Below are 67,807 nucleotides of genomic sequence, written 5' to 3' on the forward strand. Positions count from 1 at the left end.
CACATACTTCCTTTGGTTTCTTATGGAAATTTGTCCATTGACAACAAACATACCACATCATCTACATTATATTAAGTATTGTATAAATTACAACGTCTTTTGGTGATCTTGCAAAATGATCGTAATCCCGAAAATCGTAAACATATTTTCTTATCTTAAAAGGGGGCAAGAAGGGTTCCATTAACAGGCCAATAAATAAGATTACAGTTAATTTCATTCTTTTTTTTTTTTTTTAAATAGGGGTATTTTTTCTCTCATAATAACAGTAAACAGATTCACAACAATGTCAATTTCAAGAAAGCAGACAACAGCTAATTAGTCAACAACAGTACAGCATCAATGCTCTTGAATATATGCCACTTTTAACTAAAATATAAAAGCACAGAACCAGGACATAGGAGCACAGAACCAGGACCGTTTTTCTTATCACCAGCACAGCGTCAGGACAATTCCGTTTAACGAACTTGCACGACTTTTGCAATATAATATTGTTGTAATATACTTTGCATGGTACTTATGACACATCAGAGAAAAATTAAGCAACAAAACAGTCGTTTTATTGCCGTTCTGATACAATGTAAACAAACCCACCAGCACAGAATCAGGACCCACCAGCACCCGTCAGGACCAAATCACCAGCACAGTACGTTCTCTCGCAGGACAACCATACCCATCGTGAAAAGCCATCCAACTATAACACGTCATGTTAACATGTACATTAGGTTTTATATTAAGTAATTTTAACCAATTAAAATAGCTTGCAAACAAAAAAATCAAGGTGTTATCATATGCTTATTCGTGTATGAAATATCCAGAAAAAGATGTGTGAGCTTCCCCATACACAACTTCTGCAGCAGCAGCTCTATGTTTGACGAATACTCGATCACCAACTATTAATTCTATGACAGCACTGATTGTACTCGAGTCTGCAGCTGCTCCTCGATGCGAGTAACCAAGAATATATGGTTGATCATTCTTGTTCAGTTGGTAATGTACTACGGCACCATGATTTGCCAAAATCATACACGAAAAATGGTAAAGCCCTTGAACAGTCGCTGTAAACACACCTGTTGATGGGTCATATGCTCCACCTCTATTCACTCTGACATCATCTAATTTTAATACGTCATCTATACCAGTTAATGTGAAATGCGGAGTTAGTGCTGCAAAAAAACGCTGGCTTTCCAGTTGCACAGGCTGCTGTATAATTAAACAAAAGAACTAGACTATATTACCATTTCTAACAAATAAACGAAGAACTGTTAAAATATTCTATTCGATCAATTAAAAAAAAACCCGAACAGTTACGTTGCCAAAGGAGCAGCCATGTTTTGATAACGGAATTCTACTCTTTCTTATTTAGTTTCAGCACAATTGCTCCTGCATTTTTTAGGGCATAATATTTTCATTTTCTTATATCGTTGCAAAAATATTTATTATCAGTTCTAACCAGGTCAGCAAATGCATTTCAAAAATGTTCCTGGTCCAGGAAAATCGAATGATCGTCTGCTTATAACGTAATTTGTCTCCTTGGTGTTACCTTATTGAAATTAGAAAGTACTGAGAGAAGATTTAAGGGTCAGAAAACATTAAAAAGTTAGGATATAACAGTCAGTAACTACATAATGTTCAAATGACGATGGTTGATGAGATTTTTTTTTTTGTTTTTTTTTTTTAAACTTTACAGACAGACAATGATAAACAAACTGAATACGGAAATGTGGTATGATTGCCAATGAGACAACTATCGTCTCGAGTGAAAGCGGCTGATATTTGAAAAAAAACATTCTACAAAATTCATTGTGCCAATTTTACGTGACGGCGACTGTACGTGTTGTACATACGAAAAATTGTAAGACTGAAATGTATTTTCAAACGTCAACTTTTGTTTGTTAACAAAGTCTAAAGTAAGGTATGTGTTTTTCAATGATTACAAATACTCTTCCACTGTTAGTTCAAAACAATTATGGCCCGTAGAAAAGTGAATATCCAAAGTTGTGAATCCTTAAAAATTATTTCACTTCGTTCTGCGCCCTCAGTGAAATAAACTTCCCGTGTTTACCTTTTCTACGGGCCAAAAGTGTATATTAAACTCTTGACTTGGCATAGGCAAACAGTTTTTTTTGTGAGCACTCAACTCTTCCTCTAACCTGGGAAAGTTTTGCAACATAACAGCATAAGAGCAATCTATCAAAATCAGTTGAAAAAGCCTCATCAGATAAGTAAATACAAAGCATCAAAATTTATTTATAAATAATGTACCAATTATACCTTTAGATTTTGCTATGTCGACTTTCATTTCATTAAACTCATCTAAAATGTCTAGAACACACGACTGTGAACTGCACGCTATGAATGGCAAAGACAATGCAATTAAAACGGCGATCGTTGGACACATATTCATCCTGACAATCAATGTAATGGCGTTCTCCTCTCAGTGTATGAATTCTAAAAAAAAAATACAAAGCAACAAATAATGTGTCTGTACATATTTCTTTTAATCATGACACAAAAACAGTATATCACAAACAATTTTGAAACAACAGCAAAATGAAAAAGAAAAAAAAAAAAGAAAAATTAAAGAACAAACATTACAGAGAAACCTTATTTTATAAATTGTTAATCTTTCATCTGTCCCCTTTAATTCGATTATATTAATGACTCATGTACAGTGTGCATGTAACCCTTTGTCTTATTTTACCCAACAACAAATGAACGATACTTACATTATATATCTTGTGTACAAAATTCTGATCGCCCAGTTTATATGATTAATTATGTTTGGTATAATTTATATACTGGTGAAGGTACCTAGAGGACAATACAGTAGGAAGCTGTTTTGCTGTTTCTTGTTATACAGTTTCCCGTTGTACTGTTTTAAAACGTTTAAATTACATAAATGACGAGTAAAGCCTTGACCTAAACTAAATTTGACCGTCATCTAGATCAAATCAGAAGAAATATATTCTCATTGTGTGTTTATGTATACTATTATAAAACACACACTACTAAGTCAGTTCACAATAAAATGGCTTTGCGTTGTTATAAAATTATGGTGCGATTTCGTCATGGATAAGTTATGTTACTTCCCAAAACGATTGCCTCAGTTCTTTTCAAATGAGTAAATAATAAGCAAATTAAATGTTTGAATCTATATTGTAGGAAACTCCCTAAATTGAAACAGTTGATTTTAAGAAATTAACGCAGGATAATAAAAATATCGAAATTGGTATGGTTTGGTTAAGCGATTGACATGGTTCGGTTTAGAGTCTAAAAGTTCGTCATGGTTTTGGTTACATTTTTTCATGGTTTAAATTCAAATTAATACATATTTGTGGCACACATGTGGCACCTTAATATTGATAGTTTGTTTTAAGGCGACTGTGAAACATTAAAGAAACACATTTAACTAATTGACTAAAGAGGAAAAAAGCCTTTTGATCAAATTTGGTGGACGTAAACGGCAAATCGTACATTTATATATGTTTGCAACCCGCGTAACGCATTGCGAGGTCAATGGAAACATCGGGCGTCCGTCCTTCCGTCTGTCCTTCCGTCCGTCCGTTCGTCTGTCCGTTCATCCGTCCGGTCTCACGTTTACAATTCTGGAATTTTTATGAAACTTATATCATAGTTTTTTTAGTAATAGTTTGGGCTAGTTCGAAAATCAGTGCCGATCATTTATCTTTTAAATAGTTATGCCAGAATTTTAGAAAAATTACATCATAGGTTTGATATCAGCAATGTTTTTGACTGATTTGAAAATAGTACCGAAAGATTATTTTTACAATCTAACTGTTCAACATTTTGCAACTCTAAGTAGACGTCATTAATCATTTCTCACGACAATTATCCCTGGCAGTGTCCATCTACTTAGAAATGATACCATCCATGATACCATAACTCAACTATAAAAGTAAACAAACGATATCGAGAGGACACTATACAGTCTTCAAACATTCACGAAACAAAATGTTAACATGGACAACAGTTTAAACTTATTTTTTAGTAAACTGTAAGTGCAAAGCGTGGAATTTAAATATATGAAAGATCGCAAGTTTAAATTAGAAATACGTCCATTATGTCTATTTTTACGAACAAATAAAAACTATCATGTTTTTTTTTCATATTGTATAAGTGTATTATGCAGTACTACCTAACTATTTAAACCATTTTTTTTCTTGTATGCCCACGGTGGGTATGGTTGTCCTGCGAGAGAACGTACTGTGCTGGTGATTTGGTCCTGACGGGTGCTGGTGGGTCCTGATTCTGTGCTGGTGGGTTTGTTTACATTGTATCAGAACGGCAATAAAACGACTGTTTTGTTGCTTAATTTTTCTCTGATGTGTCATAAGTACCATGCAAAGTATATTACAACAATATTATATTGCAAAAGTCGTGCAAGTTCGTTAAACGGAATTGTCCTGACGCTGTGCTGGTGATAAGAAAAACGGTCCTGGTTCTGTGCTTTTATATTTTAGTTAAAAGTGGCATATATTCAAGAGCATTGATGCTGTACTGTTGTTGACTAATTAGCTGTTGTCTGCTTTCTTGAAATTGACATTGTTGTGAATCTGTTTACTGTTATTATGAGAGAAAAAATACCCCTATTTAAAAAAAAAAAGAATGAAATTAACTGTAATCTTATTTATTGGCCTGTTAATGGAACCCTTCTTGCCCCCTTTTAAGATAAGAAAATATGTTTACGATTTTCGGGATTACGATCATTTTGCAAGATCACGAAAATACGTTGTAATTTATACAATACTTAATATAATGTAGATGATGTGGTATGTTTGTTGTCAATGGACAAATTTCCATAAGAAACCAAAGGAAGTATGTGTTAAGAACCATACGTCACCGTACGACCTTCAACAATAACCCATAAAATAAAAATGTGAAAGGTTTTGCATAAATATAGAACAAAGGACTTTCTGAGCGTTTGAATCATGTCTTTAGCAGCTTAAAACACATTTGTTTGTGAACAATTGAGTGTTGACTATAAGAATGACAATAGTATTGCGGGTTTGTTTGTTTGGTGTTTTTTGGGGGGAGGGTGGGGGAGCGAGGGGGATAAGTTAGAGCGAGGTTACAGTGAAAGCTTGTAATAGTTTCCCGTAAAATTTTAAAGGTGGATTGTAAAAGAAAAATGTATCTTATATTAGCCTTGGTCACACCTTACCGGATAGCTCGAACGGATGCCTAACGGATAACTTTTTCTCAATCCGTTCATGTCCGTCGGACGTCCGTTCTTATCCATTAGGCGTCCGTCCATATCCGTTGCATGTCCGTTAAGCGTCCGTTTTATCCGTTGACGTCCGTTCTGTCCGGTGGAAAATTTTGAGCATGTTCAAACTTTGAACGGACGTCCAACGGATAAAATGTCCGTTGAACGTCCGTTAGGCATCCGTTTTGTACGGTACTCGTCCGTTTTGTATCCGTTACGTATCCGTTATGCATCCGTTGGAGATCCGGTAGACCAATTCACCAACGGATGTCTACCGGACGCCTAACGGATAAAACGGATGTAAAACGGATATTAACGGAAGGATAACGGATAAAACGGATGACTACCGGATGTAAAATGGACAAATGCCAATTGAAATTTCTCATGGTTTATTGCCTTTAATTTTTAGATGGTTTATTGCCTTTAATTTTCAGATTATTTTGTTCATCCGTTTTATCCGTTACGCTTCCATAGCGGTGTCTGTTTTATCCGGTACTCGTCCGTTGGATGTACGTTCGACGTCCATTCTGTCCGGTACGTATCCGTTTCACGTACGTTCAGTGTCCGTTGTGTGTCCGTTTGGCATTCGTTACATGTTCGTTAGTACACCAACGGACTCCCAACAGATACAAATTTTGTCAACGGATAACTTTTTTTTTATCCGTTAGGCGTCCGTTCGAGCTATCCGGTAAGGTGTGACCGAGGCTATAGCTATTAAGAATCACTTGCTGTAAGATTTTTCCAACATATTTTTTTTTGTCTAAGCGGTTATCAGGTATTTGTTTTTCGAAAATTCGATAAAACACTAAAAAAATCACTATTTTATGAAAGGGCAAGCTAGAATATGTCAGAGAATGAAGACGAGATAACCTAGAAAACACTAAAAAAACCTAAGTTTCTTAGCTTTTTCATTTCAAAATAAATATTTTTGATAAAGAATTACGGGGAGGAAGTGAACAATGTGTCCTACTTTTCTATATTTAAATATTTTTCATGAATAAAAATCAAATGTGCCTTGATTATAATTGAAAATGAGTAAATGGAAAAAATACCCAACTAAAATACACTTTTATTTTAATATTGGTAATATCACTAAGCTTTTAAGTTTTGTGTGTCAAACACACCATCTCTGTAGTTATGACTCCTTACTAAGATATTTCACTTCATTCATTTTTTTTCTGCATTTTTTTATATTGTGAATTCATAGAATTATTATATTAAAATGTAGCCTTAATTTATATTTAAAAAACATAAACACGCCTGGAAAGTAAAATGCGTACTCGGCTGTCTGTAATCGACCATTTTTAGACACCCCAGGCTCCTAAAAAACAAGCCGGGGTGGGGGTTCAAAGATGCAAATTAAGTACTTATATCAATATTTTATCTTTTCGTGTACGGTTTATGACAATGTCAATTACAAAATGTGCATATATCAAGGGGAAACTTCTTGCAAAGCATTATTATTTATTATAGTTCATTATTGTATTTAGTAGAAAAAAGAGAATTTAGTGAAAATAAAATCACTATTTTTGTAGAAAATTCACAGACCTTTGTACAGAGATTTTTGTTATGTTTACCATGGGATCAACACAAGGGTTCATTACCGAGTAAACAAATCAAAATGTCTATCTACCTTGCACATTTCAGAAAATTCGGATCAGATAACGAAACTAGGTCCAGCAACATTTATAAGCAATTTAAGATTTTGACCCTCACAGTTTCCATTCACCACAAATATTCTCGTTACAACGAATCATTTTAAATACAAAAATACCAGTTGCAGCCTTTCGTTTATCTATTAATATATGTATACGGATGAAGTTATGAAAGGCAGCAGGGTCATCAGGGTGAGGAGTCCATGTCATCTGAAATAAATGCTAAGCATAGATCTAGAAAGCGACAGATAATCATTACATTAACTTAAACTCTCTTCTTTTCGACTTTTTTCGAACAAATTGACACATAAAATGAATTATATAGTATTGTGGAATTTTTAACTTAGATACTATATATTGTTATCTGATATTGGACGAAAGATGTTGCCCTTTTATGTTATTTATGTTATTATGTAATACAAGTTAAGATCATTTGAAAACACATATTAAACAGCCAAATGGATGCACAAGAGCTAAAATAGGAGTCATAGATCCTGTTGGCAACAATTATCTGCCCAATTTTATTGATTTTGTAACATTTGTTTCAAATATGACCAACTTCTTATCCAAAATCACCAGCACCGTATCAGGACCCACCAGCACAATGACAGGACCCACCAGCACAGTATCAGGACATGCATAAATTGAGAAAATGCTAAATTTTAAGAAATTGCAATGTTTTTTCACAAAATTGTTTTGTCGTGTGGATTGCGGTATAGAAAGCGGACTCTATGAGCATTTTTGTTTTATTTTTTCAGTTCGAGATTTTCTGAAAATGAGCATTTTTGTGTTACGCTTACTGAAACAGTTTAGAGGGTCAATTTTTTAATGGTTTATATATGAACCCATAAGAAACGAAATTGAAAAATCTCAACTGTTTTCTTCCATTTTTTATGAGTGAAAACGTCAAAAATCATCATTTTCGTCTTTGTTTACATTTTTTCATTGATCACCAGTACCCGTCAGGACCGAATCACCAGCACAGTACGTTCTCTCGCAGGACAACCATACCCACCGTGATGCCATCAAGTTCCGATAATATCAGAAAAACATCTGTCGGTTTAGTATTTAGTATGGAAAAAATATACATTATTAATTGTGATTGAAAAACATAATTGAAAAAAAAATCAATGATGCACTAACTGTTGTGCTTAGTACAAGTACATTTAAACTATGTAAAGCCTCATTTCTGAGCCGACAAGGCGAGCAATCACTGACAATAAATTGAATATTGGTAGAAGTATTCCAATGTGAAATAAATAAAAGAAACTTTTTGTCTTAGTCTTTTTTTATTATTAGTTGTTATTGGCTTGGAATATTCTCACAAACCAGTTCTTTCTTTGATGTTTTTGTTACTTGTCTCTGTATCAAACTAACTAGTCAAGTCCTATTCAGGCTGTAAGTTATATGAATTGCTTTATCTTTAATTTTGTCGGAGCCTTTAATTACTTGCTAAGAGGTGTGAGTTTTGTTATTTGTCGACGGCCGTACGGTTCCCTAACATTTACGTCATTTGGTCTAGGCTGGATAGTTGTATAAATGGAAATCATATTCTATTTACTAATTGCATATTAATATGTGCTTTCTTAGGTCATAGTGTATCCCGAATACAACAACTTTTAAAGAAATTTGCTATATATGTTACTCTAGTGATCTCTTTAAACATGCTTGTTCTGAAGTTATGATAATTATATTGATAATATCTTAGCTTTACTATAGACGACTTATTTTCTCAAGCGGTGAATTTTTGCGAGTAGAAGATCATCGTTAAAATGTAAAACTCAGATCTTCTCGTCTGGGAACAAAACAACAACACAAGAAAAATAACTACACTATATGACCTCAAAATAGGATAGAATGGGTTTAACACGAAAAAAAAAGAATCAGCGAACATATTATGTAACAGTATTTTAATAGTTGTACATAATGTCTGTTTATTTTTATCGTAACACTTCCATAATTCACGACAGGAATCACATAACCGAACCATGTCGTACATGAACTAAACCATGACACTGATGAACCAAACCATAACATCGAATTTTCTGTATTCTTAAATTGTGTGCTAATGTCGGTATTTTTTATGAATAATTGACGGCAGATGTATACCATAACGAAATAAGGGATGTAACTGACAAAAAAGAAACAACTGTACTTTATGCATTAATAACGAACAACAACTTATAAATTTTGACATACGCAAGCATTATTCTGTGTCAAATTATAACTATATGATAAAAACTTTAATGTACTAACATATTAGCAATAAGCAAAGATACTGACCAGCTTGAATTTATATTCAGAGGTTCCTTTAGCGAAAAATTCAAATGTTTATATTGTGACATTGATTGTCAATAAATACTCTTAACACAACCATGTCTAACTTAACAAAACAATGACAAAATCACTGTCCTAATCGACCCTCGATATGACGACCTTACTACCCGTGAAGTGACGTTGGAGACCAAAGTGACGCCAAAATAGTACACAAGAATTAAATAGCTGTCAAAATCAAACAGTACCAAAAATAAAGTCAAACACTATTTGATAGATGTCAGAATAGTGTTAATATTCGCATATCATATTTCAGAATTAATATAACAATTTAGAAGGTTAATAACATGGAGAACAAGTATTAAAGTGTTTACAAAAGCAGCTGAACATATTTAATATTGAGTAATGGACTGCAGCTTTATTTTATTTCCTAGTATTTCTACCACTAAATTTAATGCTATCATGACATATTTCAGGGATTATAGAAATTTCGTCCAGATGTCAGTCGTTGAAGAAAATTAGTTGGAAATAATATAACTTTTCCCGTACCCACGAAATCAACAAAATTGTACCTAATAGTATATAATAATGAATCTACAGTACTCTAGAAACTATAACCTTTTAGTTTGTTTTGAACATTTTCAAATTTTATCCAATGGAGCATTCTGGACACTATCTATAAGGTTGCCATATTATCTTAATATGTAACTTCACATCTATATTATAGGAAGAAGATGTGGTATGCTGATGGATAAATAAAATAAAACAAATACCGAACTCAGATAAAAACTTAAAACGAAAGTCCCTAATCAAACAGCAAAACCAACAAGAATGTGTCCATAGTACACGGATGCCCCACTCACACTATCATGGACCGTGAAAATTGGGGTCAAACCTTTAATTTTGGATTAAAATTAGAAAAATCATATCATAGGGAACATGTGTACTAAATTTCAAGTTGATGTAACTTTAACTTCATCAAAAACTACCTTGACCAAAAACTTTAACCTGAACTTCGCACTATCATTTTCTATGTTCAGTGGACCACGAAATTGGGGTCAAAACTATAATTTGGCATTAAAATTGGAAAGATCATATCATGGGTAACATGTGTACTAAGTTTCAAGTTGATTGGACTTCAACTTCTTCAAAAACAACCTTGACCAAAAACTTTAACCTGAAGTGAACGGACGCACAGACGGACACACAGACGGACGGACGAACGAACGAACGGAGGCACAGACCAGAAAACATAATGCCCCTCTACTATCGTAGGTGGGGCATAAAAATACAAACTTATCGAACGAATAGAATAACAATTGCCATATTTCTGACTTGGTACCGGCATCTTCTAATGAAGAAGATGATGTATATGTTAGCAACTGAAAAAGCATGGGTCTCTAATAGGCCTATGACAATAAGTAAACATCCTACAACATAGTAAGCTATAAAAGACCATGACATGACAAATGTAAAAAAATTCAAAAGAAAAACAACCGGCCTGATTTATGTACAAAACAATAAACGAAAAACAGCTATGATAAACAGCAATAAACCCTTACCACTAGATGACAGAATTTGGCCTTGACAAAGTCACGGAGAGAATATTGTAGAGTAAAACAAGCTTGCAGCCGCTCATCAGACCTTCATTCCTTGGAAATTTGTGCAACAGAACAATATAAGCATAAACTGTGAAAATAAGTTGAAAAGGGCGCGATACAAGGCACAAAAAAACTAATATTGATCTGAGGGTACTCGCAGCTATGATATCAATCAGTACACAATTTATGTCATAAACGCAATTGCCATGTCAGGCATGCATGTCTTTAATGTGGTAATAATCATTCTGCTTTTAGATGTCGTAGTTTATGGACAATGAATTCAAAACTTGTCCATCTACACTTAATAGACATTTGCAATTAGGTTGACAGCTTGTGGTGGAATCAGGATAACTCGGACAAAATGCACATCCGACTAAGACAAATTGCACCAAATCAAAGACAACTCGGTCTTCTTTTATAGACAGCTCAGATTGAAATACAACTCGAACCAGTTTGAAACGTTTTTTTAGACCAGTGGATCTTTGTGGTTAATTACGTTTAATATTATTTTGTTAATTTTGTCTAGATTTTTTTCTTCTCGGTTTCCCCTAACTAACCATGTTGATCTTATAATTAGCTCGCTATGACAACTTGTCAGTTTGACTTGTAAAATACGTTTTGTTACTTTAATTTGTTTAATGACTAATAAATTAAAATCAAATCAAATATTCGAAATGCAAACAAAATATAAACTAGACATACATTCGTCTTAACATATACGAGCCCTTGTTGTAATAAGTGATTAAGTGATCTTAAAATCTTTCATGGTGGTTGAAATGCCTATTTATACCGTCAGGCACGAAATGATAATTTTCGACTATCGTTGGCGTCATGGAGAAATGAACTCTATGTTTCTTTGTGAACTTTTACCTATAATGGTTTACTTTAACTAATTGTGACTTGCACAGATAGTTGTCTCATTGGCATTCATTAGACATCTTTTTATATCTATTTTGTATTTTCGTACTTTTTTTATCATGATGAAGTCTTTGTTTTTATTTCTTCGAGTTATGGTTCTAAATGCTCCTTTGCATCGTTTCTCCGTTTAAAAGAATAAAAATAACTTAAGTTGTATTCAACATATACATGGATTACATCTTAAATTAAATCAAGCATTCCAATGTATAGAACACAAAAATGTCGTTTAAATATTCTTAAAGCATTCATACGGATTATTTGGCAAGATTGTTAACAAATGACACCCGTTATGCATGGATGAAGAGAACAGATTAACCATGGCAGCGTACCTGCCCTGATTATTGCTGATGAATAAAGGCAACAGTAGTATATCGCTGTTCGAAATTCATAAATCGATTGAGGGGAAACAAATCCAGGTTACAAACTAGAACTTATAAAAACACATCAAGTATACACAAAGAAAAAAGGTTAAGCACCCTCACGTTTTTTCGAATAGACAAATATTACGATAAGGGACATGGGATCCTTGGACAATTGGTGCCATAAATAGTAATGCAGACTATGAATATAACAATTTAGCTTTAAGAAAAACACAACAAATTTCAACATAAATAATTATTTAAGTCCAGTTTAAACACTAAAATGTGTCCATTTTAAGTATGGACCTTTTGAGTTCGAAATGCATGATATTAATGTCATTTCACTTAGAAAACGTCCAGTATAAGTCTATTAACGTTATCCATAGTTTAGTATTCAATATCGGGTAAAACCACCACGTGATTGGATGCAGGCCTCAACCCTGCGTCTCATCCGAAAATTTTATACCGGTGGTTTGATTGCCTGTACCCGACGGCCTAACGTGTCCCAAATATGCTCTATCGGATTGTAATCCGGGCTCATGGCAGGCCATAGAAGAGCAGTTACTGCTACGCCTTGCAGAAATACGGTAACCGCCCTTGAACGATGCGGCCTAGCGTTGCCATCAATAAACGCAGGTCTTGCAGCTAATGGGTGGTTATCAAAATGAGGCACAACTACTGGCCGAAGAACGTCTCTGATGTATTGATCACCATTAAGGTTTCCTCGTATAGTGACCAAGTCTAATTTGCAGTCTTGAGAAATGCATCCCCATACCATCACAGAGCCTCCATCGTAAGGGACAGTTGCTTTGATGTTCCTTGAGGTATTTGCTGTATTTTTTTGTCTCCAAACTCTCAATCGTCCATCTGTTACATGCAGAAGAAACCGGCTCTAGTCTGACCAATGGATCTTGCGCCAGTTGCTCAAGTTCCAACCACGACGAGCTAAGCACACTGCCAAACGCAGTTGTTGATGTCGGTCAGTTAACATGGGACGTCTTATTACCCTACTTGACTTCAATCATGCTGATTTCAACCGGTTCCTCAAGGTTGGGGTTGATAGCTATCTAGGAGGTAACCATTCACTTTTCAGAACAGGACTTGTTGCGAATGGCATTCGTCTAACTAAACTTTGCAGTGCCATGTCTTCACGCTGCAATGTTACCAACGGTCTACCGGATCTTGGCAAGTCTTTAACGTTATTGGTTTGGATTTGTTTCTGCACAAGCCTGCTGACTACAGTATAATGGTAGCCCATCTGATGCCCAATAGCTTTATAAGATAACTCGGATCACCGCATGCCGATAATCTGCCATCTTTGAGGAGATGCAGAGAAAATATCCATGGCAAATTGTATTAACCTATGTTAATGGTATCTTCAGAAAGAAACCCGGTTGGGTTCATGGCTGTTAGGATAATTAACCTTGCAGATTGTGCTTTTTTGGCTAGGCGACAAAATATATCCACACAAATCAGTATTGACAGCTTACATAATACAGACATAAAACATGCAGAGGAAGTGTAAAAAAATAAATAGAAAGTCACTTACTATTGAGTAGGGTTTGATCACGCCATCGGTGAATTAAAAAACACAAAATTTTTTGCATTTATGTGTGGTCGAAAATAAGTATTTACAAGTTAAACATATATCATTTAACTTTACTATGAATCTCGATTGGGTTTATTTTTTATATTTTGAGAGGACCCCTTTTTTATGTCATTTGTAATTGTAAGTCTAAGTGTAATCCTAGATATTGACATAGTTTCCGCAAAAGTCTAAATTAAATAAGAATAACCCAATTTATTTCTTATGCAGCAAAAATACTGCAATCTGATTGGTTGACTACCCCGGTGTAAATAACACCCCACCCTTGTTCACCCGGGGATAAATAAAATTTTGCCAAAATTAAAAAAAAAAAAAAAATTGCCAAAATAAAGAAAAATAGAAAATTTAGAAAAAAAAATATTAAGAAAATGCTAAAAAAAAAAAAAAAAAAAAAAAAAAAAAAATTAAAAAAATTAAAAAAAATATTAAGTTTTTTTTATTTTTTTGTAAACTCAAAAGAACACAAAAATTTTCAGAATTTTTCCAAAAATAAAGTAAAAAAGTATTTGACAATTTGCAGCAACATGGACATTGAAAAAATATTACGCTTTACATCCTGATTTTAAAATGAGTAAAGAAATTGTTCATAAGAAATAAATTCGTTATCTTGTTGTAATCAGGGGTGTACGGAATTTTACACCGTTGTTGAAAATTCATACACCCATTCGGCTGCGCCTCAGGGTGTATGAATTTTCAACAACGGTGTAAAATTCTGTACACCCCTGATTACACCAAGATAACTAATAGCATCTTTTGTTAGCAACTCCGCTATTAAACAAACAAAAAAGGAGGTCTTAAAAGAAATAAGTTAAATACTTTCTGAATTACATCCATACCAGTTTAATATATGGGCTCAATAAACAACTCCGGTAAATGTAAATGACCTCCAAGATTTTGAAACAATAAGCTAATAATTAAAGTGCTGGGATCTTTTGAATGCATTAGAATATGGTTTGAAAATTCTTTATGAAGGTTCTAGATAAAGGAAACAGTAGTTTAACGCTGTTCAAACTCATAAATCCATGGACAAAAAACAAAATCGGGGTAACAAACTAAACGTTCATTTGAATTTGCTGTTTTTTTAATAAAACCCTAAAGAATTAGTTACGTGTAATAGTGTTGTTTTATGCGTCTTTGTATATTTTTAACCTTTATTGTTTAGTATATTGTTGCTTATATTCTTTGAGGTGGCTCGATATTTTTACTATCCACTATTATTTGATTATGCTATGGTAAATGTTTGTCATCTTGTATTTCATTTTTCCTTATGTACTTTGTTTATTATATGCCATTCTGTTTGTTGTTTTTTTTTGTTGTAATAGTTGTTTTTTTTTAATGAAGTTTGACCAGCGGTATACTACTGTTGCCTTTATCTATGGTGATTGAGATTTTGACATAATGTTAACTGCTGTATATCAGTTTTTGAAATTTTAACCTATTACGTCTGTTTTGCTCACTCACTGTTATCCAATACAATGGAACTCTAACAAGGGGGGGAATCTACGTCATCACGCAGGGTGTCGGCGAGTGAAATTTGACCACCATTTTGTCGCTTCAAGGTAAGAATTTTACTTATTATGCCAGTTATATGAGGGTTATGATTATACAAAATAGTCCACCAAAGACTATATGAAGTAGGAAAATAAATGAGCCATCGCTCAATATTATTGGTTATCTCAATTTTGCAAACACTTCGATACCAGTTTGAGGAATTGGGTCAACATGCAGGATATCGGCAAAATTTTTCATAACAACATCTTGATTATCAAAAACCGCCTACTTTATCAACAAATGAACATGTCCGAATTCTTTATTGTACTCGGGAAAATACTTGTTACCCACAAATATCCGTCATTATGGTCGAAAAACGTCTTATTTTTAAAAAATTGAAAAAGGATGTCGGCAACACATCGAATATCGAAGGATGTCGGGGACACACTAATATATACTATTTTTAACACATATGTTATTCAACATGTGACTAGATCTAATTTAAAACTAATGGTCATGACAAGCCGCAAATCAAATTTAAACTGGTGCAGGCGGAAACGATCGCGAATACAATCTGATGTTGAACAGCCGACCAGATCTCCCACTAAATCGCCACCCGTAAAAAAATCAAAACCATGCAAGTCCTCATTTGTCATCAAAATAAAAACGCCTGGCTAAAATGTTAAGTTTCCCCAATGCCAATTACTGAAGAAATTTCAACAAAACCGCCAGTAGACTTGCGCAAATGTCACGATAGAGGACCAACAGGGCCATGCATACGATTCTTTGCATGCAGATCAACTTCAAAACGACATGTTACATGAAATGGAACATGAAATAAAGGATCCTCCAAAAAATGACAAACTGCAAGAATTGATAGGACTTGCTCCTGCAGTTCTTCCGTATTCTAATGTGTGGTTGAACAACGTGTAGTTATATAAGATTGTTTTTTTAATCTGGTGTCTGGGATGACATTGCATAAATGTCTGGGTGGAATGCCTTTACCAGCATAGTTTCCCATGAGATCTTTTTGTACTGTAGAGACATGAAAGTGTCTGGGATGACATTGCATAATTGTCTGGGTGGAATGCCTTTAACAGCATAGTTTCCCATGAGATCTTTTTGTACTGTAGAGACATGAAAGTTAGATTAAAAAGCCAAATTAACTACGGTATCATATGCAAGTAAAAATGTAACGAAACGCACGTCTGGCGTATAAAATTTTAAACCTGATACTTTTTGTTAGCTATTATTAGTGTATTTCTCTGTCCTTTATTTTCTCCCCTTTTTTTTGTTATGTAATCCTGTCAGGTAATATTGTCATTTTAATGTTAAATTTATTATTGCCATTAAAGTGGAAGGTTTGGCATGTCACAAAACCAGGTTCAATCCACCATTTTTTTCTTCTTAAAATGTCCTGTACCAAGTCAGGAAAATTGCCATTGTTATATAATAGTTCGTTTCTGTGTTTGTTACATTTTAATGTTGTATTTCTGTTGTGTCGTAGTTTTCCTCTTATATTTGATGCGTTTCCCTAAGTTATAATTTGTAACCCGGATTTGTTTTTATTTCTCGATTTATGAATTTTGAACTGCGGTATACTACTATTGCCTTGACTAAACACCCGGTAGATGTAGGGCCAGATGAAATAAACTCATCATAGATACCAGGACTAAATTTTATATATACGCCAGACGCGCGTTTCGTCTACAAAAGACTCACCAGTGACGCTCGAATCCAAAAAAGTTTTAAAAAAGCCAAGTAAAGTACGAAGTTAAAAAGCATTGAGATCCAAAATTCCTAAAAGTGTTGCCAAATACAGCTAAGGTAATCTATGCTTGAGGTAGAAAAGCCTATGTATTTCAAAAAATTCAAAATTTTGTAAACAGTTAATTTATAAATAAAAAGACTTGGTCCAATAATTGACCCCTGTGGGACCCCTGGCTTAACTGAAACGAAATCTGATTTTCACCTTCTAAAACCTTTTTTCTCTCGATTATTTACAAAAATTGAATCCTGAAATTGAGTGCATGAAATGGAAGCAAGCAAGGAACACTAATCCTGTTTTGGTTTTTTTCGTATCTTATATTATGGTTGATATAATCAAAGGACACTTACATTGTTAATATATTAGTGTGTCCCCGACATCCTTCGATATTCGATGTGTTGCCGACATCCTTTTTAAATTTTTTAAAAATAAGACGTTTTTCGACCATAATGACGGATATTTGTGAGTAACAAGTATTTTCCTGAGTATAATAAAGAATTAGGACATGTTCATTTGTTGATAAAGTAGGCGGTTCTTGATAATCAAGATGTTGTTATGAAAAATTTTGCCGATATAATGCATGTTGACCTAATTCCTAAAACTGGTATAGAAGTGTTTGCAAAATTGAGATAACCAATAATATTGAGCGATGGCTTATTTATTTTCCTACTTTATATAGTCTTTGGTGGACTATTTTGTATAATCATAGCCCTCATATAACTGGCATAATAAGTCAAATTCTTACCTTGAAGCGACAAAATGGTGGTCCAATTTCACTCGCCGACACCATGCGTGATGACGTAGATTCCCCCCCTTGTCTAAGTGACTGTCATGCAAGTGAGCGTTTTAGCTAGCTATAAAACCAGATTTTATTCACAATTTTCTGCATAAAGAAATACCTGCACCAAACCAGAAATTGAGAGTTGTTTTCCATTCGTTTGATTAGTTTGAGATTTTAGTTTTGCCTTTTGATAATTGACTTTCCATTTGAATTTTGAATTAGATTAGGAATACACTAAATTTAATAAAGAACTATTGTTTTTTTAAATGCATTACTTAATGCCAAATAAGATAGAATGAAATCTACGATATTGATTATTGATGCATACCATTAAAAGTGTTTTATCCTGCAATCAGACTACTATTGTACAAATAACAGGTACATAAATGAATTTATGCTTTATGTGTACCCGCTGCAATTGTTTGCACCTGTCCTAAGTCAAGAATCTGATGTTCAGTAGTTGTTGTTTAATGATGTGGTTCATAAGTGTTTCTCGTTTCTCTTCTTTTTTTTATAGATTAGACCTTTGATTTTCCCGTTTGAATGGTTTTACACTAGTAATTGTTGTGGTCATTTATAGCTTGCTGTTCGGTGTGAGCCAAGGCTCCGTGTTGAAGACCGTACTTAGACCACCGATAATGGTTTACTTTTATAAATTGTGACTTGGACGGAGAGTTCAACTTATTGGCACTCATACGCCATCTTATATCTATGTACAAAGAACATCTCAAGTATTAACCGGATTCCGTGTTGGTACTAGTTATCGTTTGTATGAACATTTTTTTCTAGGTAATCTTTCACCTAGGGGTCCTCGTCACTCGCTATTTGATTTTATAAGTGATGAAATCTTGCCAAAGATGCGTCTGCTATTATTTTGAAATAGTTAACCACACGTCATCAAATTGTAACACGTTATACAAATTGTACATAGGTTTGTAACATAATATCAAACCTAAGTAAAACAGCATGAAAAACAAGAAAAATCAAGATGTTACTATTGGTTTATTCGTGTATAAAATATCCAGAAAAGGACGTGTGAGCTGCCCCAAAAACAACTTCTGAAGCTCCAGTATGTCTATGTTTGACGAATACTCGATCTCCAACTGCTAGCTCCATCACAGCACTAATAGTACTCGAGTCTGCAGCTAGTCCCCTATGCGAGTAACCTAGAATATATGGCTGATCATTCTTGTTCAGTTGGTAATGTACTACGGCACGATGATTTGCCAAAATCATACAGGAAAAATGGTATAGTCCTGGAACCCTCGCTGTAAACACACCTGTTGATGGGTCATATGCTTTACCTCTGTTCACTCTGACATCATCGAATTTCAATACCGCATTTATTCCAGTTAATGTAAAATGCGGAGTAAGTGCAGCAAAAAATGCTGTCTTGACTGCTGTATAAATAAAAAAAAAAGTTTAATCAGTTATAACAAATAAACAAAGAACTAAAAATGTTTAATTCGATCAGTTTTAGGAGAACGACCATTTACGTTTCCAAAGGAGCAAACTATTTTTGTCAACGGAATTCTGCTCATGTAGGCTTTCTTATTTAATTTCAACACAATGAATGGTTTCTGCATTTTGTAAGGCATAATATTTACATTTTCTTAGAATGAAATTCAAAACAGTGTGGCGGTGGCCATTGATTGACACATTAAATTCATACAATGACTGGGACAATTTAGGTGAACGTTTGTATGTAACGACCACTGCTCACTGTGTACGTTTTTAAAGACACTTAAACTATGGGGTCACCAAAGGTTCTCAACACCTTAATAAAGTAATTCGAAAAATTAATCAGAAATAACACGATGTTTGATTTATACCAATTATATTTATATAAATCAAAACATAAAGGTTATTCCTGATTAATTTTTCGAATTATTTTATAATTAAAGGCGTTAAGAAACCTTTGGTGACCCCACAGTTTAAATGTCTATCGTAGGTACGTCGTTAACAGTGGTCATAACAGACAAACGTTCACGTAAATTGTCCAAGTCAAGGGATGAATTTAATGTGTCAATCAATGGCCACAGCCACACTGTTTTGAATTTCATTCTATATCACCGTAGTTCTAAATAGGTAAGCATATCTATTTCAAAAATGTTCCATGTCCAGGAAAATCAAACGATCGTCCCCTTATAAAGTAATTTATCTTTAATAGATGAATCCTTTTTATAACTGGCATGTACTGAGGGAGGTGTAAGGTGTCAGAAAACATTACAGAGTGTCTGATGAAAGTTATAGGAAGTTTCATAGGACTTTTAACAGTATAATAAAACGTATCAAAACCTCCAATATAGACTCTGGTTATTCGTCTACCAAACAAGCGCAACATTCAGATAAATTAATGGTGGCATGACTCCTTAGCTTAAGGTTTATGACCTCTTCTGTAGCCAGTTAAATACTGCAATAGTATCAAAACAACAAATATAACGAATAATGGAGATAGGCCATTCTGTACATATACGAAGGGGAAAATTCGCGCAAAGCATTATTATTTACTGTTACTAGAAAAAGGGGACTTTGTGTCAAATAAACCAATATTTTTATTGAAAATCGAGTCTTAAATGGAGATGTTACTGTTATAAATTTTTTATCATAGATCACTCACTTGCTTTTCTATGATTTGCCAGCGTTTTATTGTTTACAAAGAGTTCTCAATCTTTTAATTCCAAAAAACCTCGTGCTGAGTCACTATAGGCGAGCGCACCCTAAAAGGTGTACTTGATTTGATCCATATTTATATTTGTATTTACCAATAACTAAATGTATACATGTGTTTTAAGGGAATCAATGCTAGCACTGCATGAAATAATACTCTATATATCAGTCCCCGAATTGCCAAATATGAGACATCAAGGGGAAAGACTGGATTTTCTATAAAATTTCCATAATTTATGTTTAGCATTGTATCAACACAAGGGTATATAATCCTTAAACGTAAAAATCACAGGAGACAGTATAGTAAATATTTGTTTTTCGACAAAGTAGTAATGATAAAAGCCATAATAATAAAAAAAAATGTTTTCCTATTGCTCACATGCCAGTCATACAGTACTACAAAAATGACAGTTATCAAGATTTATCTATAAACAAAGTATTCCAAATGTACCTTTAGACCTTGCCACGTCCACTTTCATTTGTTCAAAATCATCTAATATGTCCATAACACATGACTGTGAACTGCACGCTATGAAGGGCAAAGACATGGCCATGAAAATGACGATCATTGGACACGTAATCATCCTGACTACCACTGTAATGACGTTCTTCTTTCAGTGTATGAGTTCTACAAAAAAGAAACAAACAATTTTTCTGTACATATATCTTTCAACACTCATGACACGAAAACACTAGAGGCTCTAAAATTGTGTTTTTGTTATGGTGTTGTGTTTGTAGATCTTACTTTACTGAACATTCTTGCTGCTTACAATTATCTTTATGTATAATGAACTTGGCCCAGTAGTTTAGATATTGTGTGAAAATTTACAAAATTTACAAAATTTGTTAAAAATTGACTATAAAGGGTAATAACTCCTTAAGGGGTCAACTGACCATTTTGATCATGTCGACTTATTTGTAGGTCTTACTTTGCTGTACATTATTGCAGTTTACAGTTTCTCTCTATCTATAATAATATTCAAGAATAACAATAACAGACAAATAAATTTAAAAATAACCAAAAACTGCAAAAACATTCTTAAAAAAATTACCAATTCAGCGGCAGCAACCCAACAACGGAATGCCTGATTGGACTGAAAATTTCAAGGCAGATAGACCTTGACCTAACGAACAAATTTATGCAGTCAGATTTGCTCTAAATGTTTGGTTTCTGAGATATGAGCCAAAAACTGCATTTTGTCCCTATGTACTATTTTTAGCCATGTCGGCCATATTTGTTCATAGGCGGGGTCATCGGACCTATTTTTTAAATTACATACCCTAATGATGATTGTGGACAAGTTTTGTTAAATTTGTCTTAGTAGTTTCAGGAGAAGATTTTTGTAAAAGATAACAAAAATTACGAAAAATTGTTTAAAATTGACTATAAATGGCAATAACTCCTTAAGGGGTCAACTAACCATTTCGGTCATGTTGACTATTTTGTAGATCTTACTTTGCTGAACATTATTGCTGTTTACAGTCTTTTCCTATCAATAATAATATTCAAGATAATAACCAAAAACTGCAAAATTTCCTTACAATTACCAATTCAGTGGCAGCAACCCAACAACGGGTTGTCAGATTCATTTGAAAATTTCAGGGTAGATAGATATTGATCTGATAAATCTGACCTAAATACTTTGGTTTCAGAGACATAAGCCAGAATCTACATTTTACCCCTATGTTCTATTTTTAGCCATGGCGGCCATCTTGATTAAAAAATCATTTTTTAAACTAGATACCCCAGTAATGATTGTGGCCAAGTTTGGTTAAATTTGGCCTATTAGTTCCAGAGGAGAATATTTTTGTAAAAAGTTAACCACGACGGACGACAGGCGCCAAGTGATGAGAAAAGCTCAATTGGCCCTATGAGCCAGGTAAGCAAATAAGAAATACCAAAAACAATTTTAGAATAACAGCAAAAAAAATCCCAACATATTTTAAACAAGAGTGCATACACTGAAATGTCTCGCCTTCTTTACTAATCATTGATACTATGTTGAGTCCTAAATATAAAGCTTTATTACAACCGCATATAAACTTAACATTAACCAAGGACACTAAACATTGACCAATGAACCACGAAAATGAGGTCAAGGTCAGATGAATCATGCCAGGCAGGTATGAACTGCTAACAATTCTTCCATACAACAAATATAGTTGACCTATTGGTTATAGTTTAAGAAAAATAGACAAAAACACAAAAACTTAACTATAACCACTAAACCGTGAAAATGAGGTCAAGGTCAAATAAAACATGTGCGACTGACATAGATCATAAAATATTTCCATACACTAAATATAGTTGACCTATTGAATAAAGTATTAGAAAAAAAGGACCAAAACTCAAAAACTTAACTTTGAGGTCAAATGACACGTCAGTTAAACATGTACAACTTACAATAATTCCATACACCAAATAAAGTAGACCTATTGCATACAGTATAAGAAAAACTGACTAAAACACAAAAACTTAACTATAACCAGTGAACCATGAAAATGAGGTCAAGGTCAGATGACACCTGCCAGTTGGACATGTACACCTTACAATCCATTCATACACCGAATATTCAAGTAGGATAAACGGTACTGTAGTTCCTTCAGAAGAACAGAGTAATAAATCGGTTTAACTTAAGAAGTAAATCGGTTTAAATGAACATAAATTGACAGACTTACAGGTCAACAGGTTGACACTATAAAGGCCGACAAGTTTAAAATTTGACAGGTTGACAAGTGTTACGGTCGACAGATTGACAGTTTGATAAGTGTTAAGGTCGACAGGTTGACAGGTTGACAAATGTTAAGGTCGACAAGTTGAAAGGTTGACAAATGTTAAGGTCGACAGGTAGACAGGTTGATGGGTTTACTTTTACAATTAAACAAGTAAATAAAAGTACACTATCCATTAAGTAAAATAAAATTAACTTCAGTTTTTAACCTTTTTTACAAGTAGTAACTTTTATATCTGTTTGCTGTTAATCTGTTTACCATTTGTACATTTTACATTTCTCAAAATGAAATTGTCAACCTGTCGACTTGTCGATCTGTCTACCAGTCACTAATAATTCTATTTTACTCTTTATAAATGCTCTCAAGTTGTCAATCTGTCAATCTGCCATTTTGTCAACATGTCAACCTGTCGACTTGCCAACCATAACTTACTTGTTATCAACTTATCAACCTGTTCACTTGTCAACCTGTCGACTTGTCAACCTGTCAACCACTTATTTCAACCATAACATTTTTAAAATTGCCAACCTGTCGACTTGTCAACCTGTCAACCACTTATTCCAGCCATAACGTTTTTTAAATTGTCAACCCGTCGACTTGTCAACCTGTAAATCACTATTTATTTCAGTTTAATGTAAAATTTAAACAGTTTTAACTTTATTACCCATGAATACATACGCGTATGAATTTATTGCAAAAGCCGGAACTATAGTACCGTATATCCTACTTGAAGACCTATTGCTTATAGTATCTGAGATATGGACTTGGCCACCAAAACTTAACCTTGGTCACTGATCAATGAAATGAGGTCGAGGTCAAGTGAAAACTGTCTGACGTGCATGAGGACCTTGCAAGGTACACACATACCAAATATAGTTATCCTATTACTTATAATAAGAGAGAATTTAACGTTACAAAAAATCTTCAACTTTTTTTTCAAGTAGTCACTGAACCATGAAAATGAGGCCAAGGACATTGGACATGTGACTGACGGAAACTTCGTAACATGAGTCATCCATATACAAAGTATGAAGCATTCAGGCCTTCCACCTTCTAAAATATAAAGCTTTTAAGAAGTTAGCTAACGCCGCCGCCGCCGGATCACTATCCCTATGTCGAGCTTTCTGCGACAAAAGTCATAGGCTCAACAAAAAACAATAAACGGATAACAATATAATATATACAAAGGACAAAAACACTAAGTACTAAATATTTATCTGAGGGTACTCGCAGCTAAGATAGCAGTCATTGGCTCAGAGATTGGCTACGTCATATATAGACTTAATATTATCGATATGTAATAGAACCGTTAGATTTCATAACTGTATAGAATACATCGCGACACCCTTAGATGTATTTTGTTTTAAGGTAAGATTATCATGGTACATGTACCGCCATCTTGGATTGTACTTTCGCAGTACACAGTCAGTCTAGTTATTTGCCCAAATCTGTAAATTTGTAAACATATGACCGCGCTGAAGTACGTTAATTACTCATTTTTCATTATTCAAAATTAATAATTAATAATGAAATAGTTTATGTTTCATTATTCAAGTTGAAACGGTGATTAGTGAAATAAAAATAATAAAAAAAAGACCGTGACACTATAGCTATGTTCCGTATTTCTAAATTCGTCATTTTTGGTGTTGTCTAACAAATATTCAAATAAGTATCAGAACAAAAAATAAAAACACTTTAAATTTTAATTTTATTTCTTTATTTCCCCTTACCGAAAAATAAGCCCTGCGGCAAACATTTGCCGCAAATTTGCAGCAAACATTGCCGCAAATGTTTGCTGCAAACTTGCCGCAACTATTTTACCATGCAAATGAAGGTTGCGGCAAGCTTGCTGCAAACATGATTATGCAAATTAGATTTGCCGCAAGCTTGCGGCAATTGTTTGCTGTAAGCTTGCGGCAATTGTTTGCTGAAAGCTTGCGGCAATTATTGGCTGAAAGCTTGCGGCAATTGTTTGCTGAAAGCTTGCGGCAATTGTTTGCTGAAAGCTTGCGGTAAACTTGCAGGAAATGTCATTTGTGTAGACATTCAATTTACACAGCAACATTTTTAAAAAGAATTCCTGCCTGTATACAAACAGTCGTTAAAAGAATTCTTGCAAACCTGAAGATTTCAGGAAAATATGGCCGTATTTTCACCTCTAAAACTACTCAGTGTACAGACTTACCTGTGAAGTTTGGAAAGTTTTAAGGCCTTGTATCCACTAGATATATAAAAGTTAAATGCATTTTGTGCCTCAAAAAGATAAAATAGTTTTTGGATTTTGAGCCTTCTACAGGAAGGAAAAATAATGCCCAGTAAAATCTAAATACAGATTTCATCTTTCTGATATGCAAAATACATTTGACTTGTATATGTCTAGTGGATGCCAGGCCTTAAAACTTTCCAAACTGCACAGGTAAGTCAGCATACAGAGTAATATTTGAGTTGAAAATACGGCCATATTCGACCATTTGTTATGATGAACCTTAAATATTCAGGGAAAGTTACTTTTTCCCCGAACTTTTGTTAAAGAGAAGTTATTTTTTTCCTCGGAATATATTTGCAAGTACACATGAAACAAATAAAGTGATATAATGATTTGCGAACTAATACTGTCTGAATGTAAACAAACAGATGATGGACGAAGAACAAGATAGATCCTTTAATAAGTCTATAATACTTGCGTGGCGAGAAAATTTGTTTGTATAAATTTCCTTGCTGTACACTAGTAGTTGTCTTTAAGAAAAAACTAAATTATATCAATCAAGTTTGACGTCCCACCTTCCGAGATAAGAAAATGTACCCACTTGTTCCCACTGACTTTGTTAGACTAGAACATGAACCTCGTAATTACATGAATTAGGGACCAAAGTCGGTCTGGTTAACAAAAACATCGCATTAATTTATATTTTCCGTTTAATTACGTCCAATACATTTTCCAATAGCATTGACCAGATTAAGACCTGCGATTATACAGAATTCAATTTCAAAGTAAGGCTCGAACATTTCCGAAGATTGAAAACCGATACTCTAAAATATCCCTCGAATTAACCATTCTTCACTATCGATACCCAAATATACTCCATAAACTCGAAATCATAAAATATCTAGCTTGTGTACAATTCCTTCTATATTTTTTGAACGGAAACGTAAATTTATGAATTAAGAAATGTTTGACTCTAAAATCGGGATAAAATAATCAAATGAAGAGAAATAAATATTTAAGTAAATCATTGAAAACGAATAAAATAAATTTAAAGTACAACTTACCAGTACGAAAGTTATCCCAATCTGAAGAAATTAATCCAGACGAGGTTTAAAAATATCCAAGTCTGGATGGACAATGAGTCTCTAGCACGAGAAAATCGAGCCCCGCGAAAAGTGAACGGACAACCTAGTTGTATATATACTATAACATCTAAAAATAGAAAAATGGAAATTTCCGATTACCCATGGAAACCCAGTTGAAATAGAACAAAAGAATCGAAGCTCTGTGTTAGAGAAGGCGATAAATGCTTAATGTAATATTTACTATAGTAACAAAAATTTTAAAAGTAAATAGAAACAAACAAAACGACAATTTTCTTCTCAATTATGAAGTGTTTTATTTTATAAACACCATTTGCATAAGTTTTCAATTTATCTATAATTACATAGTAATGCAGAACAGTTAGAATGATATCAAGTCGACGACATGGGTATCTATCAAGTTGGATGTAGAAAATGCTCCGATTTTTTTTTTTAAATTACCACGGACGGAGAACATATCAATCTATTAGTTCAGTAATTTTTGTGTCTGCCCTTCCATTATGTGACTAAAAAAAAAATCCCAAAAATGGGTAACAATTGTATCGAACAGAGAAAATTGATTGCACCTTTTTAAGTTAGGGCGTGTTTGAGGTGTATATTTTGTCTTTAAATCGTACAAAGCAAGAGTTTTTGATATACCATCTCGCTTCAGATTCTATCATTTTTATATATCGAAGCTACAGGTTGACTTTATAACATAAAGAAATCACAGTACGGAAAGATGAAATATATGGGTCAAGTAAAATACCTATATATATATATATCTAATGAATCACAAAAACAGAATTGGTTTGTTCGAATAGCTATTTTTTTACTAAAAGTACTTGACGACAGTCTTTTAAGTTGGATGATGAAAGTGCATATCTTCAAAAATCTACAGTTTTAGTGCGTGATAACTAGCGTTTATAATCTTCAACCACTGAAAATTTTTAGTCTGCCCTTCCACGAAATATTTAATAAGAATTTTTTTAAATGTTTAAGAATTTTCGAAAATTCCACCTGACAACCGATCAGACAATAGTTTTAAGTTGAATCAATGCAGACAAGATCATTAACTGATGCTCATTAGCTAGTAGATACATTTGTCCTTTAAAATACAACTGACATATGAGGATCGTAATGGTGCTATGTGGATAAATTTATTAGTTTTCAAGAGCAAAATTGGCAGCGCGTCATCCCTACAATGGCTTCCATTTCTACGATTGTGAAAATGAACTGGCGTAATGGGGAGATAATTTTGACGAAGTAGAATCCTGACTGCCTGGCCATAAACGTTACAATATGTATGTAAACGTGTTCGGGACCTACCGTTTGATTTTCAGGGGGAAAAGGGGGGGGGAGTATGGAAAATTTTGTCCTGCCCTTTTTTAAGTTGTTATTTCTGCCCTGCCTTTTAATTTTCAATCTGTTCGGTCCTGCCTGTTGGTTTTTTTTAGATTATCCTCACTTTTTGTTTTACATAAATTGTCATCTGCCTTTTTTGTTTGCAACATGTCTCATCCTGACTTTTTTAACTTAAAACCCCTGTCCTGCCTATTTTTCAAATTTCATCCTGGCCCAAAACGTTCAGGAATTAGGGACCAAAACAAGCATTTTTCTAGTTACCAGACAAAATAAAATTGTGTTTAAGAGGATGAACCTCTCTTTAATTTTACTGCATGGTACCATACCACATCTATATAGGGAAAACTAGGATTGAGGTTGGGGGTAATTACTAAAAGGGGGTAACAAATAATTGTATGTGGGGAATATTTTATCTCATAATTTTCGTTTTGTTTATTTTCTTAACTTTTTTTTTCTCCATTTGCCATTAATTTTTTAAGAAATAATTCATGGCAGATGTAAATTTGTTTTTATTTAACCATGGGATGGGCATTTATATTCGATTATTTTACCCTGAGCATCAGGAATATGATAGTTGTTATCTATTCGTTTGATGTGTTTGAGCTTTTGATTTTGCCATTTGATAAGGGACTTTCGTTTTAAAATCGGAGTTAAATATTTTTGTGATTTTACTTTTTCTTTGTTACGTACACCAATATGAAAATAAGGAGATGTGGTATGATTCCTATTAAATGAGACAGCTATTCACCAAAATTCAAATGAGTGGATGTAAGCAATTATTGGCAATCCCATTTTGTAGCCTTCAACAATGAAAAACCCAATCTGTATAGTCAGCTATATAAAGGAACACGACATGTAAAATATGACATGATTCAATTCAGAAAAAAACTAATTTATGTTTCATTGGTCAGTCACTGATGTTGGCTGTTTAGTTTTCTTTCTTCAGTCAGTTTTTCAGACACTGCATGTGTATGGATTTGAATGATTGTAAGATGAACATGTAAGTCTAGCAGTGTTCATCTGACCTTTACCTTATTTTTAGAGTTCATTGTTCAATGTTTAGTTTTCCTGCGTAAGTCAGTTTCTTGGATACTTTAAGTAATCAGGTCATATATATTTGATGTATGGAAAGATTGTAGGGAGCACATATCTGTCTTGCAGGGTTCATTTGACCTTGACTCCATTTTCATAGTTTTTCAATGTTAATCCTAGGTCTGCTTTGGTCAGTTTGTCGGTATATAGGAAGAAGGTGTATAGTTGATGTATGAAATGATTGTACATGTTGTATTTATATGTCTGCCTCATGCAGTGTCCATCTGCCCTTGACTTCATTTTCATGGTTCATCAATATTAACTTTTCTGCTTAAGTCAGTTTCTCGAATACTTTTCAGTAATAAGTAACTGCACATCTATATAACGGGAAGAAGATGTGGTATGCTGATAGATAAATAAAATTAAAAAAATACCGAACTCAGATGAAAACTTGAAACGAAAGTCCATAATAAAAACACTTCAAACGAATGGATAAGAACTGTCATATTTTTAACTTGGAACATGTATTTTCTAATGAAGAAGATGGCGTATACGTTAGCAACTGAGAACATATAGGTCTCCCAATAAGCAAACATCCAACAACATAGCAAGCTATAATAAGCCACGACATGACAAATGTAAAACAGTTCAATCGGGGAAAAAACCGGCACGTCTTATGTACAAAAAAATTAACGAAAAGAAATATGATAAACAGCAATAAACCTTTACCACTAGATGACAGACTTCTGACCTGACAACGTCACGGAGAGAATATGGTGGAGTTGAACAAACTCGCAGCCGCTCATTCGTCATTCTTACCTTGGAAATTGGTGTTACAGCACAATATAAATTTAATCCCCGGTCACACCTTAACAGATTGCGCGAACGTAAGCCGAACGGACGACGAGAGGATAACTTTTTTTTTCGATCTGTTAGATGTCCGTTCTTAACCGTTAGACGTCCGTTCATGTTCGTTCAGCGTCCGATTTATCCGTCGACGTCCGTTCTGTCCGGTACTTTACCGTTCCTCGTACGTTGCATATCATGTGTGTGTCTGTTGTGCATTCATTACGCGTCCGTCAGTACATCAACGGACTCCCCATGGATAACGATTTTGTCGACGGAAAACTTTTTGTTCATCGATTAGTCCTCCGTTCGTGCTTTCCGGTAAGGTGTGACATCAGCTTAAGAACAAACTGTGAAAATTAGTTGAAAAGTGCGCGATTCATTAGATCGATACAAGGCACAAAATACTAAATATTTATCTGAGGGTACTCGCAGCTAAAAGGGGGCGAAAGATGCCAGAGGGACAGTCAAACTCATAGTTCGAAAATAAACCGACAACGCCATGGCTAAAAATTAAAAAAAGACAAACAGAATATTACACACGACACAAAATAGTAAACTAACGACTAAGCAACACGAACCCCACAAAAACCTGGGGGTGGTACAGGTGCTCCGCAAGGGTAAAATATCAATCAGCACACAGTTTTTGTAATAAACGCAATTACCGTTACAGGCATTCATGTCTTTAATGTGGTTATAATCATTCTGCTTTTAGATGTCGAAGTTTGTGGACATTGCATTTAATACTTGTCCATACGTTCATTTTAATGTGAATGTGTTGTCTGGTTTTTTTTATATATATAAAACCCTTAGGCTACATAATAAGTTACGTGTAATAGTGTTGTTTTTATTTGGCTATGTATATTTCTAATCTTTACTATTTAGTCAATTGTTGGTTATACAGGTCGAGAACTCTAGATTTTCTGACGTCAGAATATATTTGCATAGTAATTTCCAAAACACAAGGCCAATATGGCCTTGAAAAACTGACCAATCGACTCAATGAACTACAATGCATTGTGGGCTACTACGAGTAAACTACTACTTAAAACACGTGGAATTAGTGGGAAAACAGTCAACTAATATAGTTGTCTGGGACTCTCATTACCAATGTTTTTATTCTGAAAATATATTTAACATAAAATATATAACGTAATCCTCAATTTGCATGCTCAGATTAAAAAAATATTGTTTACTGGCTTCACGATTCGACTTTCTTTTTCGCCTTGCAAAAGTAGTTGAACCGGTTTTGTGCATTGTTATGACTTGAACCTGCATTAATTTCACGACATGAAACAGTGAAATATCCAATGAAGTGACCACTGTCCAGTAAGAAAATCGTTTGAGCTCTTTTAAACCGTTATAATGTCATTCCAAAATCATTTCTACCGAGAAAAACACGAAAACTTTCATTTAAACACTTCTTTCTGTACTGAATGTGTAATTTTTTTTTATCAGGACCTGAACTAAAAGTAAGAACATCATAATATTCAGTATGCTAAAAATAAGTGTTATGAAAGCGGCATGGGTGGATCCAGCCATTTTAAAAAGGGGGTCCTAACCCTGGACAAAAGGGGAGGGGGTTCCAACTACATGTCCTCATTCAAATGCACTGATCGTCCAAAAAAAGGGGGTCCATCCCTCCAGAACCCCCATCCTCCTGTAGCGGGTACGGTATATAACTCAAATCATTTTTTATTGTTTCATCCATCGATAATATCAGTTTATTGCCAATTTTATCACAAAATATACCTTCGAGGTTTTTTATCGTTCGGCTGCTGTCCTGTTGACATATGAAAAATATCTCCAATATTAAAAGTATCTGGATCAAAGTGGGTGCCATATTACCTATTATTTTTTTTCTAAAACGTGCTTTGTATATAGAAATAAGAAGATGAGGTATGAGTGCCAAATGAGACATCTTTCCAACAAAGACATAATTCAGTAAAGTAACCAGTCATAGGTTCAATGCTGAAAAGTAAGCTATAAATGACCCAAAAATTACTTGTGTAAAACAATCCAAACAACAACAACAACAAAAAAACCCGGCCCAATTAAATATATCAAAGGAGAAGAAATCTATCCCATAAAAAAATATATTGTATAGGAGACTGTATTTCAGTGGTTGTCGTTTGTTTATGTGTTACATATTTGTTTTTCGCTCATTTTTTTTATCTAATTAAGGCCGTTAGTTTTCTCGTTTGAATTGTTTTACATTGTCATATCGGGGACTTTTATCGCTGACTATGCGGTATGGGCTTTGCTCATTGTTGAAGGCCGTACGGTGATCTATAAATGTTAATTTCTGTGTCATTTTGGTCTCTTGTGGACAGCTGTCTCATTGGCAATCATACCACATCTTTTCTTTTTTAATTATAGGTCCAACGATGCAATTTTCACAAAACATATCAAATTTTCATCCTTGTCGTACATACATATGGATAACATTATTACAGCTTATTGCCTAATGCATGTAGAGCAAAACTTTGGTTAGATTGCTTGCTTTGTTTTTATATTGTACAACATATAAAATATACAAGTTAAACTATGCCTATATATATATATTGTTTAAAGATTGTATAAACAACTATACAAACAAAGTAAGCAAGCCAACCAAAGTTTTACTTTGCAGGTATAAGAAATCAGCTGTAATAATTAATCCAGTTTGGCAAAAGTACGAGCCTGTTAAAAAACGAACAAACTGCAATTTCAGTTGCTGACTTCACTACCTTGAAAACAAAGGGAACAGTTTGGAAGTCACATATATACTGAAATGTAACAAAAATAAATACTAACACTGCCATGTATGTAAATATTTCTTCGCATTTTTTACGAACACAAAATTCAAGGATCACACATTTGTCTTTAATTATCTATACGAAAATTGATGTACTCGTGAATATTATAGCACTGGCTGTTATCGACGGCTTATTCTTACACTAGTAAGTTTGTCTCATGGGTAATTGTGTTTTTAGCTGTTGTTTCGTTGCTGTCTGGTAGACGAATACATGAAATATCTGTGCTATCATTAAACATGTTAATGGCTATATATCGGGTAATTCAAACCCTGTTTTCTTCGCATAGAAACATTTCTTCGTTAATCTGAGCATGGAAGTGATACTTTATATCACTAACTATAAATGAGGATACACAAAATGAAAAACTAAGCGAAATTGTGAATCCCGCATTGCACGAAAAAATGTGTTGTATTTCAGTAAATAACACGTGTTCTTGGTTGATTGTAAACACGTAGTAGTCCATCATGCATTGTGACTCATTTAATGGATTGGTCAAAAACCTAGGTAAAAATAAATTGCGTCACATGTAAATAAACAATTACATGTGCGAGAACATAAGTATGCTAATTTATGCATTTCCATATAAGGTAGTGGTCCCGACCTGTTATAATCTTTCAAGGTGGCTCGGTATTTATAGCATCTACTATTTTGTTATTATATTTGCTATGGTAATTGTTTGCTTTCTTGTATTTCATTTCTGCTTATGTACTTTGTTTCTTTTATGCCATTCTGTTTTTCTTTGTTGTAAAAGTTGTTTGATTTTTTAATGAAGCTTGAACAGCGGTATACTGGTGATTGAGATCGATAATGTTATAATAAATTTTTTTTGAAATTTTCATTTTTTATGTCTATTTTTTTTTTTTTTTTTTTTTGCTTACTCACTGTTATCAATAAAATGGAATTCTAAGTGACTGTTATACAAGTGAGTGTTATAGCTAGCTATAAAACCAGGTTTTATTCACAATTTTCTACATAAAAAAATACCTGCACCAAACCAGAAATATAACAGTTGATTTCCATTCGTTTAATTTGAATTATATTAGGAATACGTCAAATTTCATAAAGGACTATTGTATTTTTAAATGCATTACTTTATGCCAAATAAGATGGGATGAAATCTTCCATGATATTGATTATTGATGCATACCATTAAAAGTGTTATCCTGCAATCAGCGGACTATTGTACAAATAACAGGTACATAAATAAATTTGTTTTATGTGTACCTGCTGCAATTATTTGCATCTGTCCTAAGTCAGGAATCTGATGTTCAGTAGTTGTCGTTTGTTGAAGTGGTTCATAAGTGTTTCTCGTTTCTCGTATTTTTATAAGATTATACCGTTGGTTTTCCCGTTTGAATGGTTTTGCACTAGTAATTGTTGTGGTTATTTATAACTTGCTGTTCGGTGTAAGCTAAGGCTCCGTGTTGAAGACCGTACTTTGACCACCTATAATGGTTTACTTTTATAAATTGCGACTTGGACGGAGAGTTGTCTTATTGGCACTAATACGTCATCTTATATCTATGTCCAGTAACCTGCTTCCGTGTAAGTACTAGTAATCGTTTGTATGAACATTTTTTTCTAGATAATCTTTCACTTAGGGGTCTTCATCACTCGCTATTTGATTTTATAAGTGATGAAATCTTGCCAAAGACGTGTCTGCTATTATATTGAAATAGTTAACCAGACGTTATCCAATTATAACACAGTATATACATTGTACACAGATTTTATTTTAAGTTACCTTAACAGCATGAAAAAACAAGAAAAATCAAGGTGTTATTTCGTGTATAAAATATCCAGAAAAGGACGTGTGAGCTGCCCCAAAAACAACTTCTGAAGCTCCAGTATGTCTATGTTTGACGAATACTCGATCTCCAACTGCTAGCTCCATCACAGCACTAATAGTACTCGAGTCTGCAGCTAGTCCTTTATGGGAGTAACCTAGAATATATGGCTGATCATTCTTGTTCAGTTGATAATGAACGACGGCACGATGATTTGCCAAAATCATACATGAAAAATGGTATAGTCCTGGAACCCTCGCTGTAAACACGCCTGTTGATGGGTCATATGCTTCACCTCTATTCACTTTGACATCATCGAATTTCAATACGGCATTTATTCCAGTTAATGTAAAATGCGGAGTTAGTGCTGCAAAAAATGCTGGCTTGACTGCTGTATAAATAAATAAAAGTATAATCAGTTATAACAAATAAACAAAGAACTAAAATTATTGAATTCGATCAGTTTTATGGAACGACCAGTTACGTTTCTAAAGGAGCAAACATTTTTTTCTCAACGGAATTCTGCTCTTATAGGCTTTCTTATTTAATTTCAACACAATGAATTGTTTCGCAATTTTGTAGGGCATAATATTCACATTTTCTTATATCTTTGCAAAAATATTTATTATCAGTTCTTTCCAGGTCAGCATATTCATTTCCAAAATGTTCCTGGTCTGGCGAAAAATCAAATGATCGCCCCTTGTAACGTAGTTTGTCTATTTGGTGTTACATTATTGGAATTGGAAAGTACTGAGGGAGGTCTAGGGGGTCAGAAAACATAAAAAGTGTCCGGTTCTAATATGATGTGCTTCTTTCGCTTTGTGAATAAACCCATGCTCTAAATCCAATAAAATTTGTTTGCACATGCGTATATTGACTTCTGCAGAATAATGAATTTTATCAAACTGACATGGATTAAATATATTTCATTAACTTAACACTTCCCAAACTTTTAAATGATGCCCATGGTGTTACTAATTCATTTATTTTGAGTGTTATATGTTGAAATTCGAAATTGACATATTTGACCTAGATACAACAACCGTTCATGCTGGCTGTTCAAAACTCCTACATCTAAAAATCGAATTGCCAGTGCCTTCGTTTAATTGCTTGTTTACAAACAAAAAAAAATGAGTTTCATGGAAGAGCCTACACACACGCTCACACTTATACACATCGGACATAGATATAAACCTAATTGAGTTGATCAGAATCGAAATAATTGATGCATGCTGTACTTAATTGCAGTTTCAACATGGGTCGGCATTATATTCGTGTTATTTTAGCCCTCACTATCGCTCGGGCAAAAATAATTACGAATATAATGCCTACCCATGTTAAAACTACAATAAAGTATGGCTTTCATCAATTAGTTCTTACTCAAAGTTAGGATATAACAGTCAGTAACTATGTAATGTTCTAATGACAAATGATTGATGAGTTTTTTTATTTTAATTTTCAGACGACTTTGATAAATAAAAATAAGGAGAAAGTGGTAAGATTGCCTGGGAGATACTAATGCAATTATCCACCTAAAAAGGTCAAATAAAATGATAAAAGTAACTATATACCACCGTACGGCCTCCAACAATGCGAAACCCAATACCGTATAAAAGGCTATAAAAGCCTACATTCAACATATGAAACAATTAAATTGACAAAAAAATTGGGCCTACTTTATTGAAAAATAATTTACGAAAAACTAATATAACAAACATTTACCAACAACAACTACTGAACTCCTGACTTGGCATAGACAAACATAGAATGTGGCGGGTTTTGTTTGTGATAACTCAACCCTACCTCTAACCTTGGAAAATAGTGCAACATCACAATATATCTATTAACTTCAGTTGAAAAAGACTCATCAGATCAATACAAGAAAAACATCTAACAAAAACAGACAGGATGTGGCAGTTGACATATTCATCCCTCATCCTTAACAACAAAAAATGCACTATACACAGATCTTGCTTTGCGGTGTGAGTATTGCATGTAGGTGAATGACTACGGTGACTGTAGTTGTAAACTACTACTTAATTATATATAATATATTAAAAGTGTTTTGCCACAGTTGCCGAAAGCTTTAATACTGCACTCCCTAAAATCAACAACAAATTAAAATTTTCGACAATATGAAAATCTTGTAAAACATAGTACGAAATGTTCATTGATATGTGTTTTCTGACTGTGCAATATTTCGTTTTAAGTAAGATAAATAACTGACTGATTTACTGCTATATGCTGAAGTTAAATGGTCATGCTTTTACGCATAATCGTTATGAAAATTAAGAAGCTAATAACATATAAAGCAGAAAATCGGGTGTACAGGAACAAACGACTGGTTATTTTGAAGAACTGTTATCTAGACTGTATAGATGTATTACAGCTCCTCTATAAATGCATGCAAAGCAAACCTTTGATCAACTTGTTTGCTTGGATGTTTGCAAACAATAGGTAGGCGGAGTTCCAGTCCGTTTTATATATACTTGGATTTGATTGGATTATAAAAATTGACATGAAATGAAGTTAATGCTAATTGTCGAATTAAATTCCATTTGTAGTAAACAGACTGAAACAGACCACCTACCTGTTGTTTACAAACATTCAAACAAACATAGCAAGCAAGTTGGTCAAATGTTTGCTTTGCATGCTTTTATAGAAAAGCTGTAAGACCTCCATTACAGACTCTGGTTATTTGTCTACCAAACAAGCGTAACATTTAGACACATATATAATTGAATTGTGTCTAGACTGTCGTTTGTTTATGTGTTACATATTTGGTTTTCGTTCATTTTTTTTATATAAATAAGGCCGTTAGTTTTCGCGTTTGAATTATTTTACATTGTCGTATCGGGGCCTTTTATAGCTGACTATGCGATATGGGATTTGCTTATTGTTGAAGACCGTACGGTGACCTATAGTTGTTAATGTCTGTCATTTTGGTCTCTTTTGGACAGTTGTCTCATTGGCAATCATACCACATCTTTTTCATATACACCGGCAAAAAATGCACTCTATGGTATCTAATAACCGGCGCGGTCATGCAACATTATTAGACAGAGCAAAGATAGGGTTCAGTATTAAATAGTAGATATATACATGTATATTGGCGATATAATGGGAACTTTACTTGTATGACAAGCAATGGTTCAAGTGTTGTAGATAATGCTATTGTAAGCGAGAGTCTCTCTCCTTTACTCAGTTGAATAATTTAGAACACATGAGTTTAATTATCTATCAGATCATATGAAAATTGTGTAATTAAAAGAAAAAAACTTTAAGAAAAGTAAACCAAAAAAAAAACAACCATGGTCGGATAATGCAATAACAGATTTAGAACATCAAATAAATGCCATAGGGAGAAATATTAAAGCAAATCCATTTGATAAAACATATAAAACTAGATATTTTTACCTTCTAAAAACTTTCAAAAAGATGATTAAACACAAAAAAAGCTAAATATAAAACAAATATTTAAAAAAACAAACTTGAAAACTACTATAAAAATAATTCAGAGGAATATTGAAAATACTTAAAGAAATGAAAACGACCACAAAACATGTTGATAACTCTGAAGAAATATTTAAAAACTTAGAAGAGCTAGAAAAACATTTTCAAAACCAAGGAAACTGCTCTTCTGTCAACAAAGAATTTCAAAAACACATGGAAACAGAATTTAAAAACATTGAAGATAAAATGCTATATATAAACACCACTGACAAACCTTTTACACTATCAGGTTAAAATTATTATAAATAAACAAAAACAGGTAAATCTTCAGGACCTGATAAAATTTTAAATGAAATTATTAAATTCAGGAGCCCTCTTACAATTAAATCTTTTTCAATGCTATACTAAAATCTGGATAGTATCCTAAATTATGGGGAAAATCATATACTATTCCAATTCATAAATCAGGAGACAAATATGATTTAAATAATTATAGAGGAATTGCTTTAATGAGCTGTTTGTCAAAAGTATTTAGTGCATTGTTAGATAATAGAATAAATAAACTTATGGAATCCAAATATAACCACTGACAGTTTGGATTTCGAGAGAATCATAGAACTTCTGATAGCTTAATTATTCTTAAATCTATCATAAATAAATACCTTCATAAAAATAAAAAGAAAACAAATATTTGCTTCATAGATTTTAAAATGCCTTCGACTCTCTTTGGCGGCTAGGAATAATGTATAAATTGTGTAAACTAGTAGTAGGTAAACACATCGTTAACATCATTAAAGCACAATTCAATCATACCCTTGGTTCTTTCGAACATAAGAATTCAGAGTCTTAGACATTCTATTACAGATAAAGGTGTAAGCCAAGGAGATTCTTTAAGCTCCACTTTAATTAACATTTTTATAAATGACTTAAGTCAGATATTTGAAAAGTAACACTGTACCCCTGTAAAACTTAGAAATTCTGACATAGGAAGTCTCCTATTTGCAGATGATTTGATCATATTATCAGAGAGCGAAAACGGTCTGCAAAATAGCTTAAATAATCTCTCTGAGTATTGTGCTAAATGGCAATTAACAGTTAATACAAAAACATCTAAAACCATAATACTACAAAATAACTCAGGTAAAATTAATAAACCCCTTTTTGAAATTTAAAGAAAAATACCTTGAAAAAGTATATGAATATAAATACCTTGGATGTGTAATAACATCTAATATATATTAATGGCAGTCTAACTAGTTGTAGTTCAGATCTTGCAAAAAAGGCAAGACAAATTTTATTTGCTATTACCTCTTACTTATTAGGCTTTGGACAACTTCCTGTGTCTTGCAACCTTTTTGAAACTTTAATTAAACCTATTCTAACATATAATAGTGAAATATGTTATATGGATACTTAAATTCATTTTTTTAGAGCTAAACTCCGAGCTAACAAAAATAGCTCAACACCAGATGCTATTCAGGCGCAGATCCAGAGGGGGGTTCCGGGGGTTGGAACCCCCCTTTTTTTTGGACGATCAATGCATTTGAATGGGGACATGTCATTGGAACCACCCCCCCTTTTTGTCCTGGGTTAGGAACCCCCCTTTTTTAAAATGGCAGGATCCGCCCCTGTGCTATTAAACTATTTTAGAAAAAAACCAGCTTCATTTTATTAAACAAGTACCGGGGACAAACAGACGCTCAACAAATCAAGCTGTTAGAAAAGAACTAGGACTTCTGCCATTAGAAACTTTCATAAAACCCAAACTTTCATAAAAACCAAAACTATGATGTACCTATCTAGATTAAATATTGAAAATCTAAACCAACTTCTTAATGAAGCCTTTAAATTAACTAAAAATTTAGATACTAAAGGAACATACTCTTGGTATACTTTTGCAAAAATTGTGTCACAAGATATAAATATTGACATCAAACTTATTGAGGAAACTAAAACTTTAAAACAGACTAAAAAGTGAAAACCCCAATTAAAAAAGGTTATATTAACTATTATGAAATTCTCATTGGTGATAAAATAAATAACTTGAACCAAAATAATAAAACATATCTATATAAATTTCTTAAATCTAATATAAATGACCAAATGAAATACTACCTATCGCACCCAAGTAAAGAAACAATAAAAATGTTATGGGTTGGGGGTGGGGTTCCAGGGGTTGAAGCCCCCCTTTTTTTGACGATCAATGCATTTGAATGGGGACATGTAGTTGGACCCCCTTTAAAATGGCTGGATCCGTCCCCGAGATTTAATATTTTCTACAACCGTTCTCAATAAACGGAGAAATAAGTAAACATGCACGAATTGAGTTAACCTTGCCTCAATTTGTTCAATATTTCGTTGAATGGTTCACATTGTACGGTAAAAAAGGTACGCAAAGAAAGATAGTGACACTCAGATTGCGATTTGCAAAACTGGCCACCTTGAGTACTTCAGTACTTGTACCACTGAATTGAACGAAACTAATGGGTCATGAATTCATTTTGTAAGACAAATAATTTAATAAAAGTATCGCATACTTTTAAACATTTATTCATGGAACCATACATTTTGCAGTATCAGGACTGTCCTTATAGGCTTAAAACAACACACCACAAACGACGGACGACACAGTAAATATTTGTATTTCGATAAAGTAACAATGATAAAAGCAATAATTTAAAAAAAAAAAAAACTTTTTTTTCTATTGCTCACAGGCCATTCATACTACAATAAACAGCTGCGCCATCAGCGCATTATACGCCCTTCGTCTTGTGTGAGAAGTTTTATGCAATAATCATAAATAGTTTCTGAGATACAAAAACTCAATAACTCTGAAATAAATTTTTGAATCATCACCAAAGTAAATACAGATCTTTAGATTAATATAGCTAAGAAGTGTGAAGAATAGTTTATGAGATGTATGGCGCGACATGTGAACCCCTCCCCACTCTTTTTTTTACAAAAAACTCAACAACTCTAAAATAAAATTTTGAATCATCACCAAAAAGTATACAGATCTTTGGATAAAGTGTGTGAAGTTTAAAGCAATAATAAGAAATCGTTTTTGAGATACAGTGACGCATGTGAAAAATGCACCCGCTAGTTTAGTTATAAAGTCCCGTCACTCAAAAAGTTTAAATTCTAATATTCTCACCAAAAAGTATACAGATCGTTTGACGATCATAAGAAACAACTATGTAAAGTTTCATGAAATTTGGATAAGCGATTCTCAAGTTACGGTGCGACATGTGGACGCCGGACATTTGTATATCATTATACGTCCCGTCAAAATTTTGACGGGCGTATGAAAATGCTGACAATTATCAAGATTTATCTATAAACAAAGTATTTAAAACATACCTTTAGACCTTGCCACGTCCACTTTCATTTGTTCAAAATCATCTAATATGTCCATAACACATGACTTTGAACTGCACGCTATGAAGGGCAAATACATGGCCAAGAAAATGAGGATCGTTTGACACGTAAGCATCCTGACTACCACTGTAATGACGTTCTTCTTTCAGTGTATGAATTCTACAAAAAAGCAACAAACAATTTTTCTGTACATATTTTTTAACACTCATGACACGAAAAAAATAAGAAATACCAAAAAAACAATTTAAGAATAACAGCAGGTACCGCCATCTTGGATTGTACTTTCGCAGTACACAGTCAGTCTATATATAGTTGTTTGCCCAAATCTGCAAATTTGTAAACAGATATGACCGCGCTGACGTACGTCCATTTTTCATTTTTCATTTTTCATTATTCAAAATTCAATAATAAATAATGAAATAGTTATGTTTCATTATTCAAGTTTAAGCGGTGAATAGTGAAATAAAAATTAAAAAAATGACCGTGACACTATAGCTATATTTCGTATTTCTAAATTCGTCATATTGGTGTTATCTAACAAATATTCAAATTAATATCAGAACAAAAAGTATAAACACTCTTAAAAGTTTAATTTTATTTCTTTATTTAGTTTCGGAGGATCAACCAGTGGATTTTCCTGACTATTTTTAACAGAAATTCCTGGGTTCAATGTATTGACGACCTGAATACCAAAACATAGAGCCCAGGTGGTCGTGTGGTCTAGCGGGACGGCTGCAGTGCAGGCGATTTGGTGTCACGATATCACAGGAGCATGGGTTCGAATCCCGGTGAGGGAAGAACCAAAAATTTGCGAAAGCAAATTTACAGATCCAACATTGTTGGGTTGATGTTTAGACGAGTTGTATATATATATATATATACACATCGTCTAAACATCAACCCTGGCAACAATGTTAGATCTGTAAATTTTCTTATTTTCAAGGCAGCTAAGTGCAACATATACATTGAGCTGCAAAAGTTCCTTATCATCTACATCCGATTTCACCTGGATAGATGCACGCTTGATAAACCTAGTTGGTCTAGCGAAATATTGCGTTTATTTTCATCATTTTGTAAATATTTTAAACATTCTTATATTTACATACTAAATATTGTGTTAAAATAACATTGTTAGGCAATCTTGTAATTGAATTAATCTCTGTACTGATTAATCCACACTCCCATAGATTTGTATGTCATGTGCTGCTATTTATAGGCACTTGTATATATATAAAAAAAATCTGTTTATAGTGGCTTACAAGATTTTGTGAGGTAGACGAAATTGACCTTAAAACGATCGTATTGACTTTTTTGCTCCAAAAATAGGTAGATCGGACATATTTTTACTTTATTTAATGACTTCCTTAGTTTGGGATTAATTGTAATTAGCATGTTCCAATGAGACTGGAAAATGTTGTTTTTTTGTAAGATGAATAATAATGTTACCTGGCGTAGCCGTGTGTAAAGTGTATTTCGGCATTTCTCTCCGAAAAATGACTTGGTGATTGGAATAAAACGTTTTATTTGTAAACTTTTTCTGTTTTTCTCCGCAATTGACTATTAAAAAATAATCTATTTACTGTGTATTTTGAAAATTTTGTGAAAATAGGAGAATTGGCATTTATTACCTTTCATACCTATACTTTCATTGATAAAACATAACATGGACTCATCCAGTGTCCAGTTTGAAGGTCATTTTAGTTACTGTCACATTCATGCACGTTCTGATTTAATCAATAGTCATGTATGAAAAGTATAAACAGTTTGAAGGTAAACTAATAATGACTTAACCCAATCAAATTGCGTAATATTTAATAACAATGACCGGTCCACATTGTAATAAGTAATAGGGGTAAACTGGGTAGGAAGAAAATGTAAGATATTCAAAATTTATTTTTTTTGCGATAACGAATAAAAATTTGTCAACCAAAAGTTTTGCTAAATTTCATTAACATGTCGTTCTGTATTGGTAAAGTTTTTTTTATCTTTCATTTATGTATTTAAGGCCATACAAAGTTTGGGCTTCAAAAGTCGACATAATTATTGACTTTATACAGAAAATTTATCCTTTTCAAACATAAAATGTTTCCAAAACAATACGTTTCTACAAAGTAAAATCATTTCTCAAAACACTGCAAAAAATTTCATTTCGATTGGTACAGAAGTATTGTCATAAAGTGCGTTGAAATAAACAGTGGTATAGCAAACATCGAATTCCCTCACAAAATCTTGTTAGGCACTTTATAGTATTAAATTTATATTAAGATCCATTTTGTTACATCTTGTGATCAATTTTTTTCCCAACGCAATCATAGGTTTGAACGTAGTTTTCAATTTAGACTCGTTTATATATATTGCGGTTTTTATCCAACGCAATCATAGGTTTGAACGTAGTTTTCAATTTAGACTCGTTTTTATATATTGCGGTTTTTATCCAACGCAATCATAGGTTTGAACGTAGTTTTCAATTTAGACTCGTTTATATATATTGCGGTTTTTATCCAACGCAATCATAGGTTTGAACGTAGTTTTCAATTTAGACATTGCGTTGGATAAAAACCGCAATTTTTATACGTGTGCATGTAAAACAAATTTCGTTGTAGGAGGGTCTAAATACAGCACAAACAACATTTTCCAAAAGACCAAAAAAGTGAAAAGTATATTTTAACAAAACGATTTGACTACCAGGTCGAACAACTGATGTTCTTAAACCCTGCTGACTGCCATTGGTGATTGCCAAATAAATTGATCACAAGATGTAACAAAATGGATCTAAATATGAATTTTATACTATACAGAAAAACAATAAACTTGCAGCAAAGATGTTATACCACAAACATGAGGTGCAAACAATTTTTTTGTACACCAGATCCGGATTTCGACAATAAATGTCTCTTCAGTGATGTTAGGGATCGAAACGGTATTTGGAAGGCCATATAATTTATCTCAATTTAGGATAGACACTTGAATTTAAAGAGTCAAAGTAGGATGAACGGGTCATATAAACTGTTGGGAAAATATGATACAAGCCCAAACGAAAAAATATAAACAAGTCTAAATTGAAAACTACGTTCAAACCTATGATTGCGTTGGATAAAAACCGCACAATTTTTATACGTGTGCATGTAAAACAAATTTTGTTGAGGAAGGGTCTAAACACAGCACAAACAACATTTTCCAAAAGACCAAAAAAGTGAAAAGTATATTTTAACAAAACGCATTTGACTACCAGGTCGAACAACTGATGTTCTTAAACGGGTTAACCCTGCTGACTGCCATTGGCGATTGCCAAATAAATTGATCACAAGATGTTACAAAATGGATCTTAATATGAATTTTATACTAAACAGAAAAAACAATAAACTTGCAGCAAAGATGTTATACCACAAACATGAGGTGCAAACAATTTTTTTGTACACCAGATATATATATTAATCAAAATACTCTACGTTGTCTTTTTATTAATTTTCACTATTCTTCAGTGTCACGGTCATTTTTTTTACTATTCGCCGCTTCAACTTGAATAATTAAACAACTTTTTCATTATTCATTATTCATCACTAAACATTGAATAGTGAATAGTGAACTATTTCATTATTCATAAATGATTATTGAATTTTGAATAATGAAAAATGAATAATGGACGTACTTTAGCTGCACTTCAGCGCGGTACAGATATGTGCAATTTTATTGGTTAGACTGTTTATTTGTACGAAAACTTGCTGATTGCTATTTTTTGGAACGGAAACGTACATTTATGAATTAAGAAATGTATGACTCAAAACAAAATAACCAAATGTAAATAAATGGACATATTTAAGTCAAACATTGAAAATAAATAAAGTGAAATTTAAAGTACAACTTACCAGTACGAAAGTTATCCCCAATCTAAGGAAATATTGTCCAAACGAGGTTTTTAAATATCTAAGTCATTGAGTCTCAAGCACGAGAACAACGATCCCCGCGAAAAGTGAACGGACAATCTGGTTATATATAATATCTAAAAATAGAAACAGGGGAATTTGCGATGACCCATGAACGTTACAATATGTATGTAAATGTGTTAGGGAGCTACCATTTGAATTTTAAGAGGGAGGGGGCTAGGATCGAAAATTTTGTCCTGCCTTTTTTCAAAGGTGGTATTTCTGTCCTGCCTTTTTTTTTTTTTTAATTTATCCTAAAAAGGAAAATACATTAATTGCCATCCTGATTTTTTTTTGCAAAGTGTATCATCCTGCCTTTTTTACTGAAAAATCCTGTCCAGTCTATTTTTTTCTAATTTCATCCTGGCCCCTTTTATGATATATATCCCCCTTTTTAGTGGGACAACGTTATAAAGTTGGCGACAATTTTAGGGGGTGGGGGTTGGTGATGTCACATTTGTTGAGTTTATATATGATCACACAAGCTCACATCTGTTCAATTCTTTTTTTTTCACATTTTTACCTATTATGTCCTATTGTTTTGATCACACATCGTTGTTATATTATTGAATTTGATGCGACTGTCATACAAGTGAGAGGTTTAGCTTGCTCTAAAAACCAGGTTTAATCCACCATTTTCTAGATAAGACATAGTCAGGAATATGACAGTTGTTATCTATTCGTTAGATGTGTTCGATCTTTTGGTTTTGCCATTGATTAGGGACTATCCGTTTTGAATTTTCCTCGGAGTTCAGTATTTTTGTGATTTTACATTGTTTTTAACGTACACCAGTATGACAGTAAGGAGATGTGGTATGATTCCTATTAAATGAGACAACTATTCACAAAAGTTCAAATGATGTAAGCAATGATTGGAAATCATATCTTGTAGCCTTCAACAATGAGAAAAACACAAACTGTATAGTCAGCTATAAAGGAACACAAAATGAAAATATTACATGATTCAATTCAGAAAAACCTATTGCCTAATTTATGTTTCATTGATCAGTCACTGGCAGTGTTAAGTTACCTTGTTTAAGTCAGACACTACATGTATCAGCAATATCATCAGCTATATTTGATGTATGGATTTGAATGATTGTAAGATGAACATGTAAGTCTGGTAGTGTTCATCTGACCTTTACATCATTTTTAGAGTTCATTGGTCAATGTTTAGTTTTCCTGCGTAAGTCAATTTCCCGGATACTATAATTAATAAGGTCATATTATATTTAATGTATGGACAGATTGTAGGGGATACATAACTGTCTTTCAGGGTTCATTGTCATGGTTTTTTCAGTGTTAAATTTTCCTGCTTAGTCAGTTTCTCGGATACTTTTCAGTAATATTAAGGTCATAAATAATTGATGTGTTGAATGATTGTAAGGTGCACATCTCTGACTGGCAGGGTTCATTTGACCTTGCCTGCATTCTCATGGTTCATTGGTTCATATTAGGTTTTCATTGTTTGGTTTATTTCTTGTACATGTATACTTTAAGCAGTACGTCAACTATATTTTGTGTACGTAATAATGTTGTAAAAGATAAACATGTCTGTCTGATTTGTTTTTTTCTGACCTTAACATCTTTTCATTGTTGATTATATAATGTTACAAGTTTACACGATATTTGTAGTAAACAACAGGACTATCAACATAAAATAAATCATAAATAGTAAAGCAGGCGAGACATTTCGTTAGTATTTATACATTTCAATTATATAAAAGCTATTTCATGAATAAATAATATATATACATATTATGTATCAGTGGCGGATCCAGAAATTTTCATAAGAGGGGGCCCACTGACTGCCTAAGAGGGGGCCCGCTCCAGTCATGCTTCAGTGATTCCCTATATAAGCAACCAAATTTTTCTCACAAAAGGGGGGACCATGGCCCCCGGAAAAACCCTCTGAATCCGCCTCTGTGCATATCAGTATTCTATCTGCATGACGTTTTCAGTCTACCTTTGAAACTGCAGTTGAACGTGAGACTCATTCTGAATGAATCAGGTTTGTTTAATTTAGAATATATTATATACAAAATAATTATATTAATCATGTTAATTAAGACAGTAAAATTGAGAATCGAAACGAGGAATGTGCCAAAGAGACACCAACCGAACAAAGAACGGAAAACACCCAAAGGTCACCAATTGGTCTTCAAAACAGCGAGAAAATCCTGCACCCGGAGACATGCTTCCAGCTGGCCCCTAAAAAATGTGTACTAGTTCAGTAATAATGAACGTCATACCAAACTCCGAAATATACATGATATTTAACAATCTAATTAAAATATTGATCTCTGATTACGTTATACTACACTCATATGTAGTATAACGTAATCAGAGATCAATATTTTAATTAGATTGGATATTTAAGAAACTAAAATTAAAACCTGTAAATTTGTCTTCTGTTTAATTTAGAATATGAACACGCAAGGCGAGGGACACATGAAGGCTCTTTAGAGCCTCTAACTTACTTTAATTGCCAGAAGTTCGCTTCTGTATATCCTGATTTCATATATGGATTACGGTGTACTTGTGGCAAACTTTTTTTTTCACCAAAAGTTTGCTTCTAGCCAAACATGTACAAACAACATGTTAGGCTTTCAGCTAATAAACCTGTTAGCTGCAAGTTTGCAGTAAGATTCCGTCAAACTTTTACAGAAACTTTAGTTTCAGATTGAATCATGGATTTCTTTTTAATTTATCAAAAAAAAAACTACCCGCCAATAGAAAACTCTGTGATTTGAGAATAAAACAATGTTGAGATTTAAAAGTTTTAAAATACACTCTGAGATGGAAAAACACTCCCGCAATAATTCAGTCTCTCTTCACTGCCAACACCTCCACACCTCACGAGGTCCTTTATATCATTTGATACAATAAAAATGTGTCATATGATTCAAGGAGTTTGATTTGGCGCTTTCTCGATAAAAGAGAAAAATTCACCGGTTCAGATGAATATGTGATGAGTTGATGTCATTCAGGTGTTAATGTAGCAGTTATACAACAGCAGAATGTAACTTCTAAGCTTAATAATCCGGATGAAAAAAAACACAACGACAATTAGAAATTTAATATTGAGATTTAAATGGACATTTTACATGCATATATCTTATTATCCTTCCTAGAATATATATTTTAGAATAACTTTAGAATTACAATATACTTTCACTGAAAGTTGTGACAAATAGATCTGAAGTTTTGTACCCAGAGCTCATACAAAAATACAAGGATTATATCAAAATCAGCCATTGAGGATTCTTTCTACAACGAACACATAGCATGCATCTCCCACACTATTGCAATCTTTAGATAACATCATGGGGTAGCTGGAGGATTACAATTACCCACACATTAGATATAAACAACACATCAATTAAGAAATAATAATTCATGGGAATTTATACTGATGTTACCATGGGTTTTATGCTTAATATTTTACCATGATCCATACTGAAGTCTAATTAGTAACAAAATAATGATAAACAAAAAATATAATAAGGTAAACAGACATTTTCAAAAAGGAATTAAAAAAATCGTGGTACAATTGCCGTTAAGCTTTCAAAAATGAGCAAAACCCAACCAGCAAAGTCAGTTATAAAAGGCCCGGGAAAGACAAATGTTAAACAATAAATTTTTAGAATTTAAACAAGAAACATAAAGACTTTTTCACAGAAACAGAGTGAAACAACACTACTAGATTTAAGTTCTAGTTTTTAGTTTCAATCAATGATGCATAAAATTCCACTCTCAAAGTATGACAAAGAAAGATCCCACCTTATACTTATTTTGAATATTGGAGTTATTATACTGCTCACAATTAATGACTCGTTAGCAATTTTTAACATTTTATTGTGAGAAAAATTACCAGATACAAAAATGCATGTAGTTCAGAGACAATTGAAACTAACCGAGCAAACACCCCTTTGAATGTTGGGCTAGTACATGTAGTTAATTTCTATTTATGTTTGACATGGTGTTCAGTAATACCATACAATTCGTTTTGGAAGATTCTACAATACAGATACTATTTTTGATCCATTTGATTCCTTATTTTATTTCCAGTGTACACAGATGCTGTTTGGATTAAAAAAAATCTCCAGCAACATACTAGTGAATTTCAGGGGGTTGCTCAAAGCTCACGACAACCTCAAGATATGCTGCATTTTCATTGATCATATCCTTTAATTAATTGAAGGATATATATGAAAGGCATTCTAAAATCTATGCTAACCTTTCTCGAACAGCAGAGAAGCAAACCTGTAGCCCAATTGACGGTAACAAATAATGATCATAGGTAGTAGAAGCTGGAATGAAAAGAGATAAATTGGATACTGAGAGGGCTTTTAACTTTTCGACACTATCCAATGCATACAACTTTTTGAGATTATCTATAAGTCCAGCACGCTCTTCAACTTTGAACTTGTTTGGCTTTATAACTATTTTGATCTGAGCGTCACTGATGAGTCTTGTGAAGGCGAAACGCGCGTCTGGCGTATTCAATTATAGTCCTGGTACCTTTGATAACTATTTACACTACCGGGTCAATGCTACTGATGGTGAACGTTTCGTCCCCGAGGGTATCACCAACCCAGTAGTCAGCACGTCAGTGTTGACATGAATATTAATTATATGGTCATTTTAATAAATTTCCTGTTACAAAACTTTTAATTTTTCGAAAAACTAAGGATTTTCTTATCCCAGGAATAGATAACCTTATCCGTATTTGACACAACTTTTTGGAATTTTGGGTCTTCAATGCTCTTCAACTTTGTACTTGTTTTGCTTTATAGTTATTTTGATCTGAGCGTCACTGATGAGTCTAATGTAGACGAAACGCGCGTCTGGCGTATTAAATTATAATCCTGGTACCTTTGATAACTATTATGTACAATTAATGATTGATTATTTTAATATAAGAGTACAACCTGTATTATATCAAACAATTACATTCAAATATACAAGTGATTTTCAGCCAGCCAAATAAGCTTATGGTGCATTGTCATGCAGGATACACACAGTATGTTTATTATCACTGAACAAGTATATATTTGTTTAGGGGCCAGCTGAAGGACGCCTCCGGGTGCTGGAATTTCTCGCTACATTGAAGACCTGTTGGTGACCTTCTGTTGTTTTTTTTCTATGGTCGGGTTGTTGTCTCTTTGGCACATTCCCCATTTTCATTCTCAATTTTATTCCATTATTGGAAACAAAAGTAAATAAATTAATAAAATAGTTCAAATGTAGACAAAAATTTAGTAAGGCACAATATCAAATTGTACACCTGGTGATACAACTGATCATGCTAATGTGTCCAAATCGTCTAACCATTTAAAACTGACATAGATGATTGCTCATATGAGCTTTTTAAAAATGTCATGCCCAGTCATGTACTTCCTGTAAATTCAAATTCAACACATCAATTTGGAGGGAGATTGAGATGGCAAGTTTTAAGCTCTATTTTTGTGCTCTTTGAAATAAATGGCATTGCTTGAAATCCGGTTAAACGAGATTGGTTGTGCTAAATTATATGTGTAAGCTGTCATTTTCTATTTCATCATGTTCATAAGACATTTTTGCTTCCCATTCTGATATATATATTTCAATTTTTTAAAGACCATTATGGGAGTATGCATGTTGCTTCAAAAAAGTACTATACTAGTACATGTATATAGATAATTTCTAGTTTTATAATGTAAGGTAATGTTTTTAGTCATTATTGTTTATTAACACAAAGGACAACATAATTTGAAAATCGTAACTGACAGTTATAAAGAGTAACACTTAATTAACATGATGTGACATTTAATTTATTTTCAATTATATAAGATAAAGCCGTTTCGTCTACAAAAGACTCATCATTGACGCTCAAATAAAAAAAAGTTAAAAGGACAAATACGGTACGAAGTTAAAGAGCATTGAGGAATTGATTGAGGACCACAAATTCCTAAAAGTTTTGCCAAATAAAGTGCAAATGAAAACAATGTTCAAAGATTTAACTATAATTAGAGAATTTGCATTATTCACGTATCAATAAACGTGCACGGATCGACGTATACGTATCGGGCAGATTTGTATAAAATAATGTTTTAGTCCCGACCTCAATTAAAACTAAACATATGTAAAATATGAACCAAATGTTGTTGATATATAGTTAAAACACTAAATATTTATTGCTTTTATTAGACCTGTAACATACATGCTTCTTATTTAATAACCGTGTGTGATAAGTGTATCTTTTTTATATACAAATATGAAAGGATCAAATCGAGCGCACCTTGGTTACAAAAATTTACAGGAACATTTTGTGTAAATAAAAGTGTGTTTATTGCCAGAGGCGAGTTAAGAGGGGACACAAAGGGCCCTTTCCCCCTACGATTTATTTAAAATTCTCATGGAATTTTATGGTCCGGGCCCCATTTTCAAACTGCTAATAATAGCGTAAAATTAAGCGAGACTATCCCTAGTACCTACCTCCCATATAAACAAAAATCTGAATCCAACACTGATTGCTACACAAGTTATGTTTTTGCTTTACTAGCCTAGTTTATATTTTTATCTGTTCCTGTACGTGTTAACTCTAAATTCCAGCTATTTAAAGTTATTTCGACACAAGGGTATTGATTGGGGTATGTAGCCGTGGCGGATCCAGAAATTTTCATAAGTGGGGGCCCACTGACTGGCCTAAGAGGGGGCCCACTCCAGTCACGTTTTAATGATTCCCTATATAAGCAACCAATTTTTTTCCCAAAAAGGGGGGGGCGGGCCCCCTCCCCCTAAATCTGCCTCTGTGTAGGGCTTCATTTTTGTACGCTTTATCTTTAAAAAAAAGTGGCTATTCTAGAACACCTTTTTGTATATTCTACACATTTATTTTTTTTTTTTGGAATTAAGTATACTTTTACCAAATTCTTCATATTTTGCAGTCATTCAGTTTAAAAAGGAAAAACATATTCTAAACATAATACTAATATTATCTTATTGAGGTCTGGAGCTGGCATATCAGTAACTGCTGGTAGTCCTTTGTTAATTTATGTGTCACTGTCATTTTTTTTTTAGTTACTTTTGTTGCCTCTTCCGACGTCGGACTCGGACTTATTTTAAACTGAGTTTTACGGTGCATATTTCTGTGTGTTTCTTTATTCTAAATTGGCCTGAGGTATAGGCGGAGGTTGAGATCTATCAAAATATGTTTAACCCCAGCACAATTTTCGCATGTCCCAAGTCAGGAGCCTCTTTGTTAGTCTTGTATCATAGTGTTTTTTTTAAATTTAATTTAAGTTCATTTATATGTTATATGACATCTAATTTCACTGAACTAGTACACAATTATATTTAGAGGCCAGCTGAGGACCGCCTCTGGGTGCTGTAATTTCTCGCTGCGTTGAAGACCTATAATTGGTAGCCTTCGCCAGTTTTCTGCTATTTAGTGCGATTGTTGTCTTTGACATACAGTGGAGATCAGTTCTAACCTCTCATAAATTCTGTCAGAATCTGTCAGGAGAACTGTTCTAGAACAGTATGTAGAACTGTCAGCCTGACACCTTTTAGTCAGTTCTAGGTTAGAACTGTTCTAGCTAGAACTGATTTGGTCAGTTCTACCTAGAACTGATTTGGACAGTTCTAGCTAGAACTGATCCTGACAGTTCTACCCTAGAACAGTTTTAGACAGTTCTAGCTAGAACTGACCAAATCTTTGGTCAGTTCTACTTCTAGAACAGTTCTACGGTAAGAATTGATTTCAAATTCTACGGCTAGAATTGATTTATAAATTCTACGGCCAGAATTAATTTATAAATTCTACGGCTAAAATTGATTTATAAATTCTACGGCTAGAATTGATTTATAAGTTTTAAGAAATATTTGTCTGAATATAAAGGCTTCGGCAAAATAGTGATTAATATTATATAGAGTTTTGCTATTTTGCCGGTTTTATTTCAGATTTATAATCGGCAAGAGAACATGTTTAACCCCGCCATATTCTGCATGTATGTACCTGTTCCAAGTCAGGAGCCCGTAATTCAGTGATTTCTTTTTGTTGATGTGTAACATAAAATATTTGTTTTTCTTTCATTTTTTGTACATAAATTAGGCCGTTGAATTGTTTTACATTTGTTATTCTGGGAGTCAGGATGGCTCGTTATCACATAACAAAATTAGCTGACCTCATTAACCAAATGACCAGACTCAAGCTGGCAGCCACTTTCATCGGCCAATCAAGATAGCAGCCACTTTTTTCCAGCAGCCAATTTTGACGATATGTCTAAAAACCAAAAAACTGCGTGAGGCTCAAACGTTCCAAAAATCGCTAAATCTTAGTTAAATGCAATGTAACAGCGGAAATCGACAATTTCACGGTTTCTGCTAATTTCTAAAGCATTTCATTCCGTTTTAAATATGTATATAAGCGGTCTGTCCTGCTAGCCGACGGTTCAATATTTAAATTTAGTTGAAAATCACTATAAAGCCTGAGGGAAAAGATACCATTTTATGACCCCTTCAAGCTGTCATAAATTTTCGTTGTCCTCGAATATAAACCCTGACACAAGTTATATATTCGTCTATATGTTATATAGATTTTTATCAATAAAACATTACAGAGGATTCACCAAAGATGTAATTTAATATATAAAATATGAAACAAAATCCAATTACTCCAGAAACATATAGAAATATACATAGAAATACTTATGGAAAGCCAAAAAAGAAAAGAAATTAATAGTGAACGCCTACCAGAGACTGCTTAAATGACGGTGACCACCCTAAGTGACTTTGGACCTCTGTGGTGGCCAGACGGGCCCGGATCCCAGAAAAATATTTAAGTGGCAAATAGCTTGGATCAATACCTTTGAAATGAGCTAGGTCCGGTTCGGAACTTTGCCGTAGGGATATGTCGAGGAGTACCGAATGTGTGGTTGATATGGAAAATACGTAAATTGGCAACTTTGAACCTCTGTGGTGGCCAGACGGGCCCGGATCCCAGAAAAATATTTAAGTGGGGAATAGCTTGGGTCAATACCTTTAAAATGAGCTAGGTCCGATTCGGAACTTTGCCGTTGGTATATGCCGGAAAGTACCGAATGTATGCATATGGTTAATACGGAAAATTACGTTAAGGGGCACCTTTGAACTTCTGTGGTGGCCAGACGGGCCCGGATCCCAGAAAAATATTTCAGTGGCAAATAGCTTGAATCAATACCTTTGAAATGAGCTAGGTCCGGTTCGGAACTTTGCCGTAGGGATATGTCGAGGAGTACCGAATGTGTGGTTGATATGGAAAATACGTAAATGGGCAACTTTGAACCTCTGCGGTGGCCAGACGGGCCCGGATCCCAGAAAAATATTTAAGTGGCAAATAGCTTGGATCAATACCTTTGAAATGAGCTAGGTCCGGTTCGGAACTTTGCCGTAGGGATATGTCGAGGAGTACCGAATGTGTGGTTGATATGGAAAATACGTAAATTGGCAACTTTGAACCTCTGTGGTGGCCAGACGGGCCCGGATCCCAGAAAAATATTTAAGTGGGGAATAGCTTGGGTCAATACCTTTAAAATGAGCTAGGTCCGATTCGGAACTTTGCCGTTGGTATATGCCGGAAAGTACCGAATGTATGCATATGGTTAATACGGAAAATTACGTTAAGGGGCACCTTTGAACTTCTGTGGTGGCCAGACGGGCCCGGATCCCAGAAAAATATTTCAGTGGCAAATAGCTTGAATCAATACCTTTGAAATGAGCTAGGTCCGGTTCGGAACTTTGCCGTAGGGATATGTCGAGGAGTACCGAATGTGTGGTTGATATGGAAAATACGTAAATGGGCAACTTTGAACCTCTGCGGTGGCCAGACGGGCCCGGATCCCAGAAAAATATTTAAGTGGCAAATAGCTTGGATCAATACCTTTGAAATGAGCTAGGTCCGGTTCGGAACTTTGCCGTAGGGATATGTCGAGGAGTACCGAATGTGTGGTTGATATGGAAAATACGTAAATTGGCAACTTTGAACCTCTGTGGTGGCCAGACGGGCCCGGATCCCAGAAAAATATTTAAGTGGGGAATAGCTTGGGTCAATACCTTTAAAATGAGCTAGGTCCGATTCGGAACTTTGCCGTTGGTATATGCCGGAAAGTACCGAATGTATGCATATGGTTAATACGGAAAATTACGTTAAGGGGCACCTTTGAACTTCTGTGGTGGCCAGACGGGCCCGGATCCCAGAAAAATATTTCAGTGGCAAATAGCTTGAATCAATACCTTTGAAATGAGCTAGGTCCGGTTCGGAACTTTGCCGTAGGGATATGTCGAGGAGTACCGAATGTGTGGTTGATATGGAAAATACGTAAATGGGCAACTTTGAACCTCTGCGGTGGCCAGACGGGCCCGGATCCCAGAAAAATATTTAAGTGGCAAATAGCTTGGATCAATACCTTTGAAATGAGCTAGGTCCGGTTCGGAACTTTGCCGTAGGGATATGTCGAGGAGTACCGAATGTGTGGTTGATATGGAAAATACGTAAATTGGCAACTTTGAACCTCTGTGGTGGCCAGACGGGCCCGGATCCCAGAAAAATATTTAAGTGGGGAATAGCTTGGGTCAATACCTTTAAAATGAGCTAGGTCCGATTCGGAACTTTGCCGTTGGTATATGCCGGAAAGTACCGAATGTATGCATATGGTTAATACGGAAAATTACGTTAAGGGGCACCTTTGAACTTCTGTGGTGGCCAGACGGGCCCGGATCCCAGAAAAATATTTCAGTGGCAAATAGCTTGAATCAATACCTTTGAAATGAGCTAGGTCCGGTTCGGAACTTTGCCGTAGGGATATGTCGAGGAGTACCGAATGTGTGGTTGATATGGAAAATACGTAAATGGGCAACTTTGAACCTCTGCGGTGGCCAGACGGGCCCGGATCCCAGAAAAATATTTAAGTGGCAAATAGCTTGGATCAATACCTTTGAAATGAGCTAGGTCCGGTTCGGAACTTTGCCGTAGGGATATGTCGAGGAGTACCGAATGTGTGGTTGATATGGAAAATACGTAAATTGGCAACTTTGAACCTCTGTGGTGGCCAGACGGGCCCGGATCCCAGAAAAATATTTAAGTGGGGAATAGCTTGGGTCAATACCTTTAAAATGAGCTAGGTCCGATTCGGAACTTTGCCGTTGGTATATGCCGGAAAGTACCGAATGTATGCATATGGTTAATACGGAAAATTACGTTAAGGGGCACCTTTGAACTTCTGTGGTGGCCAGACGGGCCCGGATCCCAGAAAAATATTTCAGTGGCAAATAGCTTGAATCAATACCTTTGAAATGAGCTAGGTCCGGTTCGGAACTTTGCCGTAGGGATATGTCGAGGAGTACCGAATGTGTGGTTGATATGGAAAATACGTAAATGGGCAACTTTGAACCTCTGCGGTGGCCAGACGGGCCCGGATCCCAGAAAAATATTTAAGTGGCAAATAGCTTGGATCAATACCTTTGAAATGAGCTAGGTCCGGTTCGGAACTTTGCCGTAGGGATATGTCGAGGAGTACCGAATGTGTGGTTGATATGGAAAATACGTAAATTGGCAACTTTGAACCTCTGTGGTGGCCAGACGGGCCCGGATCCCAGAAAAATATTTAAGTGGGGAATAGCTTGGGTCAATACCTTTAAAATGAGCTAGGTCCGATTCGGAACTTTGCCGTTGGTATATGCCGGAAAGTACCGAATGTATGCATATGGTTAATACGGAAAATTACGTTAAGGGGCACCTTTGAACTTCTGTGGTGGCCAGACGGGCCCGGATCCCAGAAAAATATTTCAGTGGCAAATAGCTTGAATCAATACCTTTGAAATGAGCTAGGTCCGGTTCGGAACTTTGCCGTAGGGATATGTCGAGGAGTACCGAATGTGTGGTTGATATGGAAAATACGTAAATGGGCAACTTTGAACCTCTGCGGTGGCCAGACGGGCCCGGATCCCAGAAAAATATTTAAGTGGCAAATAGCTTGGATCAATACCTTTGAAATGAGCTAGGTCCGGTTCGGAACTTTGCCGTAGGGATATGTCGAGGAGTACCGAATGTGTGGTTGATATGGAAAATACGTAAATTGGCAACTTTGAACCTCTGTGGTGGCCAGACGGGCCCGGATCCCAGAAAAATATTTAAGTGGGGAATAGCTTGGGTCAATACCTTTAAAATGAGCTAGGTCCGATTCGGAACTTTGCCGTTGGTATATGCCGGAAAGTACCGAATGTATGCATATGGTTAATACGGAAAATTACGTTAAGGGGCACCTTTGAACTTCTGTGGTGGCCAGACGGGCCCGGATCCCAGAAAAATATTTCAGTGGCAAATAGCTTGAATCAATACCTTTGAAATGAGCTAGGTCCGGTTCGGAACTTTGCCGTAGGGATATGTCGAGGAGTACCGAATGTGTGGTTGATATGGAAAATACGTAAATGGGCAACTTTGAACCTCTGCGGTGGCCAGACGGGCCCGGATCCCAGAAAAATATTTAAGTGGCAAATAGCTTGGATCAATACCTTTGAAATGAGCTAGGTCCGGTTCGGAACTTTGCCGTAGGGATATGTCGAGGAGTACCGAATGTGTGGTTGATATGGAAAATACGTAAATTGGCAACTTTGAACCTCTGTGGTGGCCAGACGGGCCCGGATCCCAGAAAAATATTTAAGTGGGGAATAGCTTGGGTCAATACCTTTAAAATGAGCTAGGTCCGATTCGGAACTTTGCCGTTGGTATATGCCGGAAAGTACCGAATGTATGCATATGGTTAATACGGAAAATTACGTTAAGGGGCACCTTTGAACTTCTGTGGTGGCCAGACGGGCCCGGATCCCAGAAAAATATTTCAGTGGCAAATAGCTTGAATCAATACCTTTGAAATGAGCTAGGTCCGGTTCGGAACTTTGCCGTAGGGATATGTCGAGGAGTACCGAATGTGTGGTTGATATGGAAAATACGTAAATGGGCAACTTTGAACCTCTGCGGTGGCCAGACGGGCCCGGATCCCAGAAAAATATTTAAGTGGCAAATAGCTTGGATCAATACCTTTGAAATGAGCTAGGTCCGGTTCGGAACTTTGCCGTAGGGATATGTCGAGGAGTACCGAATGTGTGGTTGATATGGAAAATACGTAAATTGGCAACTTTGAACCTCTGTGGTGGCCAGACGGGCCCGGATCCCAGAAAAATATTTAAGTGGGGAATAGCTTGGGTCAATACCTTTAAAATGAGCTAGGTCCGATTCGGAACTTTGCCGTTGGTATATGCCGGAAAGTACCGAATGTATGCATATGGTTAATACGGAAAATTACGTTAAGGGGCACCTTTGAACTTCTGTGGTGGCCAGACGGGCCCGGATCCCAGAAAAATATTTCAGTGGCAAATAGCTTGAATCAATACCTTTGAAATGAGCTAGGTCCGGTTCGGAACTTTGCCGTAGGGATATGTCGAGGAGTACCGAATGTGTGGTTGATATGGAAAATACGTAAATGGGCAACTTTGAACCTCTGCGGTGGCCAGACGGGCCCGGATCCCAGAAAAATATTTAAGTGGCAAATAGCTTGGATCAATACCTTTGAAATGAGCTAGGTCCGGTTCGGAACTTTGCCGTAGGGATATGTCGAGGAGTACCGAATGTGTGGTTGATATGGAAAATACGTAAATTGGCAACTTTGAACCTCTGTGGTGGCCAGACGGGCCCGGATCCCAGAAAAATATTTAAGTGGGGAATAGCTTGGGTCAATACCTTTAAAATGAGCTAGGTCCGATTCGGAACTTTGCCGTTGGTATATGCCGGAAAGTACCGAATGTATGCATATGGTTAATACGGAAAATTACGTTAAGGGGCACCTTTGAACTTCTGTGGTGGCCAGACGGGCCCGGATCCCAGAAAAATATTTCAGTGGCAAATAGCTTGAATCAATACCTTTGAAATGAGCTAGGTCCGGTTCGGAACTTTGCCGTAGGGATATGTCGAGGAGTACCGAATGTGTGGTTGATATGGAAAATACGTAAATGGGCAACTTTGAACCTCTGCGGTGGCCAGACGGGCCCGGATCCCAGAAAAATATTTAAGTGGCAAATAGCTTGGATCAATACCTTTGAAATGAGCTAGGTCCGGTTCGGAACTTTGCCGTAGGGATATGTCGAGGAGTACCGAATGTGTGGTTGATATGGAAAATACGTAAATTGGCAACTTTGAACCTCTGTGGTGGCCAGACGGGCCCGGATCCCAGAAAAATATTTAAGTGGGGAATAGCTTGGGTCAATACCTTTAAAATGAGCTAGGTCCGATTCGGAACTTTGCCGTTGGTATATGCCGGAAAGTACCGAATGTATGCATATGGTTAATACGGAAAATTACGTTAAGGGGCACCTTTGAACTTCTGTGGTGGCCAGACGGGCCCGGATCCCAGAAAAATATTTCAGTGGCAAATAGCTTGAATCAATACCTTTGAAATGAGCTAGGTCCGGTTCGGAACTTTGCCGTAGGGATATGTCGAGGAGTACCGAATGTGTGGTTGATATGGAAAATACGTAAATGGGCAACTTTGAACCTCTGCGGTGGCCAGACGGGCCCGGATCCCAGAAAAATATTTAAGTGGCAAATAGCTTGGATCAATACCTTTGAAATGAGCTAGGTCCGGTTCGGAACTTTGCCGTAGGGATATGTCGAGGAGTACCGAATGTGTGGTTGATATGGAAAATACGTAAATTGGCAACTTTGAACCTCTGTGGTGGCCAGACGGGCCCGGATCCCAGAAAAATATTTAAGTGGGGAATAGCTTGGGTCAATACCTTTAAAATGAGCTAGGTCCGATTCGGAACTTTGCCGTTGGTATATGCCGGAAAGTACAGAATGTATGCATATGGTTAATACGGAAAATTACGTTAAGGGGCACCTTTGAACTTCTGTGGTGGCCAGACGGGCCCGGATCCCAGAAAAATATTTCAGTGGCAAATAGCTTGAATCAATACCTTTGAAATGAGCTAGGTCCGGTTCGGAACTTTGCCGTAGGGATATGTCGAGGAGTACCGAATGTGTGGTTGATATGGAAAATACGTAAATGGGCAACTTTGAACCTCTGCGGTAGCCAGACGGGCCCGGATCCCAGAAAAATATTTAAGTGGCAAATAGCTTGGATCAATACCTTTGAAATGAGCTAGGTCCGGTTCGGAACTTTGCCGTAGGGATATGTCGAGGAGTACCGAATGTGTGGTTGATATGGAAAATACGTAAATTGGCAACTTTGAACCTCTGTGGTGGCCAGACGGGCCCGGATCCCAGAAAAATATTTAAGTGGGGAATAGCTTGGGTCAATACCTTTAAAATGAGCTAGGTCCGATTCGGAACTTTGCCGTTGGTATATGCCGGAAAGTACAGAATGTATGCATATGGTTAATACGGAAAATTACGTTAAGGGGCACCTTTGAACTTCTGTGGTGGCCAGACGGGCCCGGATCCCAGAAAAATATTTCAGTGGCAAATAGCTTGAATCAATACCTTTGAAATGAGCTAGGTCCGGTTCGGAACTTTGCCGTAGGGATATGTCGAGGAGTACCGAATGTGTGGTTGATATGGAAAATACGTAAATGGGCAACTTTGAACCTCTGCGGTGGCCAGACGGGCCCGGATCCCAGAAAAATATTTAAGTGGCAAATAGCTTGGATCAATACCTTTGAAATGAGCTAGGTCCGGTTCGGAACTTTGCCGTAGGGATATGTCGAGGAGTACCGAATGTGTGGTTGATATGGAAAATACGTAAATTGGCAACTTTGAACCTCTGTGGTGGCCAGACGGGCCCGGATCCCAGAAAAATATTTAAGTGGGGAATAGCTTGGGTCAATACCTTTAAAATGAGCTAGGTCCGATTCGGAACTTTGCCGTTGGTATATGCCGGAAAGTACCGAATGTATGCATATGGTTAATACGGAAAATTACGTTAAGGGGCACCTTTGAACTTCTGTGGTGGCCAGACGGGCCCGGATCCCAGAAAAATATTTCAGTGGCAAATAGCTTGAATCAATACCTTTGAAATGAGCTAGGTCCGGTTCGGAACTTTGCCGTAGGGATATGTCGAGGAGTACCGAATGTGTGGTTGATATGGAAAATACGTAAATGGGCAACTTTGAACCTCTGCGGTGGCCAGACGGGCCCGGATCCCAGAAAAATATTTAAGTGGCAAATAGCTTGGATCAATACCTTTGAAATGAGCTAGGTCCGGTTCGGAACTTTGCCGTAGGGATATGTCGAGGAGTACCGAATGTGTGGTTGATATGGAAAATACGTAAATTGGCAACTTTGAACCTCTGTGGTGGCCAGACGGGCCCGGATCCCAGAAAAATATTTAAGTGGGGAATAGCTTGGGTCAATACCTTTAAAATGAGCTAGGTCCGATTCGGAACTTTGCCGTTGGTATATGCCGGAAAGTACAGAATGTATGCATATGGTTAATACGGAAAATTACGTTAAGGGGCACCTTTGAACTTCTGTGGTGGCCAGACGGGCCCGGATCCCAGAAAAATATTTCAGTGGCAAATAGCTTGAATCAATACCTTTGAAATGAGCTAGGTCCGGTTCGGAACTTTGCCGTAGGGATATGTCGAGGAGTACCGAATGTGTGGTTGATATGGAAAATACGTAAATGGGCAACTTTGAACCTCTGCGGTGGCCAGACGGGCCCGGATCCCAGAAAAATATTTAAGTGGCAAATAGCTTGGATCAATACCTTTGAAATGAGCTAGGTCCGGTTCGGAACTTTGCCGTAGGGATATGTCGAGGAGTACCGAATGTGTGGTTGATATGGAAAATACGTAAATTGGCAACTTTGAACCTCTGTGGTGGCCAGACGGGCCCGGATCCCAGAAAAATATTTAAGTGGGGAATAGCTTGGGTCAATACCTTTAAAATGAGCTAGGTCCGATTCGGAACTTTGCCGTTGGTATATGCCGGAAAGTACCGAATGTATGCATATGGTTAATACGGAAAATTACGTTAAGGGGCACCTTTGAACTTCTGTGGTGGCCAGACGGGCCCGGATCCCAGAAAAATATTTCAGTGGCAAATAGCTTGAATCAATACCTTTGAAATGAGCTAGGTCCGGTTCGGAACTTTGCCGTAGGGATATGTCGAGGAGTACCGAATGTGTGGTTGATATGGAAAATACGTAAATGGGCAACTTTGAACCTCTGCGGTGGCCAGACGGGCCCGGATCCCAGAAAAATATTTCAGTGGCAAATAGCTTGGATCAATACCTTTGAAATGAGCTAGGTCCGGTTCGGAACTTTGCCGTAGGGATATGTCGAGGAGTACCGAATGTGTGGTTGATATGGAAAATACGTAAATTGGCAACTTTGAACCTCTGTGGTGGCCAGACGGGCCCGGATCCCAGAAAAATATTTAAGTGGGGAATAGCTTGGGTCAATACCTTTAAAATGAGCTAGGTCCGATTCGGAACTTTGCCGTTGGTATATGCCGGAAAGTACCGAATGTATGCATATGGTTAATACGGAAAATTACGTTAAGGGGCACCTTTGAACTTCTGTGGTGGCCAGACGGGCCCGGATCCCAGAAAAATATTTCAGTGGCAAATAGCTTGAATCAATACCTTTGAAATGAGCTAGGTCCGGTTCGGAACTTTGCCGTAGGGATATGTCGAGGAGTACCGAATGTGTGGTTGATATGGAAAATACGTAAATGGGCAACTTTGAACCTCTGCGGTGGCCAGACGGGCCCGGATCCCAGAAAAATATTTAAGTGGCAAATAGCTTGGATCAATACCTTTGAAATGAGCTAGGTCCGGTTCGGAACTTTGCCGTAGGGATATGTCGAGGAGTACCGAATGTGTGGTTGATATGGAAAATACGTAAATTGGCAACTTTGAACCTCTGTGGTGGCCAGACGGGCCCGGATCCCAGAAAAATATTTAAGTGGGGAATAGCTTGGGTCAATACCTTTAAAATGAGCTAGGTCCGATTCGGAACTTTGCCGTTGGTATATGCCGGAAAGTACCGAATGTATGCATATGGTTAATACGGAAAATTACGTTAAGGGGCACCTTTGAACTTCTGTGGTGGCCAGACGGGCCCGGATCCCAGAAAAATATTTCAGTGGCAAATAGCTTGAATCAATACCTTTGAAATGAGCTAGGTCCGGTTCGGAACTTTGCCGTAGGGATATGTCGAGGAGTACCGAATGTGTGGTTGATATGGAAAATACGTAAATGGGCAACTTTGAACCTCTGCGGTGGCCAGACGGGCCCGGATCCCAGAAAAATATTTAAGTGGCAAATAGCTTGGATCAATACCTTTGAAATGAGCTAGGTCCGGTTCGGAACTTTGCCGTAGGGATATGTCGAGGAGTACCGAATGTGTGGTTGATATGGAAAATACGTAAATTGGCAACTTTGAACCTCTGTGGTGGCCAGACGGGCCCGGATCCCAGAAAAATATTTAAGTGGGGAATAGCTTGGGTCAATACCTTTAAAATGAGCTAGGTCCGATTCGGAACTTTGCCGTTGGTATATGCCGGAAAGTACCGAATGTATGCATATGGTTAATACGGAAAATTACGTTAAGGGGCACCTTTGAACTTCTGTGGTGGCCAGACGGGCCCGGATCCCAGAAAAATATTTCAGTGGCAAATAGCTTGAATCAATACCTTTGAAATGAGCTAGGTCCGGTTCGGAACTTTGCCGTAGGGATATGTCGAGGAGTACCGAATGTGTGGTTGATATGGAAAATACGTAAATGGGCAACTTTGAACCTCTGCGGTGGCCAGACGGGCCCGGATCCCAGAAAAATATTTAAGTGGCAAATAGCTTGGATCAATACCTTTGAAATGAGCTAGGTCCGGTTCGGAACTTTGCCGTAGGGATATGTCGAGGAGTACCGAATGTGTGGTTGATATGGAAAATACGTAAATTGGCAACTTTGAACCTCTGTGGTGGCCAGACGGGCCCGGATCCCAGAAAAATATTTAAGTGGGGAATAGCTTGGGTCAATACCTTTAAAATGAGCTAGGTCCGATTCGGAACTTTGCCGTTGGTATATGCCGGAAAGTACCGAATGTATGCATATGGTTAATACGGAAAATTACGTTAAGGGGCACCTTTGAACTTCTGTGGTGGCCAGACGGGCCCGGATCCCAGAAAAATATTTCAGTGGCAAATAGCTTGAATCAATACCTTTGAAATGAGCTAGGTCCGGTTCGGAACTTTGCCGTAGGGATATGTCGAGGAGTACCGAATGTGTGGTTGATATGGAAAATACGTAAATGGGCAACTTTGAACCTCTGCGGTGGCCAGACGGGCCCGGATCCCAGAAAAATATTTAAGTGGCAAATAGCTTGGATCAATACCTTTGAAATGAGCTAGGTCCGGTTCGGAACTTTGCCGTAGGGATATGTCGAGGAGTACCGAATGTGTGGTTGATATGGAAAATACGTAAATTGGCAACTTTGAACCTCTGTGGTGGCCAGACGGGCCCGGATCCCAGAAAAATATTTAAGTGGGGAATAGCTTGGGTCAATACCTTTAAAATGAGCTAGGTCCGATTCGGAACTTTGCCGTTGGTATATGCCGGAAAGTACCGAATGTATGCATATGGTTAATACGGAAAATTACGTTAAGGGGCACCTTTGAACTTCTGTGGTGGCCAGACGGGCCCGGATCCCAGAAAAATATTTCAGTGGCAAATAGCTTGAATCAATACCTTTGAAATGAGCTAGGTCCGGTTCGGAACTTTGCCGTAGGGATATGTCGAGGAGTACCGAATGTGTGGTTGATATGGAAAATACGTAAATGGGCAACTTTGAACCTCTGCGGTGGCCAGACGGGCCCGGATCCCAGAAAAATATTTAAGTGGCAAATAGCTTGGATCAATACCTTTGAAATGAGCTAGGTCCGGTTCGGAACTTTGCCGTAGGGATATGTCGAGGAGTACCGAATGTGTGGTTGATATGGAAAATACGTAAATTGGCAACTTTGAACCTCTGTGGTGGCCAGACGGGCCCGGATCCCAGAAAAATATTTAAGTGGGGAATAGCTTGGGTCAATACCTTTAAAATGAGCTAGGTCCGATTCGGAACTTTGCCGTTGGTATATGCCGGAAAGTACCGAATGTATGCATATGGTTAATACGGAAAATTACGTTAAGGGGCACCTTTGAACTTCTGTGGTGGCCAGACGGGCCCGGATCCCAGAAAAATATTTCAGTGGCAAATAGCTTGAATCAATACCTTTGAAATGAGCTAGGTCCGGTTCGGAACTTTGCCGTAGGGATATGTCGAGGAGTACCGAATGTGTGGTTGATATGGAAAATACGTAAATGGGCAACTTTGAACCTCTGCGGTGGCCAGACGGGCCCGGATCCCAGAAAAATATTTAAGTGGCAAATAGCTTGGATCAATACCTTTGAAATGAGCTAGGTCCGGTTCGGAACTTTGCCGTAGGGATATGTCGAGGAGTACCGAATGTGTGGTTGATATGGAAAATACGTAAATTGGCAACTTTGAACCTCTGTGGTGGCCAGACGGGCCCGGATCCCAGAAAAATATTTAAGTGGGGAATAGCTTGGGTCAATACCTTTAAAATGAGCTAGGTCCGATTCGGAACTTTGCCGTTGGTATATGCCGGAAAGTACCGAATGTATGCATATGGTTAATACGGAAAATTACGTTAAGGGGCACCTTTGAACTTCTGTGGTGGCCAGACGGGCCCAGATCCCAGAAAAATATTTCAGTGGCAAATAGCTTGAATCAATACCTTTGAAATGAGCTAGGTCCGGTTCGGAACTTTGCCGTAGGGATATGTCGAGGAGTACCGAATGTGTGGTTGATATGGAAAATACGTAAATGGGCAACTTTGAACCTCTGCGGTGGCCAGACGGGCCCGGATCCCAGAAAAATATTTAAGTGGCAAATAGCTTGGATCAATACCTTTGAAATGAGCTAGGTCCGGTTCGGAACTTTGCCGTAGGGATATGTCGAGGAGTACCGAATGTGTGGTTGATATGGAAAATACGTAAATTGGCAACTTTGAACCTCTGTGGTGGCCAGACGGGCCCGGATCCCAGAAAAATATTTAAGTGGGGAATAGCTTGGGTCAATACCTGTAAAATGAGCTAGGTCCGATTCGGAACTTTGCCGTTGGTATATGCCGGAAAGTACCGAATGTATGCATATGGTTAATACGGAAAATTACGTTAAGGGCACCTTTGAACTTCTGTGGTGGCCAGACGGGCCCGGATCCCAGAAAAATATTTCAGTGGCAAATAGCTTGAATCAATACCTTTGAAATGAGCTAGGTCCGGTTCGGAACTTTGCCGTAGGGATATGTCGAGGAGTACCGAATGTGTGGTTGATATGGAAAATACGTAAATGGGCAACTTTGAACCTCTGCGGTGGCCAGACGGGCCCGGATCCCAGAAAAATATTTAAGTGGCAAATAGCTTAAATCAATACCTTTGAAATGAGCTAGGTCCGGTTCGGAACTTTGCCGTAGGGATATGTCGAGGAGTACCGAATGTGTGGTTGATATGGAAAATACGTAAATTGGCAACTTTGAACCTCTGTGGTGGCCAGACGGGCCCGGATCCCAGAAAAATATTTAAGTGGGGAATAGCTTGGGTCAATACCTTTAAAATGAGCTAGGTCCGATTCGGAACTTTGCCGTTGGTATATGCCGGAAAGTACCGAATGTATGCATATGGTTAATACGGAAAATTACGTTAAGGGGCACCTTTGAACTTCTGTGGTGGCCAGACGGGCCCGGATCCCAGAAAAATATTTCAGTGGCAAATAGCTTGAATCAATACCTTTGAAATGAGCTAGGTCCGGTTCGGAACTTTGCCGTAGGGATATGTCGAGGAGTACCGAATGTGTGGTTGATATGGAAAATACGTAAATGGGCAACTTTGAACCTCTGCGGTGGCCAGACGGGCCCGGATCCCAGAAAAATATTTAAGTGGCAAATAGCTTGGATCAATACCTTTGAAATGAGCTAGGTCCGGTTCGGAACTTTGCCGTAGGGATATGTCGAGGAGTACCGAATGTGTGGTTGATATGGAAAATACGTAAATTGGCAACTTTGAACCTCTGTGGTGGCCAGACGGGCCCGGATCCCAGAAAAATATTTAAGTGGGGAATAGCTTGGGTCAATACCTTTAAAATGAGCTAGGTCCGATTCGGAACTTTGCCGTTGGTATATGCCGGAAAGTACCGAATGTATGCATATGGTTAATACGGAAAATTACGTTAAGGGGCACCTTTGAACTTCTGTGGTGGCCAGACGGGCCCGGATCCCAGAAAAATATTTCAGTGGCAAATAGCTTGAATCAATACCTTTGAAATGAGCTAGGTCCGGTTCGGAACTTTGCCGTAGGGATATGTCGAGGAGTACCGAATGTGTGGTTGATATGGAAAATACGTAAATGGGCAACTTTGAACCTCTGCGGTGGCCAGACGGGCCCGGATCCCAGAAAAATATTTAAGTGGCAAATAGCTTGGATCAATACCTTTGAAATGAGCTAGGTCCGGTTCGGAACTTTGCCGTAGGGATATGTCGAGGAGTACCGAATGTGTGGTTGATATGGAAAATACGTAAATTGGCAACTTTGAACCTCTGTGGTGGCCAGACGGGCCCGGATCCCAGAAAAATATTTAAGTGGGGAATAGCTTGGGTCAATACCTTTAAAATGAGCTAGGTCCGATTCGGAACTTTGCCGTTGGTATATGCCGGAAAGTACCGAATGTATGCATATGGTTAATACGGAAAATTACGTTAAGGGGCACCTTTGAACTTCTGTGGTGGCCAGACGGGCCCGGATCCCAGAAAAATATTT

At 36.0% G+C, this 67,807-nt stretch overlaps 1 protein-coding gene and 1 pseudogene across 2 annotated transcripts; both read right to left on the reverse strand.

Annotated features, from left to right (window-relative positions):
• Positions 1-772: 772 nt before the first annotated feature.
• LOC143047747 (collagen alpha-1(VIII) chain-like) lies at positions 773-2,855 on the reverse strand (annotated as a pseudogene).
• A 15,808-nt stretch (positions 2,856-18,663) lies between these two features.
• LOC143047748 (heavy metal-binding protein HIP-like) lies at positions 18,664-26,489 on the reverse strand. Of its 2 annotated transcripts, none has more exons than XM_076220981.1 (3): positions 26,354-26,489; positions 20,802-20,978; positions 18,664-19,080 (listed from the first exon to the last, which is right to left on the reverse strand). In XM_076220981.1, the coding sequence occupies exons 2-3, from the start codon at positions 20,932-20,934 to the stop codon at positions 18,683-18,685; spliced, it is 531 nt and encodes a 176-aa protein (XP_076077096.1). In that variant the 5' UTR covers positions 20,935-20,978; positions 26,354-26,489; the 3' UTR covers positions 18,664-18,682. The 2 variants fall into 2 exon arrangements, with proteins under 2 accessions (XP_076077096.1, XP_076077097.1); XM_076220982.1 differs by lacking the exon at positions 26,354-26,489 and adding an exon at positions 24,315-24,365.
• Positions 26,490-67,807: the final 41,318 nt, after the last annotated feature.

This window comes from Mytilus galloprovincialis, chromosome 10 (assembly GCF_965363235.1).
Source record: "Mytilus galloprovincialis chromosome 10, xbMytGall1.hap1.1, whole genome shotgun sequence".
Taxonomy (NCBI): domain Eukaryota; kingdom Metazoa; phylum Mollusca; class Bivalvia; order Mytilida; family Mytilidae; genus Mytilus; species Mytilus galloprovincialis.

What these genes read in the sequence shown, in the direction of transcription:
- LOC143047748 (XM_076220981.1), bottom strand. Translation starts at nt 20,934, where the DNA reads ATGATTACGTGTCCAATGATCGTCATTTTCATGGCCATGTCTTTGCCC. An exon ending in GGACGTGGCAAGGTCTAAAG is followed by an intron (nt 19,081 to 20,801) that starts GTACATTTGGAA and finishes TTATTTATACAG; the next exon opens with CAGTCAAGACAGCATTTTTT.